The sequence below is a fragment of the Lolium perenne genome, chromosome 1 (genome assembly GCF_019359855.2).
Source record: "Lolium perenne isolate Kyuss_39 chromosome 1, Kyuss_2.0, whole genome shotgun sequence".
NCBI lineage: Eukaryota > Viridiplantae > Streptophyta > Magnoliopsida > Poales > Poaceae > Lolium > Lolium perenne.
Window position 1 is genome coordinate 225,492,707 of NC_067244.2, and position 71,191 is coordinate 225,563,897.

General features: G+C 43.3%; 5 protein-coding genes and 1 non-coding gene across 7 annotated transcripts; 1 reads left to right on the plus strand and 5 right to left on the minus strand.

Moving 5' to 3' along the window:
- Positions 1–7,314: 7,314 nt before the first annotated feature.
- On the minus strand, positions 7,315–7,401 carry TRNAM-CAU (transfer RNA methionine (anticodon CAU)). Its single transcript is given in 2 exon segments — positions 7,315–7,350; positions 7,364–7,401. It is a non-coding gene; the product is annotated as a tRNA-Met (tRNA).
- Positions 7,402–11,529: 4,128 nt separating this feature from the next.
- On the minus strand, positions 11,530–13,750 carry LOC127327229 (thioredoxin-like protein YLS8). Its single transcript, XM_051354002.2, has 2 exons — positions 13,516–13,750; positions 11,530–12,067 (listed from the first exon to the last, which is right to left on the minus strand). The coding sequence occupies exons 1-2, from the start codon at positions 13,633–13,635 to the stop codon at positions 11,759–11,761; spliced, it is 429 nt and encodes a 142-aa protein (XP_051209962.1). The 5' UTR covers positions 13,636–13,750; the 3' UTR covers positions 11,530–11,758.
- A 2,332-nt stretch (positions 13,751–16,082) lies between these two features.
- LOC127327227 (uncharacterized) lies at positions 16,083–17,851 on the plus strand. Its single transcript, XM_051354001.1, has 3 exons — positions 16,083–16,174; positions 16,703–17,113; positions 17,421–17,851. The coding sequence occupies exons 2-3, from the start codon at positions 16,721–16,723 to the stop codon at positions 17,601–17,603; spliced, it is 576 nt and encodes a 191-aa protein (XP_051209961.1). The 5' UTR covers positions 16,083–16,174; positions 16,703–16,720; the 3' UTR covers positions 17,604–17,851.
- Positions 17,852–19,144: 1,293 nt separating this feature from the next.
- LOC127327226 (lipoyl synthase 2, chloroplastic) lies at positions 19,145–21,812 on the minus strand. The gene is made up of 7 exons (XM_051354000.2): positions 21,404–21,812; positions 21,107–21,288; positions 20,940–21,030; positions 20,703–20,860; positions 20,114–20,285; positions 19,878–19,988; positions 19,145–19,550 (listed from the first exon to the last, which is right to left on the minus strand). The coding sequence occupies exons 1-7, from the start codon at positions 21,704–21,706 to the stop codon at positions 19,464–19,466; spliced, it is 1,104 nt and encodes a 367-aa protein (XP_051209960.1). The 5' UTR covers positions 21,707–21,812; the 3' UTR covers positions 19,145–19,463.
- A 633-nt stretch (positions 21,813–22,445) lies between these two features.
- LOC127327225 (protein PAT1 homolog 1) lies at positions 22,446–28,003 on the minus strand. Its single transcript, XM_051353999.1, has 5 exons — positions 27,798–28,003; positions 27,419–27,582; positions 25,941–25,997; positions 25,243–25,312; positions 22,446–24,849 (listed from the first exon to the last, which is right to left on the minus strand). The coding sequence occupies exons 1-5, from the start codon at positions 27,862–27,864 to the stop codon at positions 22,772–22,774; spliced, it is 2,436 nt and encodes an 811-aa protein (XP_051209959.1). The 5' UTR covers positions 27,865–28,003; the 3' UTR covers positions 22,446–22,771.
- A 2,757-nt stretch (positions 28,004–30,760) lies between these two features.
- LOC127327224 (probable anion transporter 7) lies at positions 30,761–33,396 on the minus strand. Of its 2 annotated transcripts, none has more exons than XM_051353998.2 (2): positions 33,173–33,396; positions 30,761–32,377 (listed from the first exon to the last, which is right to left on the minus strand). In XM_051353998.2, the coding sequence occupies exon 2, from the start codon at positions 32,240–32,242 to the stop codon at positions 30,932–30,934; it is 1,311 nt and encodes a 436-aa protein (XP_051209958.1). In that variant the 5' UTR covers positions 32,243–32,377; positions 33,173–33,396; the 3' UTR covers positions 30,761–30,931. The 2 variants fall into 2 exon arrangements, with proteins under 2 accessions (XP_051209958.1, XP_051209957.1); XM_051353997.2 differs by having other exon boundaries at positions 30,761–32,523.
- Positions 33,397–71,191: the final 37,795 nt, after the last annotated feature.

Sequence of the window (71,191 nt, forward strand, 5' to 3'; positions counted from 1 at the left end):
TTCCGACCGATTGGTCTTGAGGGAGCGGCGCGAAGCTCTTTACTGTGTTGACACCAAGTGACAGTTGATCCATGGTGAAGTCAGAAAAAGAGAATATCATGAAGGCCGGATTGGAGGACTAGCTAATGGAGGTTCAAGTCTTTGCGCTGTTGAGGGGCTTGCTTGGTGTTCCGGACTTAGCAACAGTGGTATGGAAGTGGGGGCGGTAGCACATGTGAAGTTCGGAGTCTTACCTTTCAGGGTGAAAACGCAAGGTCTGGCCTTAACTGGTTGTGCCTGGCAATGTCCTTGTTGAAGGCTTTGCTTTGAGAGCGAAGACTATCTTCAGGGTGAAAACCTAAGATCTTTGATCGGGCGATGGTGGCGCTGGTGCATTGTTCCCTTCTTGGATGTGTCGCTTTTGAAGAGTCTGATTTTCAGGTGTTGTCTTGGTGGTGGTTGTATTACTGTTGCTAGGGTTGTGATGCTGTAGCAGGACTTTTATTTCTTAGTTTTCTCTTTCTCTTTTTTAGATGTGTGCATCCGTCATGTTTTAGGGCATTGTGTTGTTGCGGAGACTGGGTGTAATTTGTATCCTTCAATATTAATGTATTCCCTTTATCGAAAAAAGTACAAATTAGTAATAGTCTTATTTGTTTGTTACAAAATAAATTAGCTATAGTCCTCTTCCAGTGTCACATGTTTCACCAAGATAGAGTTCTTTGAGTGTCACACATTTTTCAGTTATATATAAATGCCAGCTCCCAAATGATATAGTGTTGCTCTATCAGGCTGCCATGAGCTGCCAATGTTTAGCTAAACAAATTAGCAATAGTACTCTTTAAGTGCTACAAAATAAATCGGCAATAGTCATCTTCCAGTGTCACATGTTTCACTAAGGGGAGTTCTTTCAGTGCCACACAATTTTATGTTCTATTATGTACATTACACCCTTTCATGCATAATAAGTGTATTACTTTAGTTTTAAAAAGACCCAAGAATATCCTCTCATGTACAGTAATCTATTCGGTGAAAGATGATCATGGAAAAGTGGTGTATTTCTGAAGGTTTAGAACACACGATTTGCTGATATATGGAAATAGCTATTCAGTGAAAGATGACCATGGAAAAGTGCTTAATTTAGATTTCTGGGTGTCATTGCGTTTACTGGTTATGCAGACTTGCTCTACTCTTAGCGCATGGCATGTAGTTCATGGTTATTTGTATGTATCTGCCAACTATGTTAGAAATGGCAAGCCTACAATAAAAGGAAATTTGCAGGATACACCATGTATGTTTTAAAATATACATGATTTGAGAACATAAATACTTCTATTAATTACTTCCTTGCTCATATCTTCGACACTATTGCTTTTGCTTTGTAGAAATTTGATGATTTCTTTGTATGAAATATGATGATATGACCACAAGCCCACAAACATCACATTGGATCACTTTGAACGCATCAATGGCAAACTATAGGCATCATTATTTGTTTGAAAGAATATTTGAACAGAAATTTAATGGAGAGCACTGCTTGGACCACCCACTTCAATGAATAGTAGAGGCCAAGAACCCAACAAGAGGAGCCAGAACACGCCAAGCACGGCACCGACGAGTCCGTCCGGTCTGAACTTGCAAGGGTAGCCGCAGGAGATCTCTACATTACCAATGAGGCAGCGCTTGAGACGTTGCCTTCGGTTGTTTGCTTTTAATCTTTTAGATGTATGATATGTACTGAAACTTACTAAGGACGTACTATTACAATGCTCCTCGCAAACGCGAGGGCGTCATCTTTATTTAATTGAAGATGGTGCGAATTAAATCTATCGTTTTAGAGATATTCATATTATGTGATGTGTACACCATAGTTTTTGGAATACCTAGATTGTGTGTTATATAAAGTATCAATTTTGCAGGTTTCATCTTTAATTTTTGGATAAATTATTATTTTCCGTATTGAAATGGAAGGACCATACAAGTGAGTATATCTGATGTGTGTACATGATATTAGATTAGTGCATACATTATATTTATCTCATGATAAACTATAGTTCATATTACCCTGGAGTTAATGTTGGCTCAATATGCGAAGTAGACAGTCAGTCACTAATATTAGATGTAGAACCATGAGGTTTATATGTTGTAGCCCAAATATTGATGAAGGTCTGGCGAGAGGAGAATGGTTAGACTTTTGTTAGTTAAGCTTACAATCTGAAAATTAAAATATAATTTCTTAACGAAGGTCCCACTCTGTACCTATGACAACTAAACAATGGAACTTTTTAGTTTAGTTAATTTTCTAGAATTTGCTCTTTGTTAACGACGAACACCTAATTTTGAAATAATCTATATTTTATACATATAACAATCTCCCTGGTGCGATTGCTTTTAGATATATATCTTTAAAATAATTAATAAATAATGTATTTTGCAATATGTATTCATATAATTTTATCTGTCATAGTAACACACTAATACATGGTTAGTAAAGAGCAGTTTCAGATTTTCTAGAATATCATCGTTCCAAAAATGGCGATAGGACTGTTTTTATTTTTCCTATTCAGGTAGAATTTTGAAATAACGTTATGCTACATGAAAGTAAAATTTTCTTTTGAAACATATGGACACAAAATCTGGTGTGGCATCAGCAGTGATGTCACTATATTCATATGCATACGTGTCACTATATTGTTGTACTAAGTTTGTTTAGACTAAGTTTTGTATCAACTTTTGTACCCCACATCTCATAAATGATGTCTCAACGTTATGTAAATTTAAATTTAAATGTATATACAAACAATTCAAATTTAAATAAAGTTAAGACATTTTTATGGGACGGGGTGGGTAGTTGGTTTCGGTAGACTTCTCTATCGTGAGATGCGGCAAAGCCTATATATATCTTTTGCAATACTTGAACTTAACTCCAGTAACAGGATATTGCACGCGGTACGTGTTAGAGTAACTTAGAGCATCTTCAGCCGCATCCTCTAAAGCGACCCCAAACGCATCGGGATCGAGCATTTGAGGGACGTGTTTCATTCGTGCCGCGTTCGCTTCCCAGCCGCGTCCCCCAAACGCCGCCACCAATCTTTAAAATATTTTTTTTATTTAGTATATAGAAGAAATGTGTAGGTTAAATAACGCTGCTAATATTCAAAGCCGTGCAACATACACAAATTACATATAAAAACTTCGAAAAATATAAACAAATTTACATATAAAATTTTAAACTACTTCTTCTTTAATGGCCCCGCCTCGTCGTCCTCACGGTGGCGCTTCCCCGCTCGTCACCTCTTCCGAAGAGGCGGTGTCGTCCGACGCATCGGAGGAACTTGTGTCCTCCTCATCGTCGACGGAGCTCGCCGGCTGTGCCTTTCGCTTTGCTTTCGCCTCCGCCTTTGCCCGGGCCGCCGCCGCCTCCTCAGCCTCTTCCTCCTCCTCGGTCTTGGCCTCCTGCTCCTCCTCCTCCTCCTCCTCGGCCTCCCATTCCTCGCCGTTGTCCGGCGGCGGAGAATCATCGCCGTTGCTGGGCGTCCGGACTCTGTCCCACCAATGGCGCCATCCTGGAGACTTGCCCTCGCTGTCGGTGTCTGATGGAAGCCCGGAGAGGTCGCTCATCGTGAGAAGATTGGATAAATGGCGGCCGGTTGAAGATCCGAAAGCGCCTGCGTACGGGTCTTATTGAGCGCGGATGAACGGCGGCACATATATCGAAGAGACCGGCGGTTGCTCTTCCGCAGATTTCGCGCTCCATTCCGCAGGTTCGCGCGTCGATCAACGCGGTTGCCAATGCGACGGTTCCACTTCCCGGCAAATGTATCGTCCCTAGGTAGTCGGCGGTTGAGCGTCCGTCCGTGAGTCGCTGACGCGTCGGTCCCGCCACGCCTCGATCGCCTCGAATTTTGGTGTGTCCGGCGTGCCCGAGCGTCCCCTGTGTAGCAGGGATGGGCTCGGGGCGCCGGACACCGTATCGAGCCGTGCCGTGCCGGACAAAAAGAGGCTTTGGGGGACACGGCTGGAAACGTTTTTTTATCCGGCACGCCTCAAATCACTTTGAGGGACGGTTTAGGAATGCGACTGGAGATGCTCTTAGTTGGGTGTATTTGGTCATTTACAACCATATAAAGATTAGTTGATGCAATTTAAACAGCTAGGATAGATTCCATTAACATGCTAACTCTCTCTATAACAGAAACGTGATACGCCGGCCGGCCAAACACTCTGAAACTTTAAGGTACTGATTTTTTTTTTTTAGGGAGGTACAGATTATTTCTTGACAACATGCAACCCGGACCGAACCGGTACATAAAAAAGGCTTGGGAAGATTAGCGACCTGGGCTTTTTGGCATGACCGTATATTATCTGGAGTCTTTTGTTTCGTGCCAGATCTTATCTTGGTTGTCCTTGTACCATCGGGATGCATTTTATGTACGCGAACTTTTAAATCCCCACCGTTAATACCAATGGTTAACGTAAAATCTGTGGATTAAATTATTTAGTCTATGTGGATTAACGTGGTGTCTCTATTTTACATCCTTATTTTACTTTTAGTATATAATAGATTTCACGCATTGCTTATCTTCCATTTACTATTACACCTCCGCATCACTGTCGTAGTTTGACAACAAAGCATCCTTTGTTCTTCAACTCCTGGCTTGGCGCGGCGTGCCGCCGCGCTTGTCCTTGCAGTGACGTAACGGTAATACAGTATTGCATCTTTGTTACAGCAAGACGATTCAGTTACTGCCATATATACCGGTAATTGTTGAGGCGAGTGCGAGAGGTTGGAGCTCTCGACCCTAGAACTGCACATCAGATCACCAGCTTATAAAGTTGTAGTTATCCGTAAATCATAGGCTCGAACATCAATTAAGTAAAACATGTAGGAATTGAAGTGTAGTCTGTCTATAAGTCAACTACAGATGGTAACAGCAACACAATAAATTGAAACGAACCAAAAAAGAAGAGGCCAAGTTCAGAGTTGCCCAGTTTCACTTGATGATTTAGGTGGAAATGGTTGCAGATCTTTTCATCATTAACAACAGATAGTAGCAAATTCTTTTTCCCCGCAAAAAACAACAACAGAAGGAACATAAATAAATAAATAAAAAGGCCAAATTCAGCGGTGCTCGGTGTCATCTGAAGATTCAGGTTGAAATGCGACGACCCAAGTTGTCGCTGAGCGTTTCATCATTACAGGCCACATATACCGGTAAAACTAGCCCCCTCCTCCTAACCTAGCCGCCGCCTCCTCCTCTCCCGCCCCCCTCCCGGGCGGCGGCGGAGGATCTACCCACCCCGCTCCGAGCAGCCGCCCCCGGACCGCCACACCTCAGCCGCCGCTGCTGCCGGCCCCGGCCACAGCCCCGGCCCTGGCCTCGGCCACGGCGGCGGTGGCGGCGCCCCTTCTGCCGAACGACGAGGGGGAGGAGAGGGTTTCCACGGTGGCGTTTCATGGGAGGTGATGAAGCGCCGGTGGAGGAAGCCGGGCGGCACGGCTACTTGGCCGAGGCCTGATGCTCTCCGTCGGTAGCCATGGAGGATTCAGTGGAGAGGTGGCGGCCTCCGCCACCGGTGATGGTTCAGCGGTGGTACGCATGATCCACGCCGCCGTCTTCTTTCCTGGTGATCCGGTAGGAGGGACTGGCAGCGTGGAGGCTGCTGGTCTTGCTTTATTTTTGGTGGCGGTCCTCGGGTTTCTCGCAAGCGAAGATGAAGATCTACCGGAAGTTGGTTTGCTTTGATCTGGCTAGAGAGATGAGTTCCGGAAAGCTCCGATGGCGAATGGAACAGTGCATATTTTTCCTGCAGTTTGCTGGATCGGGTGGTATTCGGTCGCGCGCACCCATGTTTTTATTCCGACCGTTTGGTTCCAGAGGGAGCGTCGCGAAGCTATATTCTGTGTTGACATCAGGTGACTTTTTGGTCCATGGTGAAGTCGGAAGAAGGAATATCATGAAGGCCGGATTGGTGGACTGACTAAAGGAGGTTCGAGTCAACGTGATGTGAGGGATCTGCTTCGCGTTCCGGGCTTGCAGCAGTGGTATGCATGTAGGGGCGGCAGCACAGGGAAAGTTCAGAGTCTTACCTCTCAGGGTGAAAACCCAAGGTCTGGCCTTAACTGGTTGTGTATGTCAATGTTCTTGTTGGAGGCATTGTTTTGAGAGTGGGGACTATCTCCAGGGTGATATTCTAAGACCTTTGGTCGGGCGACGACGGCGCTGGTGCACTGTTTTCTTCTTGGAGGCGTCGCTTTTGGAGAATCTGTACTTCAGGTGTTGTCACGGTGGTGGTTGTATTGTTGTTGCTAGGTCTAGAAGGCTGTAGCGGGACTTATATTTCTTAGTTTTCTTTACTCTTTTTTGGTTGTGTGCATCCGTACTGCCATTAGGGTGGGGCGTTGTTGCAGAGGCTGGGTGTAATTGGTATCTTTTGATATTAATATATTTCCTTTATCGAAAAATATACCGGTAATTGTTGAGGCGAGTGCTAGAGGTTGGAGCTCTTGACCCCAGAACTGCACATCAGATCACCAGCTTATCAAGTTGTAGTTATCCGCAAATCATAGGCTCCAACATCAATTAAGTAAAACATGGAGGAATTGAAGTGTAGTTTGTCTATAAGTCAACTACAGATGGACACAATAAATTGAAACGAACCAAAAAAGAAGAGGCCAAGTTCAGAGTTGCTCAGTTTCACCTGATGACTTAGGTGGAAATGGTTGCAGATCTTTTCATCATTAACAACAGATGGTAGCAGGAACCTTTATAAAAATAAAAAAAGGAGACCAAGTTCAGAGGTGCTCGTTGTCACCTGAATATTCAGAGTTGCTCAGTTTCACCTGATGATTTAGGTGGAAATGGTTGCAGATCTTTTCATCATTAACAACAGATGGTAGCAGGAACCTTTATAAAAAAAAAGGAGACCAAGTTCAGAGGTGCTTTTTGTCACCTGAATATTCAGGTGGAAATGTGACGACCCAAGTAGTCACAGAGCTTTTCATCATTACAAGGCCACAGGTTTTGGGGTGAGAGAGGTCATCATTAACAACAGATGGTAGCAGGAACCTTTATAAAAATAAAAAAAGGAGACCAAGTTCAGAGGTGCTCGTTGTCACCTGAATATTCAGAGTTGCTCAGTTTCACCTGATGATTTAGGTGGAAATGGTTGCAGATCTTTTCATCATTAACAACAGATGGTAGCAGGAACCTTTATAAAAATAAAAAAAAGGAGACCAAGTTCAGAGGTGCTTTTTGTCACCTGAATATTCAGGTGGAAATGTGACGACCCAAGTAGTCACAGAGCTTTAAATCATTACAAGGCCACAGGCTTTGGGGTGAGAGAGGCTCGAACTCTCGACCTCAGGATCACTCGCATTAGCTATGAGACCTACGCGCTAGCCAACTGCGCCACCACCCCTTTCATAAGTTGTTCTCAACAGATTTCAGCAACCAAATTCACAAAATGGAACAACTATAACAATAAAAAAGGAACTATTAATCCATCGGCTTCTCCGGCGTGGGCGATGAGGATCAGCACTTGCGGTCCGTCTCGTCTGATCTCGAGGCGTACCAGGGGCGGACGGGGAGAAGCACGGACGGTCTCAGTGGGGAGAAGCAAGACCAGCCTCGTTAGGAGAGAAGCAGGGTTGGCTTCGCCGGAGAAGGAGCAAGGCCAGTCTCATACCATCCCCACCGGCGACGCCCCTATCTACCTCAAGCTTCAAGCTCCTTGCGAGTATCAGTAAATCGATGGGAAAAAGTGGGGGAGCAGTGGAAGGCGGCGTGGTCAGAAGGCAACAACTTGGCATGGTGGTCTACATCAGCGGCGGCGCGAGCCCTTGATTCCGCATCGACGACCATGTCCAGAACCAGGAGAGAAGAGAGATGGGAGAAATAAGACACGCGGGAAATATCTATCTGGCTGCAGTCTGCGGAGGAGGGGAAGTGAGATAAGGAGAGAGAAGAGCAGTGCGTGGACCAGCCCAGGAGGACGCGCTCGCCAGCGAGGGGACCGATCGGTCGCCCGATTTAAAGTGTTTTCCTTCTTTTTTGGTGCTCCATAGCTCAGATCCGTAGCTTTTATTTCTTTTTTCTTCTTTTTTCTGGAAAGGTATATGATTGATGCTTTGATTGATTTCTTTTTCCTTCTTCTAAATCTGAATCTCCCTTGTTTTGTTTCTTTATATAAAATTGTTACTGGTACAGTTAACGTACTGGACTAAAATTTCCAACTAACATACTAGAAAAAATGAGTCCTGGTCCAGTTAATATAATATTATAGAAAATGGTTAAGGAAAGAATTATGTACTAATTGAATCTGTATTGTTATTGCTGCTCACGCATCAAGGTAGCTGGGGTGCTTTGGACTCTTGTACTAGAAAATGTGAAGTTGATCTGGAGAGAAATTATTATGTTCATAACAAAGTAGTAATTATTCCGAATACTATACTAATTGTGTACTAATTGATGCATGGTGTTTAGGGATGGCACCCGCAGGGTATGGGTACGGGTAGAGCCATCGCATACCCGTACCCATCACCTTTATTCTTACTCGTCACCCGTACCCATACCCGTCAACGGGTACAAGTTTTTCCCATACCCGTCACCCGACAGGGTAAATGGGTACCCGCGGGTAAAAATACCCGCGCTTACAACACATTAAATTAATTAAAAAAAATATGAAAAGAGGTGAAGCGATCCTAAATAGGGGTCTAATACTCACTAACCTACCAACGATTGTGAGACTGGGAAGCGTGAGGTTCAACCTAGCAACATGAAGGCGTGATTAGGGAAAAATTAAGTAGTTTAGAATATTGCAGTGGCCTACTTGTTAATTTTAGATGGGTACATGGGTACGCGGGTATGGGTTCTATGATCCCATACCCGTACCCACTCTACCCGACGGGTATGATATTTTCCCATTTACAAACCCATGGGTAATATTTTTTCCCAAACCCGTACTCCTATTGGGTTTTTACCCGGCGGGTACGTGGGTCATGGGTACCCATTGCCATCCCTATTGGTGTTTGTGTGAGATGCGCAAATATGTTCATGGCCAGATGCATGTTGTTCCTGGAAGGAAATAAGGATAGCACGGAATCTTGTTGCAAATAGTAGAGGTGTTTTGTACTATGAGGGGCTCTTTACAATATACAGAGCTGGTTGCACGAATCTAGAGGCGTAAATGGGCGTCCAGGATAAGCCCGGGACCCCAACGTGTATGTAGCATGGGATTTTCGATAACAAAGAGCTTGAATTCGCCGGACTTTAGGCAGGCATATATGCGAAGAAACATGGTTGTGGGAATGTGGGGGCAGGTGGTGTTGAGAGCGGACGTGAGACCGCCGGGCGGGCCGGACATGCAGTCATCATCAACGTCGAGGGTTGAAGAAGATGTGGCCAACCAGGCACGCGATGACCCAGTGCGCCTCCGGGTTCAGAGCCCTTGAGAGCCGCCGGATCCTCGTGTCTTCAGTGTCCGTCCGCTCCTTGGCCAGCCCCGGGCCGCATGGCCCCGACGACCGCCGCTGCTCCATAGCCTGCATGCGTTTGAGGAGCGCCAGAGACAGATTCATGGCCGAGCACGTCTTGACGCCTTTCTCGGAGTAGGCGCACCTGAACGCCTCGGTCCTGGCCACCCGCAGCTGAGCCCGCGGCCTGGCGACAGACGCAATGCGGACGGTGGTGGCGCCGAACGCCGCCATTGCTGAAGTGTGTTTTCGGGGAGGTGTAGCTAGCGAGCGATGGAAGCAGGAGAGCCAACTGAAGTGTGATCTGGGTGTGGTGGGTGTGAAGAGTTCGATATCCAAGCACCGTATATATACTGGTGCGATGCACTTGTCACCTGTACATCACACAGATTTCGTCCTGCAATATTTGCCAGGGGTCTTGCAGGGGGGCGGCCAACGAGGCCAAGCGAGCGATCGCAATCAACTTTAATTAAAGGAAAGCCAACAGACCAAGCCATAGGAATCAGAGGGGTGCAAGCGATATAGGTACTAGAGGATTCAGGATCCCATGGTAAGATAAGAACCATAGCTAGCGGCAAAGGATGGAGGAATATGAGTGAATAAAGACAAAGGAAATATAAGTGAATAAAGACAAGGAAATATAAGGAAAACTCTAACTGAATTCCTGCGACAAATGATGGGCCAACATAATAAGTGAATAAAGACAAAGGAAATATGCATTCTGGCTGAAGCCACACAGGTACCAGATCCTTTTGCACTATCTAGCTAGATATACAATCCTCCATAAAAAAAATCTAGCTAGCAAGATATACTTCCCCGCTATAAAAATCTTGCTAGATATGCTCGAGCACACAACATGAAAAAACAGACCAAGCCAACTTTGATTAAAGGAAAGCCAACAGACCAAGCCATAGGAATCCGAGGGGTGCAAGCGATATAGGTACCAGAGGATTCAGGATCCCATGGTAAACGACAAGAACCATAGCTGGCGACAAAGGATGGAGGAATATGAGTGAATAAAGACAAAGGAAATATAAGTGAATAAAGACAAGGAAATATAAGGAAAACTCTAACTGAATTCCTCACCTCTGCGATGGAGCACGGCCATTGATTCAGAGATACAGACAGTCAGTCACCAATGAAAAAGAGTAACCAGATTCAGATTAGCTAAATGTCTTCCGAAGAATTCAGAAAGCCATGAGGCTTTTCGCGGTGGTATGAGGCTCGTACTCTTGGCACTGAGTTAGTAGCCCAACTGGGATGGGCAACTGCGGTAATGACAATGTAGCGAAACAAACCCTCTTATTATCTTTGTGGAGATGCAGGCCAGCAGCAGTAAAAGGCAATCCAGCTTAGTTACGTGACACCAGATCACCAGCTTAAAGGAATGATGGTTCAGCTTAGTTCTCCATAAACAACTACAGATCGTAACAGGCACAAAAGAAACTGAGGCGAACCAAAAAAGTTAAATGTACAGGCTGTAGTAAAACTGAAGCAAACCAACAAAAAAAGTAGGCCAAATTCAGAGTTGCTCAGTCTCACCTGATGGTTCAGGTGGAAATGCGACGACCCAAGTTGTCGCTGAGCGTTTCATCATCACAAGGCCGTTAATGATGGGGTGAGTGAGGCTCGAACTCTCTACCTCAGGATCACTCGCATTAGCTATGAGACCTACGCGCTAGCCAACTGCGCCACCACCCCTTTCTGCTATAATAGCGAAACAACCGGTGTTTATTGGATGTACCAGAGTGGATGGTTTTCTCTATTGATCATTCATGCTGAAATGAATAGGAGTATTTCTAACGACTGGAGCTGAATTAGTCTCGTGAAGATTCGTACTGACATATATACTTTTAACGCCTCGAGCTGCATCAAATCGAGGACTTTCTCTGCTGTTCATATAACATGACATCACTACGCAAGACCAAACATAATCATGTGGAAATTCAAGTTTTGTCAATTCTAGTGTATCATCCCTGCTTCAGCCTTCAGCGCGACACAAGAAATACAAGAAGAGCAGTGCCCTTCTACCAGCATGATAATCCAAGCACTAGAATTCAGCAATTCACACTGAATTAGACAAACAATCTGTTTCATCAGTCATACCAATGGACAACAGGTCCTGTTTCCAAGGATTACAGGTTTATGACATTTCAATATTCAAGATACAGACATGTAGTTACGCAACACGTTTTGATATTGCAGACATACATCAAGGAGCACATGCCTGAGTACTGGCAACTTGGCATTATACCGAATCTACTAGGCCGGAAATTACACATGGGCTGCCAGGCTCAAAACACCTTAGTAACGATATTTGGTGGAGTAGTCCTTGGGCGCAATCACCAGACCACGGCCCTTACGAGCTCCTCTGTAGACAGTCTCCACAATGTCAACAAACTCCTGCTTGTCTTTCATTGCCCAGTTGATCTTGTTGTTATTTCCCGTCCCAAGATCAATCATGATGTGCTTGTTGCGGAAGAAGAACATCACTGTCGATGGGTCATACAGCTCGTACATGGTGTTGAAGTCAGGAACCTCAGTTATGTCAACAAGGTAGATTACAGCAAAGTTCTTTATGGTCTCAGCAACCCCTGACAGCACCTCATCCATCTACAATAAACAAGTAGATAGTAAGAACCTCGTAACGAAGTTAACAACATACAACCATACTAGATAGATGTAATAAGAAGTTAAAAACTTAAAATGCAATCATCAATACCATAACATGTACAGCAACGAAAAAAGTAGCTCGTCGAATAAATAAAAAAGCACCCATCGCTTAACTTCCTCAGAATATATAATAGCTAGTTCTACTTCAACTTAATCAAGCAGCCAGTTGTCAACTACTACAATTTTGTGAAAGGCAGCAAAATATTGGAAATGAGTTGTAATATAGCTCTCGGTGCCTTCAAAGAAAGGAGTCATCCAAAATCCCTGTCACTTGTACCCAACTCCAAACTGACCAACTATCTTCTGAGGCTATGAGTCTATGACAATGGAAAGGCTGAATGCAAAATCACCTGCAGACTGTGTGCATAGAGAGCATAAAGAACATTTGCTCCCATATTAATCAGCTAAGCAGCAGGCCGCAATTGTATCCATAAATGACAATTAAGCATTAAGAGCATTTGCTCTGATAACATAAGGATGAAAAGATTACATAAGCACTGATACGTCCAAACAATTCCCCTCAGAAGTATAACGTAAGAAACCATCTATAACTAGCAATAGAACCAAAGCCACATAAATTAAAAGGCCAAACTGCAATCTAGCCTCGGAATCATGTGAAGAGGTTTATGATAGCTAGTCTACTTCAACATACCAATCAACTAACTCTGAACTACTTCAACTATGTCACAGCAGCATAATATAGAATAGTATATTAGCCGCTATCTAGATCTCAGTATGAATTAGAAGATCTTATTTCAGACAAAAAAAAAAGGAGACATCCAAAACTCCTCCACTTGTGCTGCTACACAAACGTCCAAGCTAATCTATTCTCGGGCTACGAACCTAGGACAGATGAAAGGCGCCTGCATGATGGGGTGGATACTACATAGCCACATAGGGAGTAGCACAATTGCCAAGCACCAATAACATTTGTTCCCATAGCATTAATCTGCCAAGTAGCAGAGCTGCACCGAGATCCCTAAACGCCAATCCAGCTATTTGTATTAAGACATATCACAACTAATCCAAACCAAAGCCTACTAGTTAACATGGGGATGAACCGATCAGACAAGCTAATAGCGAAATTGTCAGGGTTCTCATACAAATCAGCACGAGAATTCCTGTCCCATGGATCCCTAAATCTCACAAAGCCTATATGCACTCTGTCTACAGCATGCCCTTGCCCAATTCCAACGAATCCCCATCCAATTTCTTCTGACACAAATCTAGTGTTCAGCCCTTCGCGCATATCCACTGTTCAGACACCCCCCACCGACCGGCTGCAACCGCGCAACCCATCAACCACAAGCAAGAATCGCGACCACGCGCAACAGAACCACGAGAATTTGAGAATTAATAAAAGCTAGGGTTTGTAAGGCGGTCGGTACCTGCATACAGGTCTCGTCCCAGTCGTGGCCGAAGCGGATCATGACGAGGCGCTCCTCCTCGGCGAGGATTGCCTGGTCGACCGCCCAGCCGGAGTGCAGGTGCGGCAACAGGTACGACATCTTCTCCGCCTCGCCTCGCCTCGCCGCCGGCTGCCCGCTGCTTCTCCCCTCTCTCTGTGCCTGATTCGTGAGGAAATTTGTGGAGTCGACTGACGGTGGGTGGGTCGGTCTGGTCTGGGCCTGGGCCTGGGCCTGGGCCTAAAGAGGACGGGTGTGTAAACACGACCCAAACTACTGGACCTACTCCGACTTGTACTTAAATTTCCTAGTCCTACTTGGACTTGGACTTGATGATACCACTACATTTTTTTTATGTAACCATATAGTATTTCACTAGACAATCTGTTTACAGAGATACCACATATAGTTACCACACAAGATAAACATTTGTGGCAAGCAACTTTGCACAAGAAAACCCACAAGAAATAAAACTACAAGTTCACCATTGGAGAAACATGTGCCTCGCCGAAACATCGTCTTTCTTCCTCCACTGTCACCATGGTAGCGCCGGAAAAAGAGACGAATAACCATCACACCTAGATATGGGAGAACAACATGGCATTGAATGATGCTTTTTGAGCCGATGAACCGGTTCGTCGCAGAGGACAAACCCGAGACTTTGTGGCACGTCGGAAATCTTCTCCGTGGTCACCAGATCCCAACGTCATCATCTTCCCAGCTGTCAAAGAAGAGGAATGCCGCCGCCTGCCTTCATCCTCACACCCAACTGCAAGACGCCACACATAGCCAACGCGAGAGTGTTGAACGCCAACCACCAGACATGAATCTCACCAGATCTGAAGACCGGCGAGAAGACCAGGCCACATGACCCCCCTCCCCCCGACACCACCGGTTGGAGCAACGCCGAGATGGAGAAAGAGCAGAGACAAATTATTCCGACGCGGCGCAGTCTCCTCCATAGAACAGCGTCCCAAGGAAACACTTGGCCAACCCTAACTACTGGCCGGAGCCGATACTCCGAGGTCCTCACCCCCTCCCGTCACCGGAGCGGCTGGCGAAGGAGGCAGAGACCGGCGGATGGCCACTGTAGTTCTAGTTCGGCGGCAAATGGATCGCCCAAGGTCTTCTTTTCCGGGAGCGGTTCCTGGTTTTGATGATACCGCTACTTAAATTTAAAGTTGCAAGTTTCTAAGAAAAAAACAAACGCACCTGTTCACAGTATGTGTTTCTACAATCCCTAGAGATTTCCGAACGAAATCAGAAATACACATGGAGGAACAGAAAAGAAAAATTCTTTTTTTTTGTGAAAGAGAAAAGAAAAATTCGTATATGAATAGTTTCATTTTCTTGTCTCACTGGGACACTTTATGTTAGATTTGTCACGTATTCTCTGACTCTCAAATGTCTTTCTGTTGGCTGCATAATCAAGGCGATTTGGGTGTTACGGCATTTACAAAGGAAGCCAACACGGTATAAACTACTATAAACAGTACACTATAAAGTGGTTCAACTTTCTCCGCGGGAAATTGGGTTTGAAGTTTGAACATCAAACCTGTAAACATTGTTCCCGCGCCACCGGCAAGTTTCCTAGCCTCCGAGTACCAAAGTGCGGCCACGGAAGAGCACGGATCGTCTCCCAGAGCCTGTGCACCAATGAGAGAGGCATTGATAAGTTGGTCGCATGTGTGGCTCGACTTGCCGTTGTTCTGGTTTCGATATCATGATCACGGGCTCTGTGTTCGTGATAATGGATTGTTGCCGTACATGGATACATAAATAATGACGACAGTGGTAGAATATCCACCAGTGAATTAGTGAGTCTGCCAATGCTTAGCAAATACGTACCTAGTTGTTTTCCTCTGCCCAGCTCGCGTTAAGTTAATCCGATCGGAGGGAGTAGTTGTGTATTGAAGTGACTGGTGTTGTAATCCGTGTTAGAATTGTAGCTATTCTTGATATACAAAACATGTTATAGCCACAGGAAGTAGGGAAAACTCAAAACTGACCCCGAGTGAATCGCATGTACAGAGACACGTCTTATGTGCGCACGTGAAATTTCACATAAAACCGACATTTTGTGTTCTGTGTAAAAAAGACAAAAAAAAATTCTCAAGAAAAAATTTATTTTAACATTAAAATTTGTCTTTTTACAGAGGATACAAAACATGTCAGTTTTTGCTGAAACAACTTTGCGATCACGTAACATGTCAAGATATACACAAGTTATTTTTATATTTTTTTGACATTTGTAATTATATTCAAAATACATTTCAAATAAAGGATCCCTCAAATAAACATGGAGCTTTCTGTTGGCACTCTTTGTACTAGTAACTATTCTAGACATAAAAGTTTTTTCCTGGTGGAATGAGGCGATAAGGAATCCTCATTTCAGAAATATCCGTTTACCTTGCTGCCACGTTCAGTAAATACCCAGCTGGGTGGGGAATCTACTTTTGAGACGATGCGATAAGGAATTTTTTTGGGGGTAAGGAGATAAAGGATTATTCTATTTTAACAGTTTCTTCTTGATGCTATAAATACCCAACGACTACCACTTCATGTACTCACCTCATTGCAGTGATAGATGCAATATCTCCTACGCTGATCACAATCACCAACCTTCTCTAGCTCGATAAAGGTAGCTGGTTTATTGATATAGTTTTTTGCTCAATCATGGTTATAGATTTCTCCATGCCTAAACTTGTTAGTTGTTAGGTTATAGTAGCAGTATTATTACATTTTTTTAATAAAGGAATATGGTAGGGGAAACCCGATGTTTTTTTTGATAATAAAAACCTGAATCTGTGTTCGACTTAAAACGGAGTGGCTGAGTAGCTGAGTGGTACATCCACTTTTCTAATCAAGTGTTGCATAGTCTTATAATTTTTATTTTAGTTGTTTTGTAATAAATGGTTAGTGATACGATATTTTTGTGCTGACTTTTGTTGGAATACTATAATTACTCCGTCAACTAGTATGGAGGCGTACAAATGTATGCATGCATGCTTGATGCATGGTATGTAAAATCATGAAAAGGAAGCCTGAAATTAGAGATTAATCTGAATGTACTAGGATAATTTTATGTCGATTGAACTTTTTGTGTCATCCAAAAACTATCTACGGTCTTAAAATCATCTATACCTGACTTAATATTTTTTTTATTTAGGTATATTCAATCAAGAAAATGGCATCATTCCAGTGTGAGAAGAAATATGTTAGTGATGTGCAAGCTGTTCGCTCCTTGAAGTCTCAGGAACTGTTTAAGAAATCCCATGCCCTGGTTGTTGAAAAAGAATGCCTAGCCAATGATGCAGCTACCAAACTGCAAATTGTCGTAGTAGAAGGCACTTTGAAGAATGAAACAAAGGAGCCGCTGAGTATTATGGATAGCAAGATATATGCAGGGCACTCTCTCAAAAAGTTCCCCGATACTGTTAGCAAATCCGACGATTTCAGCATGGCAGCCTTGTACCCTAAAGGTGTGAAGGCAGCTGTGGTGTACTCCGGCACGAACAGAATTGGTGTTGAATGCGGATGGCTCCTTGCTTTTACAGACACCGAGGCTACTGGAAGGAGGGTAAGTACACAATCATAGACACTCCTTCTTTCCCCAAAAAAAATTCATTGCCATTACACATCTCCAAAAACAGAACTTCATAGATAAATAAAATGCACTAAACTAAAAGGTGAAATAGAAAGTGATGGGACAACCACCAGAACAGAGATAAAAACTTAAAATAATAAGTTTATCATGGACGTAGTAATAAAATATGTTTTGAATAAAATTTTGGGGGTGATCTGTTTTCGTAAAATTCTATTCGAAACCATAACATTTGGTATAATCTATTGTAATTTGTGTTATCTTTGCTTTTTAATTGGGGCAGATATATGCGGAATGTGGCCGTAAAGGTAAATTCGACAACATAAACTGGGAACAAATTGAACAGAAACTAGATGCATCTGGAGAAACTGCTAAGCCTCATGACCTCCTTACTGCGACTGCGGTCTATGCTAGCATTGCCAACTCTGATGGGAAATCTGTTGTTGTAGCCACATTCTTTGGCTAAACAAGTTTCAACAGTAATTAACGTATTACATCTGGTGGACCGTTATATATTGTAATAATCTCGCAACTGTGTTGCCATTAGCAATCATCTGTGATCTGCTACCCAATTACATGTTTATGTTTTTCCTTTGCACTATGTAATAAATAAGTCATGGGATCACCTGAGTGTGCAAGGCGTTAAGTGTTGCTCTTCATGATGTAATAATAACTAGATCCACCGGATAATCATATATTGGGTCCTTTTATTAATGGTTGTTGAGTTTGTGTCGAATATTATGTACGAGCGGGGTTATTTGTGGAGTAGTGTTTAAGTTGGGCGCTTGCTGCGTTGGCCTCCTATATAATGTGGGAGAAATAGATGGTTGTAACCCATGACAACTTGATAGGGAGCCGGCAACATGTACTGGACCCCAAGTCGGTCAGGCGTTGCGGTATCAGGGGAGGAGAACGTGTAATCATGCACCGGGTACTAGGCAAGTTCGTTGAACCTCGTTCACAAATCACGTTGTCCACGACATGTTGTAATTGTTTGGTGCTTCCTAGATCGACTGTGCACCTAGGATAGTAACATGTGGTGTCAGAGTGAGGTTGAAGGTTACGTGTTGTTGATCTAGGGGACAAATTGATGTCAATTGGCGAGAAGCTGGGTGTGCTGATCCGCTGGAGTTGAAACTTCACTGATTTAGTGTATTTGCAACCAGCGGCATGGAAAAGAGTAATCAGAAGTAGTGTGCACAGAGGCGAGAATCTTGTCGAGATGGGAATGCAGCATGTCTGGATACGGATTCCGGCAATAGTCTTCTGAAATGGAGCACCCCCAATGAACTGGGGAACTTCTACTAAACTAAGAAACCTAGAATGATGAAGGAGAAGTAAAACTAAGGTTTACTCAGATATTTTCTTCTATAGCCCGAGGTTCTCCACTGAGAGAGATCATATTGTACTCTGAATATTATTCTGTATATCTCGCAATTCTTCCTCTCAAAAGACACTTGTTGGCTAGTGTTGTATTCTGGGAACCAGGACATTTGGGTGGCAGTGTTTTGGGAATACTTTCTTGGCAAAGTTTGCGTCTTCCTGCCTGTAGGCGCTAGGTTCATCCATTCGATCAGCCTCTGTCTGATCAAGACCGAACTTCAGGTACACCGTGGCTTTTGAGATGCTATTTTAGCTGACTGGCATCAAAATAAGGTCTATTTTGACGGCATGTGGCAACTGTAGTTTGTAAGCCCAAGCTGACTCCAAAGTGTGCTTCAACTCTTCATGTCTATCCCACATGGCCTCGTAACAGAAATGCCTATCGATCGCTATCCGCTGATTCTGTGCGTCCATCTCATTCATGAGCACAATTGGAGCGGTCCGATTTGACTGCATCGAGGTGATGTACCGTGGCACTCCCTCGAAGCAAGTACACGGTCAAGATTTAAGACGGGCCCTGCAGTAGCACCTTCCTCTACGCGACCTCAAAGGTCCAGTCCAGCTCCAGCCCAATATACCCAAGTCCCAAGATCACAAAGCTCATCATCAAGCAGCAGGTCGCAATTTTCGGAAACAAAAAAAAGCAGCACTTTATTGTTTCATTATAAATCATACACCAAGCATTACATACAATAAATGAAGTGCAGATATCTATACTCCCATACAGGCGCACACACGAGCACACCTATCAGTCTAAGCAAGTGAGTCAAACAAACAAAAAATGGCACACCAGAGTGGTAAGAAAAACTATGGCATGATCGAACTATCAAGTGAAAGCAATCATAAAACTGGTAAGTGCAAATGGTGTATAGCTCTGATGCGGTCTCAAAATTAACCCCTCCCATGTAAAACTTTACACAGGATAGAATTGGCTGGAGACAGATTAAGATGCAGCAGATACAAGCTCAGCCTTTTTCTGTCTGACAAAATTTTGGACGAATATCTCCCCTGCTCGATATGAGGACCGGACCTGAAAAATGCCCAACAAACACAGAAGTGAACTCCTGCTATTTGCTAATAGCAGCAACTGCAAAATTGGATACAGTTCTAATACCAAAATCTAACATGGCTGGGAGTGCTGTCTATTTTGCTTGTGTGATCATACAAGCTCGATAGCCAGGAGATACATGTTTTGTTGATGGGTGCAAGACAAGAACAATTTCCCCTCCTATACTAGTGACTAGTGACTAGTGAGCATTGGTAAAGTTATGACTTCTTTTTTATATATAAATAAAAGAAGAGGTATCCTTGTATCAGATATTATCAAAATGGATAACCGGTTATATGTATAGCTTACCAGAGGTCCACTAGCAACATATACAAATCCTAAAGATTCTCCATACTTCTTCCAGAAATCAAACTTCTCAGGAGTCACGTATTCTCTAACTCTCAGATATCTTTCTGTTGGCTGCATAATCAAGGAGATTTGGGTGTTACAGCATTTACAAACAAAGCCAACAAGGTATAAACTATAAACAGTACACTGTAAAGTGGTTCAACTTTCTCCGCAGAAAACTGGTTTGAACATCAAACCTGTAAATATTGGCCCAAGGTCAGAATATCAACATCAATGGCCCTCAAGTCAGCCATGGTTTGCTTTATCTCCTCGTCTGTCTCACCTAGACCAAGCATGATCGAGGACTTCGTTACCATGCCCTTTTTGGAAGCTTTTGCATGTTTCAGTACTGACAAGCTCTGATCATATCTGTGGAGATAGCATACTGGAAATAAGATAGAAGTTACATTGCAGGATGCCGATATGATGGCATTAGTGATTTCCCTTCTGTAATTGCTTCTAGAATTATCAGTCACACTTTAGGTTTCAAAACTATGAGTGGTAGGTTATCAATCATCAGTGTATTGTATATGGGAGTCGGGTGTCATGAACTCAGGGCATATTGATGATATAGTAATTTAGATGATTCTCCTAGGCACAATAGTAGAAGCACAATTATGCATTCCGACTACCCATATTCCAGCCTCACTTGTACCTTAACACAAAGCGTGTACGGAAAAACTCAGGTCCGTTCAACAGCAACGTTTTTTGTGTGGAAAATGTAGTATTTTAGGTTCCACAATAGACTGAGCAATTGAAAAAATTAAAAACAGAGAAGCACATTACCCTGCTCGGGGATCTCTAACTACTTTCTGCATACTCCTCACGGTTTCGATGTTGTGCGCATACACGTCTAGCCCAGAGTTTGCCAAAGACGCAACTGCCTCCAGGTCACCTCGGAAATCTGAAGTTAGGCACTCCACCAATATCCCAGGCTTGAGCTCCTGAAAAGAAGCCCCCAAACTATCATCACAAAGTAAAGTCACAAAATTTACTTGCAACATTCAGGCGACAGGACCATACCTTCAGAGCTCTTACTGTTTCGGCGAAATGGGCACTTCCACCATCAGGGATGTCATCCCTGTCGACGCTTGTCAGCACAACATAGTCCACCCTGCAAAGAACGCCATTTATATCAGATCATCTGAACCAATCGCCTGGAACACATCGATAACCGTCGGTGATCCTACCCCCAACTTGCGACCGCCACGGCTGTCTTCAGAGGCTCGAGGGCGTCCGGCGGCGGAGGCTTGTTGCTAGTCTTGACGGCGCAGAACCGACAGCCCCGGGTGCAGGTATCGCCGAGGAGCATGATTGTCGCGGTGGCGATGCCGTCCCCTTCCCCGCCCGCCCCGCCGCCCCCGTTCCAGCACTGCAGGCAAATCATCGCAAAACCGAGCCCAAATTGTTCAGAAAAAAATTACCAGCATCGCAAATTCCTGATATATGAATCTGGTAAAGCATTTCGGTGAGGTTGACTCTGCTACCTCTCCGATGTTGGGGCACTGCGCCTCGACGCAGACGGTGTTGAGCTTGAGGTCCCCGAGCGACTCCCTGAGCCTGGCGTACTTGTCCCCCTGCGCCGCGCGCTGCCGCAGCCACGCCGGCTTCTTCAGCCCCGGGTCCCTCCCCGTGAACGGCGTCGGCGGGGCCCACCCCGACGCCGAGGACGATGCCGCCGCCGGCTCCCCGTGGCACCGCACCACCGACGCCTGCCTGAGCCGAGCGAGAAGTCCCGCGCTGGCGGAGCCCGCCAAGGCCGGCGGAGGCGTCGCGAGCGAGCTCTGCATTGTTGCGGGCGGATCGAGGCAGTTAAACCCTAGGCCGCCATCGCTGCTGTTGTGTAGCGCGGGCGGCGGCGATGGTTCCGAAGCGGGGGAGAGAGTTTGGCTGGTTGTTACGGATTTGCCCCTGAGATCCGGGAGACAGACTGCTCGAGGCGGGAAGGGTAGGATGGGTATTTCGCCGAACACGGCGATCGCCCCAAAGCCCCGCCAGTTCTCTAATTGACAGCCAGGTAGTTATGTTTGGCAGAGCGCTTTTGGTCTTCTCCGGTCTACGACGGCCGCCGACGTCGACGATGGCTCTGCCTGGAGCTCGCCGCCGGGGACGAAGAAGATTCCGGTAAGAAAACTCGCTCTGTCATCCTCTGCTTTGCGCAACATGATCAGGTTCTTTGACGATAGCAAACATGAAAAAGAATGGCAAATTACTTCCATACATTCCCAGGAACAAAGTCCAGTTATGTAGGACCAAGGAAGGAGTAAATGCAAAAAAAAAAATACAATGCACACTAAAAAGTCGGATATAGAAATAAAATATATCAGGATAATAAAGCAAAAGATTTCACAGATGAATATCATCTCATATAGTCATATCTCACGAAAGCATATAGATAAAGCAAATCGAGCTTAACACTGTCACCACCCACACAAGAACAAGACCCCCCTCCCCACTACCAAGAAACAAACACAAGACTCACAAGATGGCTCTAGACCATTTCTATCCAGTACCTTCTTTTTCACTGGGTGAAAATAAGGGGTTAAACACTCAAACTAGTTTCCTCCAAAGAGGCATCAGGTTCATCACTGCACAGAGTTACAACAGGGTACATACACGAACAATCTACCATCATAGATATATATAGCCATCAGGTGGGTATTACACGAAATTACCCCACATGAAGGAGATTGTCGGTTCTACAAATTAATCTCGATCCTAGACACGGTCACAGGTCTGAGGAATGATTAACTTCACCGGAGCCAATGGAACTTCTCCAAGCCCGCATCTCGCGAGACAGGAAGCATGTCTCCAAAGATTATAAATGCTATCCGAAGATAGGCTGCATATACAGTTTAACCAGGAACCGATTCGGAAGTGGCATTACCACCTGAAGACATGCTCGCACCAGAATGATTGGAACCAATCGCAGGCATAGATTTCCGAGCAAAATCGAGAAGCATCTGCCGTTGCTGTTCGCTGGTGTGTGGAAGGCTTGCACGTAGAAGCTCGACAGGCATCTCCCTGCTAACAGCCTTCGAGGCTTCAGGTCCAGCCACGGAACTCGAGTCCTGCGTGGCAAACATCTGCAGAATACTCCCATACTTGCTGTCACAGTATTTTGTCAGAAGTCCAAAGAAGGAATCGAATGACGCCTGCCAAAGAGAACGGGTCGATCTGCTGTAGTTGGCGGCAGAATGAGGATCGGCCAGTAGCTCGGTTGCTCTATCCAGTACTGATTTGATGATCAGAGAAGCCCCATCTCCAGCAGAGCTACCAAGAGGGCGGAGAGGTGGATGTTGCGTTGAGCAGACGACAGCGGCAAGGCAGGCGCTGAGAGCACTTAGTTCCATGTGATGCACGCAAGAAGACACGGTCTTGGCAAGAGTAACCGTTGTTTCTGCCGCGCCAGAATCTGATGGCAAACCTCCAAACAGGCTCCTGAGATGTCGAAAGATAGCCATGCAAACTATGCGGGTCAGCTCACTTCCAGGGACCACAAGTCGAAGATAACGGGCCAGAAGCTTACGTCCTTTAGGGAGAGAAACAATGCGAAGAAAAATAAGGTCATCCGTGGCCAATCCAGATGAATTACCAGGTTTGTTGGGGCCAAAAGGGTCGACAAGTTCAAGTGATGTGGCTAAGCCTTCAAGGAGGACCTGTCGCCTTCGCCTGAGTTGGAAGCTGTTGTCCTGTGCCTGGCTAGACTGTAACAAGCGGTCAATGTCATTCACATCTAGGAGAAGGCACAAACCATCTTCAACAGTAATTCTGGCTGCCAGCATTGGCTCTTTCTCCAATGATCTTGTAGATGACTTGCGATCACCAGATGCAACAGTATCAACTTCAAGGAGAGGAGGAGGCCTGCGTATGGAAGAGAAAGATACTCTTCCAACAGAATCAACCTTTATAAATGAATGTTTATCACCACCAGACCGGGACTTTGAGGGGAACTCTTTTATCGACACGGGGGAGAAATTGATCGTCTGCTGAGAATTGGCACATCTTTTGGCTATACAAGCTTGGTGGTAGTAGTCATCGACGTAAGAATCACTGTTGTGACTTCCAGAGTGCTGCATTCTTAAAATAGTATCTATCTCTTCAGATGACATATACTTTGACCTGAACTTTACTGCCCCATTGTCAACATTCTGGCCAACTGTATCAGAAGGTTGTTGAGAAAAGCGTATACTGTGTTTTCCTCTTCCTGACCTGGATCTCTTGTCTCTTGGTGAAGGCACACTAGGAACATGATCAAACTTTCCTATCATCTCTGGAGAATGATGGTGATAGAAGTGAGGCTGCATGTTTAGGTAATTGTGATGGGATGGTTGGGCTAGGGGAAATCTTTGCTTCTGCTGCTGCTGCTGAGAAAATAGCAATGAAGAAACTGAACTACTCGGAAAAGATAACTGCTGCTGCAATAAACTGGGATGTAGATTAAGGTGCTCAAAAGCATGTGGGCTAGCTTGATTTGTCCATTCATTTTGCAGGAAGTTGTTGGCCGACAGATCACCTGCAGTGTAAGACATGCTTCGCCCATATCGCAGTCCATGAGGTAGACTAGTCATATTATATGGAGAACCGGAAAGCGATGAACTTGGAGAACCCATTTGGTATCCAGCACCAGGTGACGGAATGCTCGAGTGTCGAGTAAGACCCTGCGCGGGATAAGATAATCCGCCACCACCTGGTGGAGGATAGGATGTAAATGAAGTAGATCCATGTCCCAGAATAGGTTCACTGCAGCGGTGTTGTAGTTGTTCCAGAGGATAGGACGATGTTCGGCTCAATGGTTTCGACTCTCCAAACTGAGGCAAATACTGCTGATGTGAACACGATTGCTTGCTGTTCAGAAATTCGTTGCTGTTTATATCCTGGTCCACCCAATTAGTGAACTCTGATTCCTGAACCCAGTCGGTAGTCAAAGAACCTAAAGGAACATAATAGTTAGCTTAGGAACACAGGCACAGTTAAGAATAAGGAATTAAAAATCTAGACATATATGTATAATATTTAGGGTCTGGTTATCATTTTGATATTTTCTCCTATTAAACATGTCTAAATTATAGCTTACCTGTGTTTAGACTGCATGTAGTAACATGGATAAGCTTTTCTGAAGCTTTAGTACTAATTGGGGGCAGAAATATTACTTTTTACCTATGCTTAGACTGCATGTAAAATGGATAATCTTTTCGAATTTTAAGCTTCAGTACTAACTAGGGACAGAAATGATACTTTTTACCTGTATTTAGACTGCAGCTAACATGGATAAGCTTTTCTAATGTTAAGCTTCATAATAACTGGGGGTAGAAATGGTACTTACTTTCCCTGGAGATTGATCGTCTATCACCAATGACACCAGGGTTCCCTGTTCCGCTAAGACTTCGGTTCAACTGGAGACAAGGCATTGTTTCAGTATGCACTCCAATAGATAAAAATGCAAAAAACAGCAGGTGGTCCATGACCTATAGTACTATACCAAGTTTTAACTCATGAGGCTTAAAGATCTCTCTACAAAGTACTATATCTAGTCCACTTATGTTCAAAATATTACAAAATATGAACTTTAGTGTTTAGACATGTAAAATTGTAGTTGCAAACTCCATCCCAGATTTTGAACTTATGTGACCAATTAAATCTGAAAATCTGGTTTGATTTATCCCCTTATATGTGAACGGCTGAAACCGAAAAAGGAAGGGAGTGTTCCCTTACATTTTAACAGTATACTTCAGCAATCTTTAGAAAGTCCCTTTCAGCATTGCTAAATTTGACACAACAGATACTAATTGACTGTATTACATGTTACAAAGAATCATGAAAAGGTTCAAGAAAATAATTACAACTGAGCATGAAGTAGTAAGCCTTCAAAAGCATGGTACTGAAAGGATCATTTGCCACCCTCTGACATGCTAATTGCTTACGACTGCGGTAGATAATTACACATAATAAAACCATAGTAATGAAATATAAGACAGTAATACACTAACAGAAGTAGTCAAGTTAGAGATATAAGTTGCTAACCTTTGCAAAAGTGCTTGCAAGATCATCAATTTCAGACAAGTTACTCATACAATCAATCTGCATGAATATAAGAGCAAGAAAAAATCATCATGAAGTATAGAAGAAATGTGGCTACAGGAGTCAGCAAGAAAACAGTACTGAAAGAATGTGACCGAAGTTAATAAGTAGGCAGGAAAAGACTTGCAGAATAAACAAATCCTGGAACAGCCGATGAAATAAATTGGTAGCATTCAATTCAACATGAAAGTAGTGGAAATTTCGATGTTTTCAGAATGTAGAATCAAAGGTTTGATGGCTAACTAGGAATGCTATATTGGGAGGATCAAACTGCAAACAGAGAAAATATATCATGATGTTCGCCAGAAAAGTATCAAAGCTACAAATCCTTCATTCAAGTATAATAGCTAAGTAACTATAGCTTATAGTCCTACACAATTATATCCACTACCTAACAGTAAATGCAATTAAGCAACATAAGCTCGCACTTGTTACCTTCAAATACTACAAGGCGTCACCTATATAATTCCATACTAAATAGTAATCTCTGTAAACTGCACCTGGTGATCAGGCCGGCTCGGAAGATGGATGTGTGTACTCAAATCTCAGTTCTAATGGCAAAAAAAATGAGGGTGCTTGTGTATGTGGTCAGGCGAAACGCTACTAGCGCAGAACAAAGAAAGCTTGAACCAACATTCTGCGAAGGTGCAGGTCGGTAATTTTGAATTCAGAGAAGAACCTACAGTTGTAACATTTGATTCTGATTACCAACTCCTAATTCCATGGTGAAGGACATTTGGGCTAGAGAGCAATGTAAGCTTGAACTAAACCAGTGGAGGCAACTGTTATAGCATCAGACTAAGTAACCAAGGAAGTTCATTGAATCCTAGGACAGACACTGCCATCATGTCTTTTCCTGTTGACATTAGCCTAATTCACATTTCTTGGTACTGAGTAATTCTGAGAAAATAGTGTCCCTAGTTGACACTACTCAGGTAATGTATCAACCATTTTCTTAGAAACATCAGATTTTTTAGATTTTCTTAGCCAGCCAAAAGGCACACAGAATTCTATCTACACAATTACACGAGTTTGGGGGAATCACAGTGCATTCTTTATGGACACAATTTTCTTATCTAAAACTAGAGCGAGAGATCATCTGCACACAAAAAACTGATCCCACTACGCCAACATAGTCCTTAGGCTTGATGCATTGCATCATCCTACTGCAGGCAGGTCAAAACCACCAGCAATCATCCCACTGCAGAAAAGAGTACCCACTCATCCCAACAGTAGCACGCACCAGCATAATTCAAGACTGTATGAAGCATGCAATGCACACAACTCGTAGCTTTCCCACAGTAGCAGGCACCAGCGAAATCAGAACTTTCCGAATCACGCTGTGCGCACAGTTCATATCAACAAGGAATCCGGCTTTCTTTGTGGGATACAAAGTCGCTGAGAGAGAGAGAGAGCCGCACCTCTTCCCCGACAGGAGACAAGTGGTAAGCCCCGTCGTCATGTCCACCGAACCCGCCGCCGTAGCCGTCCACACCCCCATCATCCGCCAGACCGCCGAGCTCCAGCCCCTCCAGGGGCGCCTTGCCGAAGAACGTATACTGCGCTGCGTCGAAGCGCGAGTTCTCTGCAGAAGAAAAACACACACACAAATTTCCGTTGGTACCACGCGGAGGAACAAGAAATTCAACAGGAACGCGCGTCGCAGACAGGAAAAAGCGCGTCTTTTCTAGCACAAATCCTAGCGCTAACACCAGTGAAACCCAAGCAGATCAAACTCAGCAGCAGCCCACCAGAAGAAGAACATACACCAGCACTGCTAGCCAGCGGGAGGAAAATCACCTGCGGTGGAAGACGAGGAGGAGGCGCCGCCACCGCCACCGCCGCCGTCCGCCCTGAGACCCCGCATCCCGGCGGCGTCGCGAGTCGGGCGCTAGGGTTTGGATTTCGGGAGGCGGACGCGCCTGGGTTTTGGATCTGGGAGCTGCGAGGGAGAAGAGAGATACAGGGGGAAGCTCCCCTCAGTACGGCTTGCTTACTTCCCTTCCCTTCTTTCTTTCTTTCTTTGGACTCGAAAAAAAATGCGTGACGAAATCAAATTATACAGAATGAAAATGATAGTTCGAGTTTTTTTTATTTCGGGAACAGGAAATTATTTGTTGACATGGTATAGCATGTCGGCGTAGGTAAAGAAAGAATTTCGTGTACAAAAATAATAGAGTGATAGTACTAGTATACGGAGTATTGTGCTAAGAGAAGACTTTGGCGTGGCGTGTGTGCTACTCTATCTACCTCTTTATCGCTAATCCCTTTTTGTGTGCTGATGGACTTCAAGTCTCCAAATAAAGTGTTTCTTAGTAGCTCTGCTTTGTTTATTTTCTGCCATCATTTGCCACGTCGGTAGTGTCTTTCTGTTAACAGCTGAGCTAATTTTGGTTGTACGTTTTAGGAGGAAAAACAAGAAGCTAAATGTGCGTGGTTGTGGGCAAAGGTTTGTAAGAAATGACAAAAGCGAATGTTGGAGCATGCTCACACGACACCGGCCATCATTGTGTTGCTTGATGGGTAATCAAGACCCCATGTGAAACGAGAGAATTTTGAACCAACTTTGCGGGAATTGAAGACGATCAAAACATAGTCATAATCTTTGGTCATGTGGGGGATGATCCATGATGCTAGGAAGGGTGATAAATTGGTTAAACGCACATGACGGTGTTTGTACCCATGGTTGTCACTATCTCGATGCATGTCTTAGTACCTTACGATTTTGCAATACTATCGTTGCTAATCGATATGTATTGTGATGGTATTTTAATCTGGTAGTATCTTAGTCCTAACATGATACGTATTGTGTTGTCTCTAATATCCCGATATAAAAATGACAATCCTACGTTTATGCTAAAAAAAATATGGACACAGCGGTATGGCAAGTTGAGGAGTAAAATTTATTTTGTAGTCTCAAGGTTAACTAGGTATTTAAACAATACAACTTTAATAAGTTTATGCGAGATGGATTTAAAAAAGAGTTTGTATGTGCAAAAAAAAACAGTCAACTAGCCATATGTTTGTACCAACTATCAAGCATATGCATTCTTTTTTTTTTGTGGGTTTGTAATTAATTTTGTTTGTATCGTGTATTCATAAGTTACCCCATATTTATAGTATTTAAATACATCATTAGACTCCATTCAAATGAGAATTTGGTGATTTTCTATTTATTTACGCAGCACCTATTAGTTATGTGAAATCGTGTCATGCCTACCGCATTTACGGCACGGAGTTCCAACAAATAATAGTACACAAATCAAACCCAGGGGTACGTGGTTCTATGTTTTCCACCCTAAAAGAATACTGTAAGAGCCCGTAAATCTCGCTGGAATAGAACTTTTCCGACGGATTTACGGGTTCGGGTCGAAACGCGCGCATAACAGAGCCCGAATACATGGGCCGGTTCGTAAACGAAGTACAGGGGCCCGAGAAATCGAGCGGACGCCTCGTATGAAAAGAGTTTGCGGAGGGGGGTTCGGTTCGCAAACCCTACTCCCCTCCGCCGCCGCCAGTCGCTAGCTCCAACGAGCAATCCACACGCAACCAGCCACCGATCCGTAGCCCGCCGTCGCGCGATGGCCTCCCGTGGAAGTTCCGACGGCCGTGCCGCGGTATTGGGTAGCGGCGACTCGCCGCCGCGTCCGCCTGTCTTCCGCACCGAGGTGGAGCGGCGCAAGTGGAAGAGGAGCGAGGGCACGCGCAAGAGGAGCGTTCGCCGCTGGACGAACTGGGGGCTCACGCCCCCAGGAAAGTTGGCGCGCTTCGCCAACCAAGGCGAGGGCTCCTCCTCCGGGCAGTCTAGCTACGCACCGCGGCTGCCCGTGGCGGCGAGCAGCGAGGAGGACGACCTCATCCCCGCGCGGTCGCCTACCTTCTCCGTCGGGGACTACGTCCACGGCAGCGACGAGGAGGAGGCCGTCATGGCGCAGACCTGCGCCATCAAGCGAGGCGGAGGTGAGGGCGGGCTTCCGCTGGAAGGAGGTTGACGTCGTCCGCCAGGTCCGCCATAGGTCATATAGGCCGCATTTTGCTTAGCTAGGTTGCGCTTGCCGGTGTACCAGTATTTACGTTTTCAATTGCAAGAACTATGTAAGTATCGATGCTCAATCGGAGCATCTATGTCATCTAGAACTATGATCATCGCCTCAATTTACCCGTGCCAATTCAAATTCCTCTTTTCAGTTCCATTTTACGATTTCTATTCTGCGCCACTATTTTCGGTGCACTGAACTCGGCGTTTTCAGTTTGCGTTTTTTCGGGCTCTGCTAGAGATGCTCTAAGCAGGTGACCCTCCGTTGGACCTTTATTTTGAGCGTCTATTTATTTGTTGTAAGATATGTTCAGTAGGAACGGCGTGCCACCATCCTGCCCTGCTGCTCTTTTTCAAAAGACAATATCAATTCAAGGACACAATGAGACTTTAATGAGCACTGATTTTTGAAACTATATTTCGCAAGACTTAAACAGATCAGATATGCACCTCTCTCTACAAACAGCCAAAGGGAGCTTACCATGTTGCTGTCAGCTTCCATAATGATAAATTTAAATAGCAAATTCGTTTTTTTCAAACATATAGCCCAATCAGATTTCTTTTCAGATCCTTCTAGCAAAAAGGAATGGCATATCATCATGATTTCTTGCTATCATGCACAATTCAAATTGTTTCTTATGCCTAGGAATAAGGACAAGAAATTGTAACTAGGCCAACCAGCCAGCTGAAATAACAGTCATGAGATCATTCCCAATAACACAGCCTATTATAGAAGCATTATACTTTTACTAACATTACATTACTTCTGAACATATGTGGGGTGCAGTCTGAACTCTGAAATTTGACAGATAATGAACAATACATGTGTGTGATTCCCGTTTTGCTATCCTGCCTCACCGTAAATGAGAAGAAAAGAACAGGCAAAAATGATCATCCTCTATTCGAAAATCTTCTCACCAGTTGAGAAAATCAAGAAAATGACTGAACTAAAAATACAAAGGTATCCTGGAACAAAGAAGACTGTTTTCCAGGTTTCGGAGCTAGTTAGATCCATGTTAGAAGCCTTTGCAGCCTCCAGAATATTTCCCGTCAGTCCAACACCAACTATCCCAGCCAATGTCCCAGCTGTATTGGAAACCCCCATCACTATGCCGGCAAATTTTGGAGCAACATCCATATGATTCACTGCAAAACCTGCTCTTCCTAGAGCCAGAAAACCAAGAGCTACTGATGAACAGATCACAGTCCCTGAGGGTGTCCCGAATGAAGGAATGGCCATAAGTGCAACAGCCGAGACAACAAACCCAATGGTGTTCAGGAGCTTCCTTGTCTTGGTAACTGATAAGATCCTTTTTGTAATCAGGTGATCAGCAACCACTCCACCAATATTGGAGAAAATAAACATGTTGAAATAGGGAAGCATCTTTGACGATCCCATATCCTGGAGACTAAGCTTAAGGGCAAGCTCGAAATAAGTGGGCAGCCAGTTCATGATAACATACAAGGCATAGTGGAAAGTGAAGTTGTTCACGACAATTGCCCAAACAGGTAGACTGAAGATAATCCTACGCCATGGTATCTTCACAGTACGAGGTGCAACAACCCCACCTGCTAGCGCCTTAATCTTCTCTCGTGATGCTACCTTTGGCATTGAAACTTTTGGAAGGTCAGTGCGAGGTGGCTCACTGGAGAACTTCAACCAAATTACAGACCATGCAATTCCAAGTACTGCTTCAACAAAGAAAACAGATTGGGGACCCATGTGCTTCACCAGACTTGGAAAAAACAGCATTCCACCGGCTGCCCCGAGGTACATCCCTGAGGTTGTTAAAGACACCGAGCGAGAGCGCTCCTGCGGCGGTACCCATTGAGCCAGAACTGTGTGAATGGCAGGAAATATGAAACCTTGTGCTACACCAACAAAAAGGCGAGAAAGAACCAGAATGACAACTCTGTTTGGGTCCAGTGGAATTAGACCGCATATCAAAGACCACAACAAGAACGACAGCAGCAGAACACGTCTGCCTCCCAATCTCTGAGCTGCCCATCCACCAGGAATTTGTGACAAAACATAACCATAATAGAACATGGACAGTATCATGCCCTTGTTTGCTTGATTCACATTGATTGCATCAGCTGCTACGGTGTATGAAATAGAGAAACCCACACGCTCAATATAACAAACATTAGTGCAGATGAATGTCAGCAGTACTATGACATAACGCCTTGGGAGCTTCATTCTCGCCATTACTGACTAGAGATGAACCACAAAAGTGTTGGCAGCAATCTTAATCAGGCCACCACTTGCTGACCTCCCACGAATAATCACCAGGGTTTACCATACACCTGCCTGTCTTCCTTCCATCTCTAGGGATACTAAGATCTGAAACAGACAAAATACTGGTCATTCACCGGTACGAAACAATTTGGGCTTCTTCAGCTGTGCTTCACATATCCATATCAGTTTACTGATCTCATAAGAATTCAACACAGAGTAAGCACTATGTGCTGCACATGAACTCAAGAGACCTGCTCAATGGAGACGGGAAAAACCAACACGTCTTAGTTAGATGGATCAAGACATGAATATTAAGTTTAACATTATGCATTGTGAGAAAAGAGTTGGAACCCCTGTGCTAGCGTCAACTATGCTTTGAGTGCAAACTGCAATTGGAGGTCATAGAGTTTACACTGTTATAGCATTTACATTCCAAGAAAACATTGCAGGAAACATGTTAATGCGTCCGAGACCTAAACTGGGTACTGACCGAGCATGATCTTACTCATACCCTAGTGCATTACCATAAATAAACAAGCTTGGACACACGACTGTAGTAAGCAAGAACTAACTAAAGCGAGATTCATATGATAGCACACAATGTCCACATATTCGAAGTAAATTCTAGAGGCGCAAGTAATAGGAAATCTTGGTCCGAAAATTATCCACCTTGGCACAGATTTGCATCTAGGATACCGAACTGTGCACCTAACTTGCAAGATCTCCACCACCAACCCCCAGTACGGACCAGATCACCGGGAGATCCGCCACTCCAAACCTCAGATCCTACCGAAAATTCGCCAGTCATTTGGTCACACTCCCCCGACCGAACGCGCGTATCCTAGGACGAGGCATCGACGGAAGAAGAAGGGGGAGAAAGCGTCGGAAGCGGGTAACTACCTCGAGATCCCGGAGTCGTGTGGTGGTGGCGCCGCGGCCTGTGGGGAGGGAGCCCGGCCTCGAGGCTAGCCTCTCGCCCTTGCCGGCGTGGGCGGCGTGGTAGGGAGGAAGAGGCTAGGCGGCGGAGGCGGGCGGGCGGCGATCTGGCCGGCGCAGCGCGGTGCAGTGCTGCTGCTCGTTTCGGGCGGTGCGTGGTGTGTTTGAGTCTGGTTTAGTTTTAACTTAACTTAACCGCGGCGAGGAAGAGAGGGAGAGATGAGGTATCGAAAGCGAGAGGTCAACTGTTCATGGAGATATTTTCTTTTTCAATTCAATCTCACCTGAGATGAGCACATGCATTGTTGCTGAGGGTAGCACATGCATTTTGTGGATTAATCAGGGTGATTAGAACGCAGTGCATTCATCACAGTTCTGCTTACCAAAATCCAAATCATTTTCGAGTGGCAATCAGCATAAAAAACCAAAGGTTTTTTCTGGGCAACAAACAAACAAATAATTAGGTTTTGGAATAATTCGTTTGTTCGTGAGATTCAACTTGCATACAAAACACTCCTTGATGTTAAATAAGTGTTAGACTGACAATTGGTAAACATGTGTATATATTAATGCATTTGTTATGTAAACTAGTTTTATACTACAACAAGCCTGTTTTTATTTCGGCTTATTTGAGTACCATTTCTTCATTTTTACTACTCAACGGTGGGAGAAAGCACCCCTCCTGAAGTAAATTTTCATTAAAGCAAGCGACAACATCGTGAAGTTCAGGGTTACAACACGAATTCCGACACAATAGCGTAGAAAATTTTACAAAAGATTTAGGTTGACGTTAACTAGGCAAGCCAGACATGTACCGAATGAAGCGAGAGACGATGCGGTTGGCGATGAAACCACATGTCGCAGTGATCAACAAGGAGTGAAACATGTTGGCAAGGGTTAGCCATTGCGCGTCAAAAACCATCTCGTTCCTGCTTTTTCAAGGTGACTCAGAGAACTAGCACCAGCAGGGTGTCTTGGTCATCGAAGAATAGAGAATAACTTAGTGATGTTTAAATCATGATAGGACACGCAAGGCATCCTCATTTACGGGTAGCTAACATATGATAGGCACATAAGCGAGAAAAGAACGGTCAAAAGAAAAGCATTGTGGTAGCGATGATCTTTATCATATTAGGGCAAAAATATATACTCCCTCCGTCCATAAAAGGATGTCCCAACTTAGTTAAAATTTAGATGTATCTAGACCTGATTTAGTATATAGATACATCCAAATTTTGAAAAAGTTGAGGCATCTTTTTTTGGACAGAGGTAGTACATGGGATTTTGTACATGTGAGTGACACATAGATAATGAAGAGAGATGATGAAATGGACGCCTCTTCACACAAATTACACAATCCAACGTAGAAACTTATGAAATGTCAGCACCCATCATCCAATTAGACTAATATCTTTTTAATACATTATACATTAAATGCTTAGATATGTGAGCCATGATAATGAGATGGTGTCGTGACTCATACCCAACCTACATACGGCTGATAATGAGAGTGGCCTAACCTCGAAGTCCACATATGGACCATTAGGACCCTTTGTTAATTATACAAATTAATGTCTAATAAGAGCTAGTACTTTGTAATGACAACATGATTAATAAAAGCTGCTTTTATAATGCGAGTCTGTACGATCAGCGACCCCCAGAAGCTGTTTTTAGAATAGAAAAAATTCCTTATCCTTCAATTAATAAAATGTGGTTATTTAATTAGGGAAAAAACTAGCGAAAATCATAAAACGGAAGTACTTCACGTACGACACGTTTGTGTCCGACTCCCATACGATGCAATATCTAGCCGTGTGTTGTAGTTTGGTGCAATCAACAGACCGTCAGATGTGCTGTGTCGGACAAGAATCGTACAAAATTTATCGTGTGTATAGCAGGACTCATCATAAAACAAGGACCGAGCCCAAAAACCAACAAGGTGAAGCCCGCTGCAGATCCGAGAAATACATGATCACGAGAACTCTCGTCGACGGGTAAAGCCAACCAAAGGCATTAACCACACAAACACAAAACACAAGGTGACCCGCTTCACCAAACTAGTCTCTCATAAGACTAGTCACAATGCATAGTATCGTATAAAAGTATCATGTGTATGATACTACTACATGTTACTATGTCCACGATGCATGATATCATGTACTAGTATCATAATCTTCTTATATTAATTGATTTGTATAAAATCTCAATGCAGATCTATGGACGAGATGTATTTGACATTAAATTTTCTAGTACTACGTGCTATGATACGGTATCTACCTATGATGCTACAATCCTCTCTCCCATCTTTAATTGCACTACTGATACGTCCATTTTGCATCACTATTTAATATCATAATTTACTGTTATTCATTGATATATTTTATATTTAGAGGTGATACTTATGTTATTTCATCTATTTTGCATGTTTCATGATTATTGGAGGATCGCGCACCGGAGTCAGGATTCTGCTGAAAAAAGCGCCGTCAGAATGCAATATTTCGGAAGATCAACAATTGACGGAAATTATATGAAAAATCCCTATTTTTTCAGAAGACGAATAGAGCCAAAAGGGGGAGCCGAGGAGGGCCGCCATGGGCCCCCCTCATAAGCCGGCGCGGGCCCTGCCCTGGCCGCGCCGCCATGTGGGGAGGGGGCCCACAGCCCCCTCTGGCCTCCTCTCCTTCGCGTACATCTTCGTCCCGAAAACCTAAGCTCCAGAGGATAGTCACGAAGAGTCACAGCCGCCTCTGCGGGGCGGAAAACACCAGAGAGAAAAGAGCTCTCCGGCAGGCTGAAATCTGTCTGGGAAATTCCCACCCGGAGGGGGAAATCGACGCCATCGTCACCGTCATCGAGCTGGACATCATCTCCATCACCATCACCATCATCTCCATCATCATTACCGCCGTCTCCACCGCTGCACCTCGTCACCGCTGTAACAATTTGGGTTGGATCTTGATTGTTTGATAGGGAAAACTCTCCCGGTATTGATTTCTACTTGTTATTGATGCTATTGAGTGAAACCATTGAACCAAGGTTTATGTTCAGATTGTTACTCATCATCATATCACCTCTGATCATGTTCCATATGATGTCTCGTGAGTAGTTCGTTTAGTTCTTGACGACATGGGTGAAGTCTAAATGTTAGTAGTGAATTATGGTTGAGTAATATTCAATGTTATGATATTTAAGTTGTGGTGTTATTCTTCTAGTGGTGTCATGTGAACGTCGACTACATGATACTTCACCTTTATGGGCCTAGGGGAATACATCTTGTACTCGTTTGCCAATTGCGGGGTTGCCGGAGTGACAGAAACCTAAACCCCCGTTGGTATATCGATGCAGGAGGGATAGCAGGATCTCAGAGTTTAAGGCTGTGGTTAGATTTATCTTAATTACTTTCTTGTAGTTGCGGATGCTTGCAAGGGGTATAATCACAAGTATGTATTAGTCCTAGGAAGGGCGGTGCATTAGCATAGGTTCACCCACACAACACTTATCAAAATAATGAAGATTAATTGGCTATATGAAGCGAAAGCACTAGACTAAATTCCCGTGTGTCCTCAAGAACGTTTGGTCATTATAAGTAAACAAACCGGCTTGTCCTTTGTGCTAAAAAGGATTGGGCCACTCGCTGCAATTATTTCTCTCGCACTTTACTTACTCGTACTTTATTCATCTGTTACATCAAAACCCCCTGAATACTTGTCTGTGAGCATCTACAGCGAATCCTTCATCGAAACTGCTTGTCAACACCTTCTGCTCCTCGTTGGGATCGACAATCTTACTTATCGAAAATACTACGATACACCCCCTATACTTGTGGGTCATCAAGACTATTTTCTGGCGCCGTTGCCGGGAAGTGAAGCGCTATTGGTAAGTGGAATTGGTAAGGGAAACTTTTACTGTTCGTGCTGATTTTATTCATGCCTGCTGCTATAATTCATTATGGAGAGATCTTCTCTTGAATTTTTATTTGTAAAATCTACTACTACTGCAAAGGTAGTGGATGAGGCACCAGGTGAGGAAGAAGTTCCATACAAAATACGTATGAAAATTATTGAACGTGTTGTGGATAACCGTTATACAGGGGATGGAACTGTCCATCCTGGAGATCATTTACTGTTCTTACATGAATTATGCGGTTTATTCAAGTGTGCAGGTATTGCTATGGATGAAGTTAGGAAGAAGCTATTCTCTATATCGCTGTCTGGTAAAGCGGCGCACTGGTACAAATTGCTGAATAATGGGGATTCTCTTGAATGGAATGATATTGTGCCCCGATTTTATTCTAAATTCTATCCTCCAAGTGAAATTCACAAAGACCGGAACCGCATATATAATTTCTGGCCTCATGATGGAGAGAGTATTGCCCAAGCGTGGGGGAGATTGAAGTCTTTAATGCTCAAATGCCCCATTCATGAGCTTCCTGGTAATATTATCATTGATAATTTCTATGCAAGACTTTCTTTTCAAGACAAGACCTTGCTGGATACTTCTTGTTCTGGATCATTTACACGCAACAAAGAAGAGTTTAAAAGGAACCTTTTTAATCGGATCCAGGAGAATACTGAAGGATGGGAGAACGACAAAGATAGAGAGTCAGGTATAAACTATGATTATAAATGCATTGAAGCTTTTATGGATACTGATAAATTTCGTAATATTAGTGCTACTTATGGTCTTGATTCTCAAGTCGTTGCAAATCTTTATAAAGCTTTTGCCTCTCATTATGAATTGCCTAAGAAGAATTTTGATAATTATCATGAACCGTATAAAGATAAAATTGATTCATCTATAAATAAATGTGTTGTAATTGAAACTGTTGATCATGTTATTCCTGAAGCTTATATTGAAAAAACTCCTTTCCCTGCTAAAATGAAGGAGTACTCTGTTATAAATAGTGCTGTTAATAAAAGTGAAAAGAAACCTATGGAACCTGAAGAGCAAATAAAAGTTGAACCTGCTGTTGCAATAGTTAAAGATCTTGTGACTGAAAATGTGGAAGATGATCATATTATTTTCTGTGAAGATGCTTCTAATATTGTTTCACATCCTAATAAGTCTAGAAAAACTAGTGTTCCTATGCTATCTGTTAGAATTGGTGATCATTGCTATTATGGTTTATGCGATATTGGTGCAAGTATTAGTGCTATTCCTTATGAGCTTTATACGGAGATCATGCATGAAATTGATTCTTGTGAACTTGAAGATATTGATGTGGTTATTCGGCTAGCTAATAGAGAAACTATCTCTCCAATTGGTATTGTTCAAGATGTGGAAGTTCTATGTGGTAAGATTAAATATCCTGCTGACTTTTTGGTACTTGGTTCTGCTGCTAGTAAGTATTGTCCTATCATTTTTGGTAGACCTTTGATACGTCTCCGACGTATCGATAATTTCTTATGTTCCATGCCACATTATTGATGATATCTACATGTTTTATGCATACTTTATGTCATATTTATGCATTTTCCGGCACTAACCTATTAACGAGATGCCGAAGAGCCAGCTTTGTTTTCTCACTGCTTTTTGGTTTCAAAATCCTAGTAAGGAAATATTCTCGGAATTGGACGAAATCAACGACCCGTGGCCTATCTGCACACGAAGCTTCCAGAAGACCGAAGATGATACGAAGTGGGGCCACGAGCTGGCGACACACTAGGGCGGCGCGGCCCAAGCCCTGGCCGCGCCGACCTAGCGTGTGGGGCCCTCGTGTGGCCCCCTGACCTATCTCCTCCGCCTACTTATAGCGTTCGTCGAGAAACCCCCAGTACCGAGAGCCACGATACGGAAAACCTTCCAGAGACGCCGCCGCCACCAATCCCATCTCGGGGGATTCAGGAGATCGCCTCCGGCACCCTGCCGGAGAGGGGAATCATCTCCCGGAGGACTCTTCACCGCCATGGTCGCCTCCGGAGTGATGAGTGAGTAGTTCACCCCTGGACTATGGGTCCATAGTAGTAGCTAGATGGTCGTCTTCTCCTAATTGTGCTTCATTGTCGGATCTTGTGAGCTGCCTAACATGATCAAGATCATCTATCTGTAATGCTATATGTTGTGTTTGTTGGGATCCGATGGATAGAGAATACTATGCTATGTTGATTATCAATCTATTATCTATGTGTTGTTTATGATCTTGCATGCTCTCCGTTATTAGTAGAGGCTCTGGCCAAGTTTTTACTCTTAACTCCAAGAGGGAGTATTTATGCTCGATAGTGGGTTCATGCCTCCATTAAATCTGGGACAGTGACAGAAAGTTCTAAGGTTGTGGATGTGTTGTTGCCACTAGGCATAAAACATCGATGCTATGTCCGAGGATGTAGTTATTGATTACATTACGCACCATACTTAATGCAATTGTATGTTGTTTTCAACTTAATACTGGAAGGGGTTCGGATGATAACCTGAAGATGGACTTTTTAGGCATAGATGCATGCTGGATAGCGGTCTATGTACTTTGTCGTAATGCCCAATTAAATCTCACAATATTCATCATATCATGTATGTGCATTGTCATGCCCTCTCTATTTGTCAATTGCCCAACTGTAATTTGTTCACCCAACATGCTATTTATCTTATGGGAGAGACACCACTAGTGAACTGTGGACCCCGGTCCATTCTTTTGATCGAATACTGTTGGAGATATGCCCAAGAGGCAATAATAAAATGGTTATTATAATATATCTTTGTGTTTATGATAATGTTTACATACCATGCTATAATTGTATTAACTGAAACATTGATACATGTGTGTTATGTGAACAACAAAGAGTCCCTAGTATGCCTCTTAACTAGCTTGTTGATTAATGGATGATTAGTTTCATAATCATGAACATTGGATGTTATTAATAACAAGGTTATATCATTGTATGAATGATGTAATGGACACACCAAATTAAGCGTAGCATAAGATCACGTCATTAAGTTTTTTGCTATAAGCTTTCGATACATAGTTACCTAGTCCTTATGACCATGAGATCATGTAAATCACTTATACCGGAAAGGTACTTTGATTACATCAAACGCCACTGCGTAAATGGGTGGTTATAAAGGTGGGATTAAGTATCCGGAAAGTATGAGTTGAGGCATATGGATCAACAGTGGGATTTGTCCATCCCGATGACGGATAGATATACTCTGGGACCTCTCGGTGGAATGTCGTCTAATGTCTTGCAAGCATATGAATAAGTTCATAAGAGACCACATACCACGGTACGAGTAAAGAGTACTTGTCAGGAGACGAGGTTGAACAAGGTATAGAGTGATACCGATGATCAAACCTCGGACAAGTAAAATATCGCTTGACAAAGGGAATTGGTATCGTATGTGAATGGTTCATTCGATCACTAAAGTCATCGTTGAATATGTGGGAGCCATTATGGATCTCCAGATCCCGCTATTGGTTATTGGTCGGAGAGAAGTCTCAACCATGTCTACATAGTTCGCGAACCGTAGGGTGACACACTTAAGGTTTGATGTCGTTTAAGTAGATATGGAATATGGAATGGAGTTCGAAGTTTTGTTCGGAGTCTCGGATGGGATCCAGGACATCACGAGGAGTTCCGGAATGGTCCGGAGAATAAGATTCATATATAGGAAGTTACTTTCCAAGTTTGGAAATGATCCGGTGAATTTATGGAAGGTGGTTTCTAGAATTATCCGGAAATAAATTACTATGGAAGGAGGAGTCCCGGAGGGATTCCACAAACCCTAACCAGCCAACCAAGTGGGAGGGTGGAGTCCATGGTGGACTCCACCTCCTTGGCCGGCCAAGAAAAGGGGGAAGGGGAGAGTCCCTGTCCCTCTAGGTTTCGTCCATAAGGCAGTTTTTCTGTTGGGGTCTTATTCGAAGACTTTGGGCAAACCCTTGGGGTTCCACCTATATAATGAGGAGGAGAGGGAGGGGGCAGCCCATGGCTTGGCCGCACCACCCCTGCCCCCTTGAGGCCGGCGCCCATGGCACCCCCTCTCCCCAAACCCTAGCACCCCTCCTCCACTACTTCTCCCACATATGCTTAGCGAAGCTCCGCCGGAGATCTCCATCGACACCGCCACCACGCCGTCGTGCTGCCGGGATTCCGAGGAGGATCTACTACTTCCGCTGCCCGCTGGAACGGGGATAAGGACGTCGTCATCAACACCGAACGTGTGACCGAGTACGGAGGTGCTGCCCGATCGTGGCACCGTGATCAAGATCTTCTACGCGCTTTTGCAAGCGGGAAGTGATCGTCTACCGCAGCAATAAGAGCCTACTCTTATAGGCTTTGGAAATCTTCAAGGGTTAGTCTCGTTCATCCCCTCGTTGCTCCCATCTTCTAGATTGCATCTTGGCTTGGATTGCGTTCTCGCGGTAGGAAATTTTTTGTTTTCTATGCAATGTATTCCTACAGTGGTATCAGAGCCGTGTCTATGCATAGATGGTTGCACGAGTAGAACACAATGGTATTATGGGCGTTGATGCTCTTGTTGTCTTTAGTTTGAGTACTTTGCATCTTTGTGGCATAGTGGGATGAAGCGGCCCGGACTAACTTTACATGACCGCGTTCATGAGACTTGTTCCTCGTTCGACATGCAACTTGTATTGCATAAGAGGCTTTGCGGGTGTCTGTCTCTCCTACTATAGTGAAGATTCAATTTACTATTCTATTGACAACACTAGTATCACCGTTGTGGTTCATGTTTGTAGGTAGATTAGATCTCTCGCGAAAACCCTAAACCACGTAAAATATGCAAACCAAATTAGAGACGTCTAACTTGTTTTTGCAGGGTTTGGTGATGTGATATGGCCATAATGTGATGATGAATATGTATGAAATGATCATTATTGTATTGTGGCAACCGGCAGGAGCCTTATGGTTGTCTTTAAATTTCATGTTGAGTAGTATTTCAAAGTAGTTGTAATAGTTGCTACATGAGGTGAACAACCATGAAGACGGCGCCATGGACCTTGACGCTACGCCGACGATGATGGAGATCATGCCCGAAGATGATGGAGATCATGTCCGTGCTTTGGAGATGAAGATCAAAGGCGCAAAGACAAAAGGGCCATATCATATCACATATGAATTGCATGTGATGTTAATCCTTTATGCATCTTATTTTGCTTAGATCGCGACGGTAGCATTATAAGATGATCCCTCACATTAATATCAAGATAATAAAGTGTTCTCCCCTCGTATGCACCGTTGCATAGTTCGTCGTTTCGAAGCATCTCGTGATGATCGGATGTGATAGACTCAACGTTCATATACAACAGGTGTAAGCCATGTTGCACACGCAGAATACTTGGGTTTGCTTGACGAGCCTAGCATGTACAGACATGGCCTCGGGACAACGGAAACCGAAAGGTTGAACACGAGTCATATGGATGATATGATCAACATGTTGATGTTCACCATTGAAGCTACATCATCTCACGTGATGATCGTTTTTGGTGTAGTAGATCTGGATCGTGTACCACTTAACAACTATGAGGGATGTTGTATTAAGTGGGAGTTCATTAGTAATTAGATTAAAACATGAACTAATTATCATAAACATAGTCTGAGTAGTATTTTGAATTAATTTTGTAGTATTGGCATCCGTTTTTCTACCATGCGCTAGTCTTGTAATTGAGATAGAAATACTGTTAAAATCTGACAAGAAACTTTACGGACTGATACCGTATTGTTAAAGAATCAAGAAATGATTAAGTCCTATTGCAAACTTTTAGTAAACCTCACATTGTTGATTCATAGAACTATGGTTTCAATTAGGACCTAAAGTTATCTTGTCTCCGTGAAACTTGAAGTTCACATTTGTTTGAGAAGTAAGGAGCTGAAAATATAGTTTTCAGAAATAATCAAGGTATGAGATATATGTGATATCTAAGACCTTATTGCAAGATGATAGAATATAATTTGGTGAGACTACATAAACTCATAAGTTTTATGGGAATGTATGAAGGTTGAAGACGCAAGGCGTCCCAATCCTCCAACTATTGGGGCACTAACAATATTCGCATATCCATGAAGTAATCGTTCTTAGTATGCACCGTTGCTAAGACTCGTCGTATCGAAGCATCACGTGATGATCGGGTGTTATAGATTCTACGTGTGCATACAACAGGTGCAAGCCAGATTTGCACATGCGAATACTAAGGTTAAAACTTTACGAGTCTAGCATGTACAGACATGGTCTCGGAAAGTCATCATGATACAATGGATAAAATTATGAGTGAAATTGTTCATCATATTACAAGGTTACTAATAGTGAAATCCGGAACACTTGTCATATGATGATCAACTTCAAAGTAAGAACCTCAAAGTTATTGGTATTTGACCAACAAACCTAGAAGTTATTGATGTTGAAGTGTTTTTCTGAATAATGAGGAAAGCTAAAAGAGAAACTGCAAAAGATATTTTGGCAGAAAGAAAAGAAAAGACTAGAAAGTCTAGCTCAGGTGTATATAAATGATATACATGTTATGGTTGTATTCCTAGTTAAGTCACACTATGAAATTCTTGGGTATTAGTACTATATTGGTTGGTATGAAGTGTCATACAAAACAACGCAATACAAGAATACAATGGCCTAAGTAACTGACAAGGAATATGATAGGAATGCACGTCTGGAACAAAATAAAGTGTTATTATGTTCGTCGTTGGCATTCTATCTAAGCCCTTAGAATTTATAATAAAGAACTTAATAATTGTTATTTTGCTCTGGTCAAATGAAAACAATGAGTTGTTTAAATTATGACATTACTCCATGTACGATGGATAAGTTATTATAAATCTTAATGGTGAAACACACATACATAACACTGACGCTAAAATGCCATAAGGCAAATGATTTGAATTCCACTTATTTGTGAAACCGCCATTTAGGTCATGTTAGAAAGGAACGCATGAAGGAACTCCATGCAAATGGATTTTTTGAGTCATTTGATTTTTTGAATCATTTGGCGCTTGCAAATCTTTTCTAAAGAGAATGACTAAAATACCGTTTATAGGCCAAGAGTTGAACGGGCAACTAACTTAGTGGAAAAATACATGATGATGTATGTGGTTCACTGGGCATAGTTGTGTGCGGGAGATTCTTCTACTTCATGAAAACTTCAAACGATGAATTGAGTGTATATATGTGGATATATTCAATAAGGAAGAAGTTTGAAATATTTGAATGGATTCAAATAAATTTCAGCATGAAGTGGAAATCATCGTAATAGAAAAGTCAAATATCTATGATTGGATCATGGTGAAAATATTTGAATTACGAGTTTTAGCGAACATCTAAGAGAGTCATGAAATTGTTCTACAACTCACATTTCTTGGAGCATCATAATGATGATATAGTATCCGAGAGATGTATCCAAGCCTTGTTGGATTAATGATGAGATAAAATACTATGACGCCATTATATTTTTGTGGATTATGCTTTAGTGACTACCACTTTTACACTGAATAGAGCATCATCATGATCTGTAGAAATAACACCATACGAGTTATGGCATGGGTATAAACCCTAATAGTCCTTTCTTTAAATTTTGGTCTAAAAGTTAAACAACCAAAATCGGATGAATGTCTTTGTTGGTTATCCCAAAGAATTGGTTGGGAATTCGTTCCACTATGAAGACAAAGACAAAAGTGTTTGTCAATGTTTCTTATTTCCAAGAAATTGTTTTCTAAGCGAAGTATTTGAGTGGGAGAACAATAGAACTTGATAAGGTTTATGAACCTGAGCATAATGATCAGAGTAGCGCAGCATCGGAAATTGGTTCCGGAAGCGGCCACAACGATCATGGCTCCCATGACTACAAGTGTTTTAGCCATGGAGATCGAAGTACATATTGAACCTTGTAGGTACGGTTTACTTTGTGATCAAATAAATGATTTGTGGACAAAGGATTGATTTTGAACAATGATAAACCAACTACAAACAAAGAAGTTATGATGGGCCCTGACTCCGTTTAAAATGGCGATACGCCATGAAATCCAAAATAGATGAATACTTATTGAAAGTAAATGGATCTATAAAATAGATGAAGCTTGACTTGTCGAAAAGTTGTTTGCGACAAAGTTCAAAGAGTTGACTACGATAAGATTAGATCTTCCGTAGCAATGCTTATAGTCTATGTGGATTATTCTAGTAATCACTACATATTTCTTTTATGAGATATGCTAGTAGGATAGCGAAATACATTACTTAACAGAAGTATGTATTAAAGGTGTATACAAGATACAACCAAGAGTTTTGCTGGTCCATAGAATACTAGATAGGTATACAAACTTCAATTGGATGAAGTGAGTATCGCGGAGTTGAAATCTTCACCAGATGAAATAATCGAAGAGTTTTTGATTTCATCAGAGACGATGAAGAGGCTTGCATTTGCAAGAAATTAAGTGGGAGCGCTGAGACATATTTATAATACTTTATGTAGATGACATATAGTTGGTTATAAATGATGTAATTATATACTTGATTAAAGGGTTTCATTGAAAATTAACTTTAATGAAAGGATATGGACTGAAACATATTTAGTGTCAAGATCTATGAAGATAGATTAAAACACATAAATAGGTTTAAGTCAAAGTACATAAAATAGATATTGAAGTAGTTCAATATAGAAATATTAAGAAGGTGTTCTTTTCATGCGAAGGTTTAACAAGACTTGAGTGTAATTGACACTCAATGAGTAAAAACACATGAGTGATTTTAGATCACGAATAATATGTACAAAATCAGATGTCCTATGCTCTAAAAAGTTAGGAGCATATACCAGAATGATTCATATGATGATCATTGGACAAACAGTAAGAATATCCATGTGTGCTTTAGAAGAACCAAGGATACATATATAGTTTTATATGGGGTAATGACAAACAAATCGTTGTAAGGTGTTTCACCGATATTTGTTTGGTCACATATAAAAATAAAATTTCAATCTCAAATTAGACTAAGTGTTGTTTAAAAGGTAGCACAATGAGCTAGAAGTTGTCTATGCTAGATTTAGAAGAGTTCTAAATATTGTGACGGATTCTACAAACGAAGGCAGAGTATGTCATTGTTTTGACAATGACCAAGGATGTTAAGTCAAGAGGTTCTTTGAGAACTTGGTGTAGTTCCGATAGTGTCAGAACTTTGAAGCTATATTGTGTATGACAATATTAGTGACATATTTCAGACCGCGGAATTAAGGTTCCACCAGAAGACCAAACATATTTAATGCCGACTCATTTGGAAAATGAGTGATGCGTTAAGACGCAAATGAATTGCAAAATACATACGTTTCTGAGCATGTCAGATCCGTTGACTAAAACCTCTCCCGTAAGCAAAACATGATAAAGCACCGGAAGGCCAAGGTGTTATATCTTTACAAATGTAAACTAGATTATTGACTCTAGTGCAAGTGGGAGACTGTTGGAGATATGCCCAAGAGGCAATAATAAAATGGTTATTATAATATATCTTTGTGTTTATGATAATGTTTACATACCATGCTATAATTGTATTAACTGAAACATTGATACATGTGTGTTATGTGAACAACAAAGAGTCCCTAGTATGCCTCTTAACTAGCTTGTTGATTAATGCATGATTAGTTTCATAATCATGAACATTGGATGTTATTAATAACAAGGTTATATCATTGTATGAATGATGTAATGGACACACCCAATTAAGCGTAGCATAAGATCACGTCATTAAGTTTTTTGCTATAAGCTTTCGATACATAGTTACCTAGTCCTTATGACCATGAGATCATGTAAATCACTTATACCGGAAAGGTACTTTGATTACTGATGCGTGTGGTTGGCACGTCCGTTGGGAACCCCAAGAGGAAGGTGTGATGCGCACAGCGGCAAGTTTCCCTCAGTAAGAAACCAAGGTTTAATCGGACCAGTAGGAGTCAAGAAGCACGTTGAAGGTTGATGGCGGCGAGATGTAGTGCGGCGCAACACCAGGGATTCCGGCGCCAACGTGGAACCTGCACAACACAACCAAAGTACTTTGCCCCAACGAAACAGTGAGGTTGTCAATCTCACCGGCTTGCTGTAACAAAGAGTTAACCGTATTGTGTGAAAGATGATTGTTTGCAGAAACAAGAGAACAAGTATTGCAGTAGATTGTATTTCAGTAAAGAGAATTGGACCGGGGTCCACAGTTCACTAGAGGTGTCTCTCCCATAAGACGAACAGCATGTTGGGTGAACAAATTACAGTTGGGCAATTGACAAATAAAGAGAGCATGACCATGCACATACATATCATGATGAGTATAGTGAGATTTAATTGGGCATTACGACAAAGTACATAGACCGTCATCCAACTGCATCTATGCCTAAAAAGTCCACCTTCAGGTTATCATCCGAACCCCCTCCAGTATTAAGTTGCTAACAACAGACAATTGCATTAAGTATTGCGCGTAATGTAACTAGTGACTACATCCTTGAACATAGCACTAATGTTTTATCCCTAGTGGCAACAGCACATCCGTAATCTTAATGGTTCTTGTCACTGACATAGGCATCCCAAATGGGCCTGCCGAAGATGGTACCCGGGGTTTACTGGAAGCCCAATACCCGAAGAATAAGAAGATTCGGGAGCCCAAGATTTACTAAGGAAAGATAGAGTTGTAATAGGAAGTGTTGTTTGTGATCTGGCGGGATGAGTTAGAAACCGTCCCGGACTATGTAAACTTGTATAGCACGAATCCCTCGGCTCCACCTCATATATAAGGGGGAGTCGAGGGACAAAGAATCAATCGAATCATTGTCTGCAAACCCTAGTTTTCATAGTCGTCGAGTACTTTTCGGCTGAAACCTTCGAGATCTACTTGCCCTCTACTTCTAACTAAACCCTAGCCTACAATCCATAGGCATTGACAAGTCAATACCTTGTCAATTGGCGCCGTCTGTGGGAATTAGAGGCGTAAGGAGCTGATCTCGATGGCACGCTCAAGATCTTCGACATCGTCAACCGCAAGCAACACAATGGATCGAGGTAAACAGATCGCTACTGGTCTTGTCGATTTTGTTCCTCACCCACCCTCCCGTTTGGATGCATATGCGTATCTGGCGGAGCCCATGGAGATGACGTTCGGAAGGTTCCACTTTCGCGTCGAGAAGGAAGGATCGTATCGTGTCGAGATTCCGATTTCGTCGGAATCATCAGTGGCCGATTCCGATTTTTCAAGCTATACATCGTCAAACGAATCAGGAGAAGAAGAAACCTCGGCGACACGCTACGTCAGCATCAGAGCAAGAGAGAAACTCGCCAAGATCTTCAACGACATGTCGTTTGAGTCATCTCGGATTCATATATAAGCGATGGTTCAAGCAATGTCGACAGTTACGACTTCATCGACAAATCTTTGACAGTGGGCAAGGTCTTCATCAATCTCAACGACGATGTCACCAAACCCAACATAGATCTGAGTACAAAGTATCATCAGATTTACGCCATTGAAGAGCAAGAAGAGACATCTGAGGCTTTCGACGCTTTGGGAAATCCATACGTCGATCCCTCCAATCTGCGACAAGGCTTGGGCAACAAATACGTCGGGCCGTAGCCGCGAGATAGAGTTCAACTTTCACAAGCAGCGTGGGACAGAGCTGCGAGAGCTATGAACGGCACGTAACCAATGGCTACCACAGCCACACCAGAAGAATTGCAAGCATATCAATATAGGCTCGCACGAGCTGCCAGGGAATTGGAAAAGCAGACAACTGAGTTGAACAGAGAAAGGAGGCAGCTTCGCATCCAGAGGAGAAGGGCAGATCTAAGTCGACAATCTAGAACTACGGGTGATAGCCATCGGGAGGCGCGGAACAGAGCAAGGTCAAGACCGCAACACATACCCGGTTTTAAAGAGAACACTTGGTTCAAAACCTCGACATGTCCTTTATGTCGATAGATACAAGAGGAAACATCATCCCTAAGACACCAGAGGCTGGGTATATGGCGACACATGCTTTTATCCTTGCATCTAAACCACCTCCGGGTGACCCAAGGGAAACACCGTACAATATGGCGGTAGCAGGAGTTGGAGCTATGGGGACAGCGTTTATATCAACGCCTCCCGAAGGAGTGGCAAGGCAAAATAGTCCGCGACCCGCAAAGAAGAACAATGGCAAAGACTCGAAGGGCCAAGTGGAGCAAGAGACACAAAGAAGACAAGCAAGAGTCGACGAGCGCGACAAAGCAGAAGGGATCATCGGCAATCCCCAGAACTTAACGACGAAGATATGTGCGGCTTACCATGCTTCACGAGGAGAGTCCGAAAAACGCGAGTCCCCTCAGGATTCAAGTTACCCGATAATTTCAAGAAATTCGACGGCCTTCAAGATCCAGAGGATTGGCTAGTCGACTATCTGGAGACGGTGAAGCCGACAGAGGAACTAGGGCAACAGCCATGCAAAGCATCCAGGTGCACCCGAGTGGTGCCGCACGATCATGGATAAAGAAACTCGCTCCAGATCCATCGACACCGGGAAAGTTTCGAGGACGTGTTCGTCAAGAACTTCAGATCCACGTGCAAAACCCGCATCGTTAGAGGAGTTGAGAGCGTGTCGACAAAAGCCGATGAGCCAATGAGAAAGTACATCCAGAGGTGGAATATCATCAAAAACTCGGCAGAAACATATCTCGACGAGAGAGCAATAGATGCGTTTGTCGCAGAGTCGCGTGGAGACTTTGTCGAGGATTTGGGAAGGACCAATCCAAGGACAAGATCCGCGTTAATGGAGATAGCAAATAAATGGGCAGATGGAGAAGACGCTGTCCACAACAAACGACACAGGTCGCGCAGGAGGACCGTGGTCGAAACTATCAACCGAGGCGAAGATTTCCTCGGACGTACTCGTAACTACGACGCCCCAGGACAAATTTCGGCAGGTTTTCGGACAAATACAGGAGGCAACAGAGATGATTACCAGAGAAGCAGTGAACAGCGAGGTGATAATAGGGATGATTCACGCAACAGGCAAAATAGTGGGCCGAGGTTTCCAAGACCTTTCGTGTCCCCCGAGGAAATGCTGAACGGACCGTGCCAGATGCACTTCTTCCTCGACAAAGAACGGGAAAAGACAACAGGGCACTGCAGAAGACTGTCGAAATTTTCGTGCAATGTTCAGATACGCAGAAAATGCTCACGCTCGAGCAAAGACAGAGAAACCCTCGGGAGCCTAGGAGCGAGGTTCATCTCCCGCCACCTCCCGCGATTACAGAGGACAATCGACACCGCCTAAGAATAGCGGCAGCACTCGCACCACCACCCTATGTTGATCCTAATTCCAACGGAGCAGTGTTGATGATTCAAGGGAAGGCCGTCCAATAGAGCTCAAAAAGTAATCTCACGACAGGTGTTTATGGCAGAGAAAATGCCTCCACCAACAGCTTGAGTACCTTAATTGGTCGGGACAAGATATCGGCTTCACAATAGCAGATCATCCGCAGCAAGTTCCTCGACCAGGCGGGGCCAAGACTTATTCGCCAAAGAAGCTATCGCAGGATTTGATGTCTCTCGAGTGTTCATAGACGGCGGCAATAGCTTGAACCTCATGTATGCGTATACATTGAGGAAGATGAACATATCCTTAGCAAACTTGAAACCAATGCACACAAGGTTCCACGGCATTACACCAGAGAAACCAAGTTATCCATTGGGAAAAATCAATCTCGATGTTCAATTTGGGACCCGAGAAAATTATAGAATCGAGAAGCTCGAATTTGAAGTCGTGGATTTTCCATCACAATACCACGCTCGTTGGGACGACCAGCATATGCTAGATTTATGGCAGTACCACACTATACATACCGTTGTGGAGGTTGCCCGGACCAAGAGGACCAATCACGGTCAAGGGAAGCTTTGCCTTAGCCGATAAGTGCGACAAGGATTTTCACAAAGTTGGCGTAAACTTTCGGGATGCAAGCCGAGTACTTGGCGTCAAAAAGCATGACTGATTACGACGTCTTGCCAGACATTTGGAAGGCCAAATAAAGAATCAACTTTCAACACAGAGAAAAATTCTAAGGAGGTGCAGATTCACCCGAAAGATCCAAAAAGACGACATCTATCGCAAACGATATGGATATCGCATAGGAAAGCGCGCTCGTCAAGTTCCTCCGTGAGAAGCTGGAAAATCTTTGCATGGTGTCCACTCGACATGCCAGGAGTACCCAGTGGAACTTGCCGAGCACCACCTAAATTTGGATCCAACAAATAAACCAATCAGACAACCTTTGCGGCGTTTTTCGAACCAAACCGCAAAGCCATGCTTTCAGAAATAAATCGACTCGAAGAAGCTGGTTTTATCAGAGAAATATCTACGAAGCCACATGGGTAGCTAACCCAGTTGATGGTGCCGAAGAAAAACACGACAGTCCTTCGCATGTGCGTCGACTTTACGTGTCTCAATAAACATTGTCCTAAGGATCACTTTCCCTCCCAAGGATCGATCAAATTATCGACTCCACGGCAGGTTGCGAACGTCTTTCCTTCTTGGATGCATACTACGGTTATAACCAGATCAGATTAAAAGAAGATGATGAAGCCAAGACAGCGTTTATTACACCTTACGGCGTGTTTTGCTACAAAACAATGCCCTTTGGTCTAAAAAATGCGGGAGCAACATATCGAGGATGATGCGAAGTGTTTAGCAACACAGATCGGGAAAACGTGCAAGTATACATCGATGATGTCGTCATAACATCAAAAAAGGGGACAACATTGATCGAGGATCTCAAAGAAACTTTTGACAACCTCGACAAATTCTCGCCTCAAACCGAACCCGACGAAGTGTTCTTTTGGCGTCCCAAATAGAGAACTTCGGGGTTTCTAGTTTCGGCAAGAGGGATTGAAGCAAATCCCGACAAAATACAAGCCATAGTAACAATGAGAAAGCCAACAAAGTTGAAAGAAATACAGCAGCTAATCAAGTAGTCGCAGCTTTGAGCAGGTTCGTCGCTGTGTTAGGAGAAAAGCGTTACCATTTTATGCGCTGATAAAACAAGGAGATAAATTCCGGTGGAACGAAGAGGCCGACAGAGCTTTCGAGGATCTGAAGCGAAAAATCTCGACACCACCAATCCTGGTGGCTCCAAAGGAAAAGGAACCTCTCTTCTTGTATATTGCAGCCACGCCCCAAGTGGTTAGCACGGTATTAGTTGTCGAAAGAGAGGAAGAAGGGAAAATCCATGGAGTGCGGCCAAGATACTTCGTGAGCGAAGTCTTGTCACCTTCAAAACAAAGGTACCCTCAGTACCAAAAGCTAGCATATGGAGTGTTCACGACAAAGACGAAAATTGCGCCACTATTTTTCGGCACACCCGATCATAGTGGTCAATGAAGCTCCCTTGTCAAATATACCGAATAACCTGTGAGTTACGGGTCGTGTCTCCCTTTGGGGAATAGAACTTTCCCCTCGGGACATCACGTATGAAAAAGAAAAGCAATAAAGTCGCAAATACGCCGGACTTCATCGCAGAATGGATGGAGTTGCAAAATACAGGACCACCAGATTTATCGAGAACTTGGACCATGAACTTTGATGGGTCCAAGAGACTAGAAGGAGCTGGCGCAGAGTAGTACTCATATCACCCGAAGGCGACAAATTGAAGTACATCCTCCGGATGACGTTCCTTAACGCATCTAACAATGAAGCAGAATATGAGGCTCTCATACACGGGATGAAGATGGCGAAAGATCATGAGCAACTCGATTAAAAATCTTTGGCGACTCACGCTTGGTGGCTCGGCAAGTTATGAACCAATGTGATGCAATCAATGATAGCATGATGGCATACAAGGAGGTGTACAACGAGCTTGAAAAGTTATTCGATGGATGCGAAGTAAATCATATTAGCAGGTTGAGCAACGACGAAGCCGACGTTCTTGCAAACATCGGGTCACAGTGCCTTCCAATCCCGCCAGGTGTATTCGGGGAAGAGATAACAGAGAGATCCACTAAGCCAACAAAGTCAAAAAAGAAGGAGAAGAAACCCTGGGGCTGCCAAGGAAAAGCAAGAGGACGAAGAAGAGGATCAGGACTTGGTCATGGTGATACAGATACCGTGGATGCAGCCGTACATATCATACATCATGAGGAAAGAAATACCCGATGATCCGGTTGAAGCAAGGCGAGTAATTCGACGCTCCAAAGCTTTTACGGTGGTCAAGGGAGAATTGTATAAGCGAAGTATTTCAGGCGTTTTGCAAAGGTGCGTTACACCCGAAGAAGGAAGAATAATCCCGAAGGATGTACACGAAGGAATATGTGGCCACCACGCAAGTAGTCGAGCTATCGCAGCCCAAGGTTTTTCGGGCAGGATTCTACCGGTTGACAAAGAATCGAGGACGCCAAGGACATAGTAAGAACTTGCGACGCATGTCAAAGGTTCGCCGCAAAACCTCACTCTCCAAAGCAGAGTTAGCACCAATACCATTGTCTTGGCCCTTTGCTCAATGGGGACTTGATATGGTGGGTAAGTTACACAAATCCCGGCCAGGAGGAAAGGAGTACATGCTAGTAGCTGTCGATAAGTTTACAAAGTGGATAGAAGCGAAGCCGATAAATTCACCGAGATGGAGCATCCGCAAGAAAATTCGTAAAAGGCCTCGTCTTGATTTGAGTGCCCCACAAGATCGTCACGGACATAACGGCAAAGAACTTCACATCTCATGAATTCAAAGATTATTGCGAAGAGGTGGGTATTAAGCTGAACTTTGCGTCGCTTGCACATCCTCAAACCAATGGGCAAGTCGAGAAAGCCAATGGCATCATCTCGCAATGGTATCAAGAAGCGCTTATTAGGACCACCGGAAAAAGCTCGACATACGTGGCCGTAAGAACTACCAAGCGTGTTGTGGAGCATCCGAACAACACCAAACACAAGAACGCAGAAACTCCGTTTTTCCCGGTTCATGGAGCGAAGCGATACTACCAATCGAGATAGAGCACAACTCTCCACGTGTCGCTGAATATGATGAAGAACGTCGAGAAGAGTGCTAGAAGACGACGTCGACGCACTTGATGAAGCTCGAGATGAAGTATTATCTCGGGTAACCAAATATCAACAGATTTGAAGAATTACCACGCCGACGTTATGCGGCCAAGATCTTTTCGTGTGGGAGACCTAGTTCTTCGGCTCACGCAAAAAAGTCATGAAAAACTCGAGTCACCATGGCTTGGCCCTTACATTGTCACGGAAGTAATTGGAGGAGGAGCATACGTAATAAAGGACAAGAAGACAGGGGTGGAGGAGCCAAACCCCCGGAACGTGGCGCAACTTAGGCGTTTTACGCCTAGAGTCAAAATATAGTCTTTGTAAAGCTTCAATGTACCGAAACGCCCGCGAGTTTTCGTACGCACTCTTTTCCTTTTTCGGGGCACCGAGTGGGGCCGGAGAAGGTTTTTAATGAGGCGGGCTCGCGGTGCTGCAATATAATAAAGATAGTGACAATATAACTTTTCTTCTTTATCGACATGACCAAAGTCTTCGCTCCGACGAATTTCAATATAGTTCATCAACAAAAGGAAAAACTTGCCTTGGTATTCAAATACCTCGTGAGTCAACAAAAATACAGAATAGTACTCAATAAAAAGCTTGGGGGCTCATATTCGCCTTAAATATATAAATGCCTTGGTTCAAAACCTCGCAAGTATACAAATATAGTAAAGAGTCACCGAAACACTCGGGGCTAAACAAACAGAGAAATATAATGATTGCTTTACAATATAGTCGTGGATTACAAAGAAAAAATATCTACAAGAAGAAACTAACTAGTCTTGATTCAATATGTCATCAAGAGTAACCCCGTTTTCCTCAGAGCAGCACCAAGAAAATCGGCATAATGGCCATCGGCAAAAAGTCGGCATCCATCCGAAGTAGGTCCTCAATCATTTCTTCGGCTATAGGCGTAACCTTCGTGTTAATCCCGTCAACACCAACTCTCCGACGTTTTACTTTTTGGTGAACCTTCTCGACAACCTGGGTAAGGTCAAGCTTCGAGTGGCAGATTTGGAGCATGATAAGAGCAAATCCGCGCCAGCTACTAGTTGAGCTTTGACAAAATCATGGATACTGCGAGCATCCTTGAACCTTTCCATCAATTCAGGAAGAGTTTTTGGTTGGACGTTCCGAGGAAACATGGAGTTGTAAACCATGGACAAGGTCTTGGTACGTAAGTCGAGGAAATCACGAGTTTGAGAGGCGCGATCTTGAAATCGACAATTTGGCGGGTCCTTTCCGGGTAGCCCAAAACAAAGAACCATGGTCCAAGGAGAGATCAACAAGGAGGGTTGTCCTAGCATTCACCCTCTCTTCCTCGGCAGCGACATCGGTAAAGGCACCTATCAAAACAAAAACGGAAACCTTCAAAGAAACAATAGTATGCAGATAAAGGATATCACAGATGAAACAGCATACCCGATATATCTCAGATCAAGCTTCATTCATTAATTCGAGCATGAAATTTTCTCGAATAGTCGCCTTTTCAGCCTCGGAAGCAGCAATTTCCTTAGCAGCTACAGCCTCGCGAGCTTGTTGAAGAGCAATTTTTCGGCTTCGTATGACTTACGAGATTGCTCCATCATCACAAGTGTTTGCTTCTTCGCATACTGAAGTTGTTGCCGAAGTTCATCCAGCTTCTTGCGACAAGGTATCGTCGACAGGAGCGGTATCACCAAAAGCTTTCCTCGCGGGAAGAAGAAGGCGAAACATTGGAAGGAGCAGAAGATGGAGTATAGTTATCAAATATCAATCGAAAAATAAACAAGACAACATCAAATAACAAGCAAAGATAGAAGTCTTCATTAATCTCTTGGAATAATTACAAGGCCATTACAAAGGAGTTAAGAAAGTACGTGTCGCCAAATGACTACTTTGGCGATGTAAGCAAAAGAAACAGAAGAAAAACAGAGGCATGCAACTAGACCTCCGGCCTCGAGGAGCTAGGAGTTGAAGTCGGCTTGATCCCCAGATACGCCAAGATCTTCTTCGTGTTGGGCTTGGCCGCCTTGATCAGCCGACCTCCATCTTGATCGCTCTATCCGATCGGTGTCGCCAACCTTCATCCAATCAAGCGTCCGTTATCGTCAAGCAACCAGGGCAACAAGATTTCGACAAAGAACCTTCATATTCTCCCCGACGCATCTTCAATCCCAAGTCTTCCGAAGCATTAAACATCTTGGCGAGGTTAAGGAAAGTTGCGGGTTCTTCTTTCTTCGGGAAGAAATAAGGGAACAACGCCGACAATCCCGCATTAGCATTTGCCACGCCTTCACGAATTTCGCGCCCGTGAAACTCCGTAAGAGAAAGTGCGTCAAGGAGAGGATCGTTGACAGGATTATCCAGATCAAAATCCTGGTTTGTTTGGGCTGCCACACGAGACAAGACATCACCAACAACCAAGAAACAGAAGTGCAGAAAAATAAAAGGGATTGATAATATTACTCGTAGTACGTCGACTTTGCGACTTCAAACGCTTGAGGATTCCTTCGTCACGAGAAGCTTGTGAAGCTTTGTGCTCATCCAAGGCAGCTGTCGCATCCTCAAGTTTCTTCGCAGTTCCTCGACACCAGCAGCCTTTCGCTTTAGCTTCATCGCCTTCGACCTTGGCTTTGCTAGCGGCGAGTTCGGCTTTCTTGCGAGCCGCCTCACTTTGCTCAAGTTTTTGAGCCAAGGCGTGGCGCGTTCGTTAGCCTCTGCAAGTTTCTCTGTCGAGATATGGAAAAAGAGAGAAGAAAGATCAAAAAATCTCGGCAAGTAACAGGAGTGACAAATTAAGGAAAAACGACAAGTATGAAAGTCGTTACCTTCGGCTCTATTAGCATATTCACGGTACCCAATAAATTGGGAACCGATGCGGAGAAGATCCTTGATCATAGGCTGTTCAACGTGAACACAAGAAGAGAAACATCGGCATAAATAAAAAAAAAAAAAAAGAGATGTGAAGAAACAAAATAAAGAAAATATAGATGTCGACAAACTTACATCATCTAGGAGCGGGGCGACGAATCGCCCAACCGAGGGGCAGGATCAACAATCTTTTCAACCCGTGCCCTTTTTGGTGAAGGGGCACGGGGCTCGAAGGAGTAGATGTATCAACATTTTGTTGAGGAGGCGACGATTCCTCCCCTTCAACCGGTTTTTCTGAAATAACTAAAGTATGTGACGTGCTCGCTCGAGCAGCCACATCTAAAGTTGGTGTTTCTTCATCATCATCGTGACAAAATAGCGGCAGCATAAAAGCAAGGCAAGATAAAATTCTTCAAATAAAAAAGGAAAAGAGCAAGGAACCTACGAGCCGATGATACTCTCGATGTATGGATCATAAGTCGCTTTTCGAGGTGCAGGAGCGCTTTCTTCGGGTTTCGAGGTCCCGGAATCTTCGGCATTGCTCTTTTTCCTTTTGCTCTTCTGAGAAACAGCAGGAGGAGGAGATTGCGCTGATGTTGTATCTTCAGTAGGCAGCATCCTTCAGAGATCCCGCAGATTTTCGAGAATCATGCGGGTTCATTCACAAAAGAGGGGGTCTCTCGGTTGACATCATCGACAACGGCTCTTTCTTCGACCTCTCCATCCTCAGGAAGAGGAGGAAGGGAAGCCATAGTAGGATGATTCTACAAGGAAATAGTGACAAAAGAGAATAAGTGAGATACCACCGCAATAAGATACGAGGAACAGTCGTAACAAGATAGAACTTCGAGAAGAGAAAATACCTCGGGAAGAGGATTGGAAGCACCGTATGGTTCCACTCGACAGGAGGAGGGAATAGGATCCTTCTTGCCTAATCGAGAAATTCTTCGAACCAATTTTTCCAAGTCCTTTACGTAAAGATCATCGGAGATTCTGTTGGCGTCATTTTCACCGTAATACGTCCAAAGGGGATTTTTGCGAGCCTGAAGAGGCTGCACTCTAATCCTAAGGAAGTAGGCGTAATTTGAACACCAGATAGCTCTTTGCCTCGAGTGTTTTGAAGATGACGGATACGAGCCATGAGCGCCTCGTCGCCTTTTCTCTTCTTCGAAGCTTCGGCATCCCAGAACGGCGACGCTGAATCCCGGCACTTCCGTCAAAAGGAACTATGTTGTGCTCCACGTAATTGGCGCTTTCTTCGTGGATGTAGAGCCACTTTTGCGCCATCCTTGGACAGAATCAGGAAACTTGACGTCGAAATAATCGACATCAGTCCGAACACAGATAACAACGCCACCTATGTTATAAGTGACGTTGTGGGAGCCATTACGGCGGAGGCAGAAAATGCGCTTCCACGTAGCCCAATTGGGAGGGATTCCGAGGAAGCATTCGCAAAGTGTGATAAAAATAGAAATGTGAAGGATGGAATTGGGAGTCAACCGGTGCGCTTGAATCCCATAAACGAAAAGAAGGCCGCGGAGGAAATCATGGATTGGGGTTGAAAGGCCGCGGATCGTGTGATCAACAAAACTAACCCGATACTCCATTGGAGGCTTGGGGTAGCTTTCTTCGCTAGGAAAGCGGATGGCGTCCTCCTTCGTCATAAGGCCGAGCCTCTTCAGCGTGTTGATGTCTTGATTGGAGATTTTGGATCTCTCCCACTCAAGATCCTCGGTGGCCATCTTGGATTCCGGCGTCTTTGTGGCGAGTCGACGCGTGCGCGGTGGCATCAACGGCAAGTGGCAGAGCAATGTATGTGCGTACGGAAGATTGGAGAGAGTTGGGCGCAGAGGAAGTTTTGCGAAGAGGAATGTAAGCGGCGCAAGCAAGGGGATGAACGGAGGTTGAAGAAGGGTTTATATAAGAATCGGGTGAAGCAAAGGTGCCGTTGGATGAAGAAATCGTGTGGTGAGAATGGATCTTCTAGACACAAGGGCAAAACAGTATTTTTATTGAGATAGGCGTTACCGTACGTGCGCCAGAAAAGCGGAGGACGTGTGTCCCCCACTTGCACGACGTGTCAACATGGTCGAAGCAATGGACCCACAGGCGGAGAACTCACGACTATTCGAGAAGGATGAAGTAAATTTGATTAAGGGAAGTATGTCGACAAGAAAAATAAAAGAAAAGTGACGACGTAAAGAATTATTCAATACTTCGGGAGCCTTTGATCAAATACAAGTTTTTGCCCAAATGCTCGGGGCTACTTCAGAAAAAAGTAAATTTTCGAGTATGACAAATATAGAAATTGCGGGAGCCTACAACCAAGCACAAGTCCTTGGCTGTAGCCTCGGGGTTACTCCCATCGGAGCGCTGTTCGCGCACCCGAGAGATAAAAAAAGAGAGAAGAAGAAAGAGATCATATTGGGAAGTAATGAAAATATAGCGACAAGGTGGACTAAAATGTTGAGCCTACAACCAAGCACAAGTTCTTGGTTGTAGCCTCGGGTTACTCCCATCGGGAACGCTGTTCGCGTGCCCGATGAAATTAACAAAAATAGAAAAACAAGAGAGTATATTTCGAGTTATAATTAACTCTACATATACTCCCATCGGGAGAACAATATAAGTCATATATGACTCGATAAAATGTGCCATTCCAATAGCCGGAAAAGCACTCGACAATATATTCTCGTAACGCCGGTTGCGATCAATTTCTGAATGCCGCAAAATTTGCGAAGGTAAGACCCCAGATCCGTTCGCCGGGCGTGGCATCGCCAAAGATCGCGCTCGCTACTTTTATCCGTATCAACAGATACGAAGAAAAATCCTAACGGACGCGTTAGGTACCCGATAAATTTGACCGGGGACTCGACAGAATGGTAAGACCTTAAGCGGCACCCGTCGATCGTTTACACCCGTATCCCGAGATCATGTCCGGGGACGTGATTTTGAAGTAGGTTTTTGCGGATTGCCACTAGAGCGCTTAACTAGTACCCGATCCGTCGATGAACTAGCCCCAATTACCAGTATCCCCGTACAATATAGAATTTTATGTGAAGAAATATAAAAGGTTAAAGCTTTCGAGTAAAAATAAACAATGGAGATTTTCCCGACTCTACGATTCAAGCAAAATCTCGGAGACTCGACATAGGCATCCCAAATGGGCTCGCCAAGATGGTACCCGGGGTTTACTGGAAGCCCAATACCCGAAGAATAAGAAGATTCGGGAGCCCAAGATTTACTAAGGAAAGATAGAGTTGTAATAGGAAGTGTTGTTTGTGATCTGGCGGGATGAGTTAGAAACCGTCCCGGACTATGTAAACTTGTATAGCACGAATCCCTCGGCTCCACCTCATATATAAGGGGGAGTCGAGGGACAAAGAATCAATCGAATCATTGTCTGCAAACCCTAGTTTTCATAGTCGTCGAGTACTTTTCGGCTGAAACCTTCGAGATCTACTTGCCCTCTACTTCTAACTAAACCCTAGCCTACAATCCATAGGCATTGACAAGTCAATACCTTGTCAGTCACTCCTCCAGATTCACGGAGACATGAACCCACTATCGAGCATAAATACTCCCTCTTTGAGTTACTAGCATCAACTTGGCCAGAGCATCTACTAATAACGGAGAGCATGCAAGATCATAAACAACACATAGATATAACTTCGATAATCAACATAACAAGTATTCTCTATTCATCGGATCCCAACAAACGCAATATATAGAATTACAGATAGATGATCTTGATCATGTTAGGCAGCTCACAAGATCCGACAATGATAGCACAATGGGGAGAAGACAACAATCTAGCTACTGCTATGGACCCATAGTCCAGGGGTAGACTACTCACACATCACACCGGAGGCGACCATGGCGGCGTAGAGTCCTCCGGGAGATGATTCCCCTCTCCGGCAGGGTGCCGGAGGCGATCTCCTGGATCCCCCGAGATGGGATCGGCGGCGGCGGCGTCTCTGGAAGGTTTTCCGTATCGTGGCTCTCTCAGACCGGGGGTTTCGTCACGGAGACTTTTATAGGCGGAAGGGCAGGTCAAGAGGCGGCACGGGGCCCCACACCACAGGGCTGCGCGGCCAAGGGGGGCCGCGCCGCCCTAGGGTGTGGCCCTCCGTGGCCCCTCTTCGTCTCTCCTTCGGACTTGGAAGCTTCGTGAGAAAATAGGCCCCCGGGCTTTGATTTCGTCCAATTCCGAGAATATTTCCTTACTAGGATTTCTGAAACCAAAAACAGCAGAACAAAGAATCGGCACTTCGGCATCTTGTTAATAGGTTAGTTCAGAAAATGCACGAATATGACATAAAGTGTGCATAAAACATGTAGATAACATCAATAATGTGGCATGGAACATAAGAAATTATCGATACGTCGGAGACGTATCAGCATCCCCAAGCTTAGTTCTGCTCGTCCCGAGCGAGTAAAACGATAACACAGATAATTTCCGGAGTGACATGCCATCATAATCTTGATCATACTATTTGTAAAGCATATGTAGTGAATGCAAATGATCGAAACAATGTCTATGACATGAGTAAACAAGTGAATCATATAGCAAAGACTTTTCATGAATAGCACTTCAAGACAAGCATCAATAAGTCTTGCATAAGAGTTAACTCATAAAGCAATAATTCAAAGTAAAGGCATTGAAGCAACACAAAAGAAGATTAAGTTTCAGCGGTTGCTTTCAACTTGTAACATGTATATCTCATGGATATTGTCAACATAGAGTAATATAATAAGTGCAATAAGCAAATATGTAGGAATCAATGCACAGTTCACACAAGTGTTTGCTTCTTGAGGTGGAGAGAAATAGGTGAACCGACTCAACATTGAAAGTAAAAGAATAGTCCTCCATAGAGGAAAAGCATCGATTGCTATATTTGTGCTAGAGCTTTGATTTTGAAAACATGAAACAATTTTGTCAACGGTAGTAATAAAGCATATGCATCATGTAAATTATATCTTATAAGTTGCAAGCCTCATGCATAGCGTACTAATAGTGCCCGCACCTTGTCCTAATTAGCTTGGACTACCGGGTCATCACAATGCATTGTTTTTACCAAGTGTCACAAAGGGGTACCTCTATGCCGCCCGTACAAAGGTCTAAGGAGAAAGCTCGCATTGGATTTCTCGCTATTGATTATTCTTCAACTTAGACATCCATACGGGACAACATAGACAACAGATAATGGACTCCTCTTTTATGCATAAGCATATACCAACAATTAATAATTTTCTCATTTGAGATTTGAGGATTGTTGTCCAAAACTGAAACTTCCACCATGGAGCATGGCTTTAGTTAGCGGCCCAATGTTCTTCTCTAACATATGCATGCTTAACCATATGGTGGTAGATCTCTCTTACTTCAGACAAGACGGACATGCATAGCAACTCACATGAAATTCAACAATGAAAAGTTGATGGCGTCCCAAGTGTACAGGGTTATCGCACAACAAGCAACTTAATAAGAGATAAAGTGCATAATTACATATTCAATACCACAATAGTTTTTAAGCTATTTGTCCCATGAGCTATATATTGCAAAGGTGAATGATGGAATTTTAAAGGTAGCACTCAAGCAATTTACTTTGGAATGGCGGAAAAATACCATGTAGTATAGGTAGGTATGGTGGACACAAATGGCATAGTGGTTGGCTCAAGTATTTGGATGCATGAGAAGTATTCCCTCTCGATACAAGGTTTAGGCTAGCAAGGCTTATTTGAAACAAACACAAGGATGAACCGGTGCAGCAAAACTCACATAAAAGACATATTGAAAACATTATAAGACTCTACACCATCTTCCTTGTTGTTCAAACTCAAAACTAGAAATTATCTAGACCTTAGAGAAACCAAATATGCAAACCAAATTTTAGCATGCTCTATGTATTTCTTCATTAATGGGTGCAAAGCATATGATGCAAGAGCTTAAACATGAGCACAACAATTGCCAAGTATCACATTACCCAAGACATTAATAGCAATTACTACATGTATCATTTTCCAATTCCAACCATATAACAATTTAACGAAGGAGAAACTTCGCCATGAATACTATGAGTAGAAACCAAGGACATACTTGTCCATATGCTACAGCGGAGCGTGTCTCTCTCCCATAAAGTGAATGCTAGGATCCATTTTATTCAAACAACACAAAAACAAAAACAAACCGACGCTCCAAGAAAAAGCACATAAGATGTGATGGAATAAAAATATAGTTTCAGGGGAGGAACCTGATAATGTTGTCGATGAAGAAGGGGATGCCTTGGGCATCCCCAAGCTTAGACGCTTGAGTCTTCTTAGAATATGCAGGGGTGAACCACCGGGTGCATCCCCAAGCTTAGAGCTTTCACTCTCCTTGATCATGTTGCATCATACTCCTCTCTTGATCCTTGAAAACTTCCTCCACACCAAACTCGAAACAACTCATTAGAGGGTTAGTGCACAATATAAATTGACATATTCAGAGGTGACACAATCATTATTAACACTTCTGGACATTGCATAATGCTACTGGACATTAATGGATCAAAGAAATTCATCCAACATAGCGAAAGAGGCAATGCGAAATAAAAGGCAGAATCTGTCAAAACAGAACAGTTCGTATTGACGAATTTTAAAATGCCACCAGACTTGCTCAAATGAAAATTCTCAAATTGAATGAAAGTTGCGTACATATCTGAGGATCATGCACGTAAATTGGCTTAATTTTCGGAGCTACCTACAGGGAGGTGGACTCAGATTCGTGACAGCAAAGAAATCTGGAACTGTGCAGTAATCCAAATCTAGTACTTACTTTTCTATCAACGGCTTAACTTGGCACAACAAAACACAAAACTAAGATAAGGAGAGGTTGCTACAGTAGTAAACAACTTCCAAGACACAAAATAAAAACAAAGTACTGTAGGTAAAAACATGGGTTGTCTCCCATAAGCGCTTTTCTTTAACGCCTTTCACCTAGGCGAAAGTGTGTATCAAGAATTATCAAGAGACGAAGTGTCAACATCATAATTTGTTCTCATAATGGAATCAAAAGGTACCTTCATTCTCTTTCTAGGGAAGTGTTCCATACCTTTCTTGAGAGGAAATTGATATTTTATATTACCTTCCTTCATATCAATAACAGCACCAACAGTTCGAAGAAAAGGTCTTCCCAATATAATGGGACAAGATGCATTGCATTCAATATCCAAGACAACAAAATCAACGGGAACAAGGTTATTGTTAACGGTAATGCGAACATTATCAACTTTACCCAAAGGTTTCTTTGTAGAATGATCAGCAAGATTAACATCCAAATAACAATTTTTCAGCGGTGGCAAGTCAAGCATATTATAAATTTTCTTAGGCATAACAGAAATACTTGCACCAAGATCACATAAAGCATTACAATCAAAATCTTTAACCTTCATCTTAATGATGGGCTCCCAACCATCCTCTAGCTTTTTAGGAATAGAGGCTTCGCACTCTAGTTTCTCTTCTCTAGCTTTTATAAGAGCATTTGTAATATGATGTGTAAAAGCCAAATTTATAGCACTAGCATTAGGACTTTTAGCAAGTTTTTGCAAGAACTTTATAACTTCAGAGATGTGGCAATCATCAAAATTCAAACCATTATAATCTAAAGCAATGGGATCATCATCCCCAATGTTGGAAAAAATTTCAGCAGCTTTATCAAAGGCAGTTTCAGGCAGTTTTTCGCGCTTTGCATTAGAAGTGGAAACATTGCTAACACCAATTCTTTTATTAGTATGAGTAGGAGGTGCAGCAACATGTGTAGCATTAGCATTACTAGTGGTGGTAATAGTCCAAACTTTAGCTATATTCTTCTCTTTAGCTAGTTTTTCATTTTCTTCTCTATCCCACCTAGCACGCAGTTCAGCCATTAATCTTATATTCTCATTAATTCTAACTTGAATGGCATTTGCTGTAGTAGCAATTTTATTATGATGATTCTCATTAGGCAAAACTTTTGATTTCAAAAGATCAACATCAAGCAGCAAGACTATCGACTTTAGAAGCAAGTATATCAATTTTCCCAAGCTTTTCTTCAACAGATTTGTTAAAAGCAGTTTGTGTACTAATAAATTCTTTAAGCATGGCTTCAAGTCCAGGGGGTGAATTCCTATTATTGTTGTAAGAATTACCATAAGAATTACCATAGCCGTTGCCATTATTATAAGGATATGGTCTATAGTTGTTACTAGAATTGTTCCGGTAAGCGTTGTTGTTGAAATTATTATTTTTAATGAAGTTTACATCAACATGTTCTTCTTGTGCAACCAATGAAGCTAACGGAACATTATTAGGATCAATATTAGTCCTATCATTCACAAGCATAGACATAATAGCATCAATCTTATCACTCAAGGAAGAGGTTTCTTCGACAGAATTTACCTTCTTACCTTGTGGAGCTCTTTCCGTGTGCCATTCAGAGTAGTTGATCATCATATTATGAAGAAGCTTTGTTGCTTCACCAAGAGTGATGGACATAAAGGTACCTCCAGCAGCTGAATCCAATAAATTCCGTGAAGAAAAATTTAGTCCTGCATAGAAGGTTTGGATGATCATCCAAGTAGTCAGTCCATGGGTTGGGCAATTTTTAACCAAAGATTTCATTCTTTCCCAAGCTTGAGCAACATGTTCAGTATCTAATTGTTTAAAATTCATTATGCTACTCCTCAAAGATATAATTTTAGCAGGGGGATAATATCTACCAATAAAAGCATCCTTGCATTTTGTCCATGAATCAATACTATTCTTAGGCAGAGATAGCAACCAATCTTTAGCTCTTCCTCTTAATGAGAAAGGGAACAATTTTAGTTTAATAATATCACCATCTACATCTTTATATTTTTGCATTTCACATAGTTCAACAAAATTATTAAGATGGGCAGCAGCATCATCAGAACTAACACCAGAAAATTGCTCTCGCATAACAAGATTCAGTAAAGCAGGTTTAATTTCAAAGAATTCTGATGTAGTAGCAGGTGGAGCAATAGGTGTGCATAAGAAATCATTATTATTTGTGGTTGTGAAGTCACACAACTTAGTGTTTTCAGCGTTGGCCATTTTAGCAACAGTAAATAAAGCAAACTAGATAAAGTAAATGCAAGTAAACTAATTTTTTTGTATTTTGATTTAGTGCAGCAAACAAAGTAGTAAATAAAACAAAGCAAGACAAAAAAAAAGTAAAGAGATTGAGAAGTGGAGACTCCCCTTGCAGCGTGTCTTGATCTCCCCGGCAACGGCGCCAGAAATTTGCTTGATGCGTGTGGTTGGCACGTCCATTGGGAACCCCAAGAGGAAGGTGTGATGCGCACAGGCAAGTTTCCTCGCAAGAAACCAAGGTTTAATCGGACCAAAGAGGAGTCAAGAAGCACGTTGAAGGTTGATGGCGGCGAGATGTAGTGCGGCGCAACACCGTGGATTCCGGTGCCAACGTGGAACCCGCACAACACAACCAAAGTACTTTGCCCCAACGAAACAAAGTGAGGTTGTCAATCTCACCGGCTTGCTGTAACAAAGAGTTAACCGTATTGTGTGGAAGATGATTGTTTGCGTAAAAACAAGAGAACAAGTATTGCAAGAGATTGTATTTCAAGAAAGAGAATTGGACCGGGTCCACAGCTCACTAGAGGTGTCTCTCCCATAAGACGAACAGCATGTTGGGTGAACAAATTACAGTTGGGCAATTGACAAATAAAGAGAGCATGACCATGCATATACATATCATGATGAGTATAGTGAGATTTAATTGGGCATTACGACAAAGTACATAGACCGTCATCCAACTGCATCTATGCCTAAAAAGTCCACCTTCAAAGTTATCATTCGAACCCCCTCCAAAAGATTAAGTTGCTAACAACGAGACAATTGCGTTAAGTATTGTGCGTAATGTAACTAGTGACTACATCCTTGAACATAGCACTAATGTTTTATCCCTAGTGGCAACAAGACATACGTAATCTTAGTGGTTCTTGTCACTCCTCCGCATTCACGGAGACATGAACCCACTATCGAGCATAAATACTCCCTCTTGGAGTTACTAGCATCAACTTGGCCAGAGCATCTACTAATAACGGAGAGCATGCAAGATCATAAACAACACATAGATATAACTTCGATAATCAACATAACAAGTATTCTCTATTCATCGGATCCCAACAAACGCAACATATAGAATTACAGATAGATGATCTTGATCATGTTAGGCAGCTCACAAGATCCGACAATGATAGCACAATGGGGAGAAGACAACCATCTAGCTACTGCTATGGACCCATAGTCCAGGGGTAGACTACTCACACATCACACCGGAGGCGACCATGGCGGCGTAGAGTCCTCCGGGAGATGATTCCCCTCTCCGGCAGGGTGCCGGAGGCGATCTCCTGGATCCCCCGAGATGGGATCGGCGGCGGCGGCGTCTCTGGAAGGTTTTCCGTATCGTGGCTCTCTGTACTGGGGGTTTCGTCACAGAGACTTTTTATAGGCGGAAGGGCAGGTCAAGAGGCGGCACGGGGGCCCCACACCACAGGGCCGCGCGGCCAAGGGGGGGGCCGCGCCGCCCTAGGGTGTGGCCCCTCCGTGGCCCCTCTTCGTCTCTCCTTCGGACTTCTGGAAGCTTCGTGAGAAAATAGGCCCCTGGGCTTTGATTTCGTCCAATTCCGAGAATATTTCCTTACTAGGATTTCTGAAACCAAAAACAGCAGAAACAAAGAATCGGCACTTCGGCATCTTGTTAATAGGTTAGTTCCAGAAAATGCACGAATATGACATAAAGTGTGCATAAAACATGTAGATAACATCAATAATGTGGCATGGAACATAAGAAATTATCGATACGTCGGAGACGTATCAATTACATCAAACGCCACTGCGTAAATGGGTGGTTATAAAGGTGGGATTAAGTATCCGGAAAGTATGAGTTGAGGCATATGGATCAACAGTGGGATTTGTCCATCCCGATGACGGATAGATATACTCTGGGACCTCTCGGTGGAATGTCGTCTAATGTCTTGCAAGCATATGAATAAGTTCATAAGAGACCACATACCACGGTACGAGTAAAGAGTACTTGTCAGGAGACGAGGTTGAACAAGGTATAGAGTGATACCGATGATCAAACTTCGGACAAGTAAAATATCGCTTGACAAAGGGAATTGGTATCGTATGTGAATGGTTCATTCGATCACTAAAGTCATCGTTGAATATGTGGGAGCCATTATGGATCTCCAGATCCCGCTATTGGTTATTGGTCGGAGAGAAGTCTCAACCATGTCTACATAGTTCGCGAACCGTAGGGTGACACACTTAAGGTTTGATGTCGTTTAAGTAGATATGGAATATGGAATGGAGTTCGAAGTTTTGTTCGGAGTCTTGGATGGGATCCAGGACATCACGAGGAGTTCCGGAATGGTCCGGAGAATAAGATTCATATATAGGAAGTCACTTTCCAAGTTTGGAAATGATCCGGTGAATTTATGGAAGGTGGTTTCTAGAATTATCCGGAAATAAATTACTATGGAAGGAGGAGTCCCGGAGGGATTCCACAAACCCTAACCAGCCAACCAAGTGGGAGGGTGGAGTCCATGGTGGACTCCACCTCCTTGGCCGGCCAAGAAAAGGGGGAAGGGGAGAGTCCCTGTCCCTCTAGGTTTCGTCCATAAGGCAGTTTTTCTGTTGGGGTCTTATTCGAAGACTTTGGGCAAACCCTTGGGGTTCCACCTATATAATGAGGAGGAGAGGGAGGGGGCAGCCCATGGCTTGGCCGCACCACCCCTGCCCCCTTGAGGCCGGTGCCGATGGCACCCCCTCTCCCCAAACCCTAGCACCCCTCCTCCACTACTTCTCCCACATATGCTTAGCGAAGCTCCGCCGGAGATCTCCATCGACACCGCCACCACGCCGTCGTGCTGCCAGGATTCCGAGGAGGATCTACTACTTCCGCTGCCCGCTGGAACAGGGAGAAGGACGTCGTCATCAACACCGAACGTGTGACCGAGTACGGAGGTGCTGCCCGATCGTAGCACCGTGATCAAGATCTTCTACGCACTTTTGCAAGCGGCAAGTGATCGTCTACCGCAGCAATAAGAGCCTACTCTTATAGGCTTTGGAAATCTTCAAGGGTTAGTCTCGTTCATCCCCTCGTTGCTCCCATCTTCTAGATTGCATCTTGGCTTGGATTGCGTTCTCGCGGTAGGAAAATTTTTGTTTTCTATGCAACGTATTCCTACAAATACAATCTACTGCAATTGTTCTACTGTTTTCTGCAAACAATCATCATCCACACTATACATCTAATCCTTTGTTACAGCAAGCCGGTGAGATTGACAACCTCACTGTTTCGTTGGGGCAAAGTACTTTGGTTTTGTTGTGCAGGTTCCACGTTGGCGCCGGAATCCCTGGTGTTGCGCCGCACTACATCTCGCCGCCATCAACCTTCAACGTGCTTCTTGGCTCCTACTGGTTCGATAAACCTTGGTTTCTTACTGAGGGAAAACTTGCCGTTGTACGCATCACACCTTCCTCTTGGGGTTCCCAACGGACGCGTGCTGTACGCGTATCAAGCAGATTTTCTGGCGCCGTTGCCGGGGAGATCAAGACACGCTGCGAGGGGAGTCTCCACTTCCAATCTCTTTACTTTGTTTTTGTCTTGCTTTATTTTATTTATTACTTTGTTTGCTGCACTAAAACAAAACACAAAAAAATTAGTTGCTAGTTTTACTTTATTTACTGTCTTGTTTGCATTCTCCATATTAAAAACACAGAAAATTAGTTACTTGCATTTACTTTATCTAGTTTGCTTTATTTACTATTGCTAAAATGGGTACTCCTGAAAATACTAAGTTGTGTGACTTCACAACAATAAATAATAATGATTTCTTATGCACACCTATTGCTCCACCTGCTACTACAGCAGAATTCTTTGAAATTAAACCTGCTTTACTGAATCTTGTTATGCGAGAGCAATTTTCTGGTGTTAGTTCTGATGATGCTGCTGCCCATCTCAATAACTTTGTTGAATTATGTGAAATGCAAAAGTATAAGGATGTAGATGGTGACATAATAAAATTAAAATTGTTTCATTTCTCATTAAGAGGAAGAGCTAAAGATTGGTTTCTATCTCTGCCTAAGAATAGCATTGATTCATGGACTAAATGCAAGGATGCTTTTATTGGTAGATATTATCCCCCTGCTAAAATTATATCTTTGAGAAGTAGCATAATGAATTTTAAACAATTGGATAATGAGCATGTTGCACAAGCATGGGAAAGAATGAAATCTTTGGTTAAAAATTGCCCAACCCATGGACTGACTACTTGGATGATCATCCAAACCTTTTATGCAGGACTGAATTTTTCTTCGCGAACCTATTGGATTCAGCTGCTGGAGGCACCTTTATGTCCATCACTCTAGGCGAAGCAACAAATCTCCTTGATAATATGATGATTAATTACTCTGAATGGCACACGGAAAGAGCTCCACAGGGTAAGAAGGTAAATTCTGTCGAAGAACCCTCTTCCTTGAGTGATAAGATTGATGCTATTATGTCTATGCTTGTGAATGGTAGGACAAATGTTGATCCTAATAATGTTCCGTTAGCTTCATTGGTTTCTCAAAAAGAATATGTTGATGTGAATTTCATTAAAAATAACAATTATAATAATTCTAGGCCATATCCTGCTAATGGTAACTCTTATGGTAGATATGCTTCACCTAATGAGGAAAAGATGTTAGAAATTGAAAGATCCACCAAGAACTTTATGCAATCACAATATGAGCAAAATAAATTGTTTACTAAAACTATGAATGAGCAATCTACCTTGTTGAAGAATATAGGAAATCAACTTGAAAATTTGAATATGGAGATCTCTGGGTTGCAAACTAAACTTGCAAATGCTGAAAACCGAATCTCATACATGTCTGCGTCACAATCTTCTTTAATTAATAAAATGGCTGCTAAACTTGAGGATATTGATAATAAAATTGTTACTACAGCAAATGCCATCCAAGTTAGAATTAATGAGAATATAAGATTGATGGCCGAATTGCGTGCTAGGTGGGAAAAAGAAGAAAATGCTAAAGAAGATAATATAGCTAAAGTTTGGACTATTACCACC

What these genes read in the sequence shown, in the direction of transcription:
- LOC127327229 (XM_051354002.2), bottom strand. Translation starts at nt 13,635, where the DNA reads ATGTCGTACCTGTTGCCGCACCTGCACTCCGGCTGGGCGGTCGACCAG. An exon ending in GGGACGAGACCTGTATGCAG is followed by an intron (nt 12,068 to 13,515) that starts GTACCGACCGCC and finishes TGTTTATTGTAG; the next exon opens with ATGGATGAGGTGCTGTCAGG.
- LOC127327227 (XM_051354001.1), top strand. Translation starts at nt 16,721, where the DNA reads ATGGCATCATTCCAGTGTGAGAAGAAATATGTTAGTGATGTGCAAGCT. An exon ending in CCGAGGCTACTGGAAGGAGG is followed by an intron (nt 17,114 to 17,420) that starts GTAAGTACACAA and finishes TAATTGGGGCAG; the next exon opens with ATATATGCGGAATGTGGCCG.
- LOC127327226 (XM_051354000.2), bottom strand. Translation starts at nt 21,706, where the DNA reads ATGCAGAGCTCGCTCGCGACGCCTCCGCCGGCCTTGGCGGGCTCCGCC. An exon ending in GTGGCGGTCGCAAGTTGGGG is followed by an intron (nt 21,031 to 21,106) that starts GTAGGATCACCG and finishes CGTTCTTTGCAG; the next exon opens with GGTGGACTATGTTGTGCTGA. An exon ending in ATGTTGCTAGTGGACCTCTG is followed by an intron (nt 19,551 to 19,877) that starts GTAAGCTATACA and finishes GGCATTTTTCAG; the next exon opens with GTCCGGTCCTCATATCGAGC.
- LOC127327225 (XM_051353999.1), bottom strand. Translation starts at nt 27,864, where the DNA reads ATGCGGGGTCTCAGGGCGGACGGCGGCGGTGGCGGTGGCGGCGCCTCC. An exon ending in TTGCAAGCACTTTTGCAAAG is followed by an intron (nt 25,313 to 25,940) that starts GTTAGCAACTTA and finishes CCTTGTCTCCAG; the next exon opens with TTGAACCGAAGTCTTAGCGG. An exon ending in ACGATCAATCTCCAGGGAAA is followed by an intron (nt 24,850 to 25,242) that starts GTAAGTACCATT and finishes ATGTTCCTTTAG; the next exon opens with GTTCTTTGACTACCGACTGG.
- LOC127327224 (XM_051353998.2), bottom strand. Translation starts at nt 32,242, where the DNA reads ATGGCGAGAATGAAGCTCCCAAGGCGTTATGTCATAGTACTGCTGACA.